Source organism: Salmo salar, chromosome 21, assembly GCF_965601325.2.
Source record: "Salmo salar chromosome 21, fSalSal1, whole genome shotgun sequence".
In the NCBI taxonomy this organism is placed as follows: Eukaryota; Metazoa; Chordata; class Actinopteri; order Salmoniformes; family Salmonidae; genus Salmo; species Salmo salar.
The window spans coordinates 19,718,576-19,779,523 of record NC_138311.1 but is presented as its reverse complement, the minus strand read 5'-3'; the positions used below and the strand labels follow the sequence as shown (position 1 = coordinate 19,779,523).

General features: G+C 41.6%; 3 protein-coding genes across 5 annotated transcripts in view; 1 reads left to right on the top strand and 2 right to left on the bottom strand.

Moving 5' to 3' along the window:
* Positions 1-519: 519 nt before the first annotated feature.
* LOC106581740 (uncharacterized) lies at positions 520-6,898 on the bottom strand. Of its 3 annotated transcripts, XM_014163986.3 has the most exons (8): positions 6,614-6,898; positions 6,127-6,236; positions 3,983-4,103; positions 2,793-2,950; positions 2,416-2,564; positions 2,117-2,276; positions 1,892-2,034; positions 520-1,627 (listed from the first exon to the last, which is right to left on the bottom strand). In XM_014163986.3, the coding sequence occupies exons 2-8, from the start codon at positions 6,173-6,175 to the stop codon at positions 734-736; spliced, it is 1,674 nt and encodes a 557-aa protein (XP_014019461.1). In that variant the 5' UTR covers positions 6,176-6,236; positions 6,614-6,898; the 3' UTR covers positions 520-733. The 3 variants fall into 3 exon arrangements, with proteins under 3 accessions (XP_014019461.1, XP_014019462.1, XP_082823144.1); XM_014163987.3 differs by lacking the exon at positions 6,127-6,236 and having other exon boundaries at positions 6,614-6,884; XM_082967018.1 differs by lacking the exons at positions 6,127-6,236; positions 6,614-6,898 and adding an exon at positions 4,360-5,584.
* Positions 6,899-15,176: 8,278 nt separating this feature from the next.
* Positions 15,177-41,701, bottom strand: LOC106581739 (exosomal polycystin-1-interacting protein). The gene is made up of 3 exons (XM_014163983.3): positions 41,467-41,701; positions 21,288-21,428; positions 15,177-19,588 (listed from the first exon to the last, which is right to left on the bottom strand). The coding sequence occupies exon 3, from the start codon at positions 19,523-19,525 to the stop codon at positions 18,788-18,790; it is 738 nt and encodes a 245-aa protein (XP_014019458.1). The 5' UTR covers positions 19,526-19,588; positions 21,288-21,428; positions 41,467-41,701; the 3' UTR covers positions 15,177-18,787.
* A 13,480-nt stretch (positions 41,702-55,181) lies between these two features.
* The window catches only part of LOC106581720 (CD276 antigen homolog), a 13,086-nt gene continuing 7,319 nt past the window's right edge, over positions 55,182-60,948 (top strand). Inside the window, exon 1 of the mRNA XM_014163971.3 lies at positions 55,182-55,966. Within this exon, the coding sequence (XP_014019446.1) occupies positions 55,927-55,966 (40 nt within the window). The 5' untranslated portion in view covers positions 55,182-55,926. The remainder of the gene's footprint in view (positions 55,967-60,948) is intronic.

Sequence of the window (60,948 nt, the reverse complement as noted above, 5' to 3'; positions counted from 1 at the left end):
AGTTTGGTGAAGGCCCTTTCCTTTTCAGCATGACAATGCCCCCGTGCACAAAACGAGGTCCATTCAGAAATCATTTGTCGAGATCGGTGTGGATGAATTTGACTGGCCTGCACAGAGCCCCTGACCTCAACCCCATCGAACACCTTTGTTAGGAATTGGAACGCCGACTGCGAGCCAGACCTAATCGCCCAACATCAGTGTCTGACCTCACTAAGTCCTCGCAGAAATGTTTGAATATCTAGTGGAAAGCCTTCCCAGAAGAGTGGAGGCTGTTATAGCAGCAAAGGGGGGACCAACTCCATATTAATGCACATGATTTTGGAATGAGATGTTCGACGAGCAGGTGTCCACATACTTTTGGTCTTATACAATCATTGGGGAAGAGTCAATAGCACATTGATGCCAAATTAAGTCGGCCAAATTAAGTCGGTTAAGATGGCGTCATGATTTGATCTGAGCTCTTATTCTTCTCTCATGAAATTGCACTTACATTACAATGAATAAAACCGACATACAAAAACAAGTGCATGGCATTTTATGGAAATTATTATTTTACATACACATTCACATTCTCAACAGAAGGCAATAATGGTGAAGGAATGTAGGCCTATGTGAGACGGCATATCCAACCAAGTGGAATATCTGTGCAGTTATAGGCTAAGGAACACTATTACACACACACACACACACACACACACACACACACACACACACACACACACACACACACTAATCAATGTCCCATGTACCCTGAGAAGTCTTCCTCTTCTTCCTCTTCTTCTGCTGTCTCATTGTCAGCCTGCACAGTGCCTGAGTGCGTTACAAGGTAGCCAGAGTGTGTCTCTGTGCTGTTGTCAGCATGTCTATTTGAATATTCAGAGTATATCCATGTGCAGACTGTCTGTGGCAGTGTCAGTACTAGCCCTGCATCCTCCTGTATCTCACTCGGAGATCTCATGCTGCCCGGTCGTAAGTTCCTCTGTAAAGAGTCTATGGGAAGTTGAGGCTTCTGCTCCTGTTTTGAAAATTCTAATAGAAAGTCTGTCTCCTCTTCATACTCGCCCTCCTCATCCCTCTTTACTGCCCCCAGAGTCACAGAGAACAGATTGACATTACCAGAGGTCTCCTTCTCCTCCACCTCTCTTTCTTTCTCCTCCTCTCCACCCAACCCTCCAAGTCCCAGAGGTCTGGGTCGGTCTCCGTCAAAGCTGGAAATGACCCTCGCCTGTTCACCTTTGACCTCTCCCTGAGTCTGACATCCTAGCACCATCACACCCACAGGAGCTTCCCTTTCCTCCTCAGCAGCAGCTACCTCAGAACTCAATCCCCCAGAATGCCCTGCTGTGTTAAGGAGGGCTACGTTGGCCCCTGATGCATCCTGGGACTGTGTGGTGCTGGAGCTGCTGTCAGATGAGAGCCCCGCAGCGCGGTCCATGTAGTCGTTGTTTTCCCCCTCTTCCTCTTCATCCTCCTCCTCCTCCTCCTCCCCCGCTTGGTTAGAGTTCTCTCTGTTATGGTGTGTTTTTGATCTGAGGGCCTTCCCTTGTTCCTCTGTCTCAGAAGATATAGAGACCAAGTCAGGGATCGTCCTCTCTGGGATGAGGAAGTAGCCCCCCACCAGGGCAGTCTGCATGGGGGGGAGGAGAGAGAGGCTGTGTTAAACACAGAGAAAGGTACAGTGACGTACCATAAGATTCCTGAATCTGTGTGTGTACACCCCTTTATGTAGACTACATGGGTGACAGAGTTCCTCTTACAGTATTTTCCTACAGAAATTGGCTTTGCATTGGCTTTGCATTTCTTAAGCTCCACAAATTCACATCCTTGATCCACAGATCAACATTGAAACAATGACAAAGAGTGAGATTGTGAGGTGTAGTTAGTTACAGACGTAGCCATTTCTCGCCAGTCCTCTGGGTTGGTGGGACTTCAGCTTGCACAAGAACCCCGTGTAGAACAGGCCAAACGTGAGAACCATCAGACCTACCCCACTCACAATGAGGACAACAGACACCCCAGCTACAACAGCAGGGACTGAGAGAGAGAGAATCATGATCAAATATGAGCTCTGTGCAATTGGGATGAAACATTGACTGAAACTATAGACAATATTCACCTCTGTTGGGCTCCAGACTGCTGGTGTAAGCACACTTCCACCCAGAGGACCGTGTGTTGAGGTTGGTGATGATCTTGGTGTACACCCTCACACAGTACTCCATACCCACCTCCAAGTTCTCCAGCATGTAAGCTAAATGAGTCGTTTGGGTCATTTGGGGCTGGAAATGAACATGAACGAAGAGTAATAATTCACATGAAACAGTCCTCTATATTTCAAATCATTAAAAAAAGAAAAAAAAAGAGTACAATTTGATACGGCAATGAAGACAAGGAAAGAATAGGCCTAGTTGTTTTTACCTTTGTCTCTCCTGCCCTCTTCCAGTAAATGTCAAAAGATAAGGATTTCCCATAGACCTTTTTAATAGTTTCTATCTCAAGCAGTGTGATGTTGATTTCCAGGCAGTTGCCACATCCATCCAAAGACAATATTGGAGCGCCAATAACAGCTATGTAAGATATAATGGTACGGTAGCATCATTTCACACACAGAGTAAACAATTTACAAAAATATTACATCAGACACGTTCACACACAAATACATACCTAGATTGTGTAATTTAATGTCAACTTGGATAACGTAAATAATTGCCCTCATACAAACACCTGTTCAAAATCTCTAGCAAAGAAATATCTTAACATTCTTATTAGCAAGTCAAAATGGAAAGCAGACATACTCTGTGTGAAGGGGGTGAAGGTGGTCTCGACCACGGGCGACTCTGAGAGGTTGCGGGAGGCCCAAACACATATTTTATACTCTTCTTTGGGGAACTTTAGATCCAGCCTATGACTTGTCATGTTGGTTTGATGTGGATATTGCGGCCTGTGGTTTCTTCTGTTGAGACAGAAACAAGGAGGGTAATTTTTGTGTGGTGCCGAATATTAGCAAATAATACAAGGAGTAGGCCAAGTTGAATAACTTTATTAACAAAAGTACGTTTGGTTCAATTCCAAATTATTCAAATGTTTAGTGTGGTCTTCAAATCTCAACAATATCTCATTCACAGTGTTGTGAGACAGGATTTTATACCCATATCACTCAGTTGGTTTTCCTGTTCCATAATGAGTATTTATCTGTAGTTCAAACAAAACAAAGCTGTGCTTTCAGTAAGCTCATCTGTCTGACTTGTTGCATCCTCACCAGACCCCCAGCAGAAGAGAAAGTGGTTGATTATATTGAATTTACTTGAAATTCACAGCCTTTTTAAAGTGGTAACACCTGCATAACAGAGTACTGTCTCTAGAGTCTAGAGCAGATACTATGAGGGTGGAAACAACGACCACGATGACACAAAGCTGTATCTACGGTCAAGTGAAAGCAATACTTGAGAAAAACACTTCACACTGCAGTCAAATCTTCCAGCCGCAACACACTTGGTAAGACAGGCAAATTATGCTGAATAGGCTAATGTTGGTTAGGTAAAGGTTATAGCTTATGTCCAAAACCAACACATTTCTCCACAAGTGAAACCCAAAATGCTCTGACTGAAGTTTGAACTTTCCAATGACTGTCACTCTGAAAAGCAATGATTTACTACTGTAATTATAGTGTTATTACATCTAACCTCTGAGACAATCCACAACCCAGTCATATCAAGTGTGTCATGGGAATCCGATCAACATCATTTGTCTAAAGTCCAAAAACCTAACCACAATGCAGTAGTAGAATTATCCAACAAGATTAACACAAACAAAATCATGATGAGAGGTGACACTATACTCAGTTTTAATTCAAAGTAACTGTCCAGTGTTTCCAGATTTCCACCACTGCTAAATGCATATAGGCAAAGCACTGGAAAGCATATAGGAGTACCTCAACAACAGAATGGTGTGGGAATAAACCGGTCATTAAAAATATTGTGACAACCTGCGGGTGATCTTGTACACGGTCCCAGGAGGTGTGCCTGGACCGGCGCTCCAGCGTAGAACATGGTGGAAGTTGAGGGACTCTATGGAAACATTGACTGGAGCAGGGAGGGAGCACAGGGCTAAAAGGAAGAAGATAATACAGTGAGGGCCATTACCATCAAACTCATAAAGATAACATACAGTATATGGTACCACTATACTGCCCACAGACACAGACTGTTTGTGGGTGGGTATATATGTGAGAGAAAATGTTGATCACAGTATCTTATCCGAGGCCAGGTAGGCAGCTCCAGTAAATACATAACTTGCTGCTAGTATCCGGCAGTAAAACTGGAATGCTATATTGAACCAGTTTTTTAAATGATTATTTTTTACCTCTTTTTCTCCCCAATTTCGTGATATCTAATTGGTAGTTACAATCTTGTCCCAACGCCGCAACTCCCGTACGGACTTGGGAGATCGAAGGTCGAGAGCCATGCGTCCTCAGAAACACGACCCTGCCAAGCCGCACTGCTTCTTGACACACTGCTCGCGTAACCCGGAAGCCAGCTGCACCAATGTGTCAGAGGAAACACCGTACAACTGGCGACCGTGTCAGTGTGCATGCGCCCGGCGCACCACAGGAATCGCTGGGACAAGGACATGCCGGCCAAACCCTCCTCTAACCCGGGCGACGCTGGGCCAATTGTGCGCCACCTCATGGGTCTCCCGGTCGCGGCCAGCTGCGACACAGCCCGGGATCGAAACCGGATCTGTAGTGACGCCTCAAACACTGCAGTGCCTTACATGGAACCCAAACCGGCTGCACGCGTGTGCCATCGTGCATAAATGTATTTTGTCCCCCTACACCAAACGCGATCAAGACACGCAGGTTAAAATATCAAAACAAACTCTGAACCAATTACATTAATTTGGGGACAGGTCGAAAAGCATTAGCTTGCTGTTGCTAGCTAATTTGTCCTGGGATATAAACATTAGGTTGTTATTTTACCTGAAATGCACAAGGTCCTCTACTCCGACAATTAATCCACACATAAAAATGGTCAACCGAATCATTTCTAGTCATCACTCCTCCTTCCAGGCTTTTTCATGTTTAACTTATATGGTGATTGGCATCTAAACTTTCTTAGTATTACCACGACACCTGGCAACAGTTCGCCTCACAATCAGCCATGTGGGTATAACCAATGAGGAGATGGCACGTGGGTACCTGCTTCTATAAACCAATGAGGAGATGGGAGAGGCAGGACTTGCAGCGCGATCTGCGCCAGAAATAGGAATGACTTCTATTTTATCCCTTGGCAACGCAGACGCTCGTTGACACGCACAAGCAGTGTGGGTGCACTAATTGAATAACATAGATTCCTACATTTATTTTGCAACGCTCGTGGTGTAGTCAGGGTATTAGACCACTGTGGCACTAAAATATTTTATTTTCCAGTTCAGTACAAAAACACAAAAACAGCTGCCAGAAATATAAGGTCGAATATTTAAGCTATAAGGCCCGAGGGGGTGTGGTATATGGCCAATATTCCCTGGCTAAGGGCTGCTCTTAGGCACGACGCAACGCCTGGATACAGCCCTTAGCCGTGGTATATTGTCCATATATCACAAACCCCTGAGGTGCCTTATTGCTATTATAAACTATTACACCAACGAGCAGTAAAAATTAAAATGTTAAAATGTTTTGTCATACCCGTGGTATATGGTCTGATATGCCATGGCTGTCAGCCAATCAGCATTCAGGGCTTGAACCACCCAGATCATAATGCTTATTATAAACTGGGTGGTTTGAGTCCTGAATGTTGATTGGCTGAAAGCCGTGGTATATCAGACCATATACCATGGGTATGACAAAACATTTATTTTTACTGCTCTAATTATGTTGGTAACCAGTTCATAATAGCAATAAGGCACCTCAGGGGTTTGTGATATATGAATACTATACCACGCCTAAGGGCTGTATCTAGGCACTCTGCGTTGCGTCGCGGGTAAGAACAGCCCTTAGCCGTGGTATTTTGGCCTCCCTCATGCCTTATTGCGTAAATAACGCATACTACAACAACATATATGATAGTGACAAAAACAGTACAGTGAGATGTTGAACCTGTTATTTAACAATGATTGGTGTTGGTAACTTACCATAGCAACACTGCAACATCAAATAAATAGTCCGAAGAAAATGTTTCATATCTTCTTATTTATTAAACATCACATAGCCTAAGTCTTCTAACTCATGGTCGGTTATTGACCTGAAGAAAAAAAAAGATTGAATACAGAAAATAAACTTGTCCTGCTCACACAATAGGAAAGGTTGACACTACGATTCGATCCTGTACATAACTATTGTGAGGTTTGTATCCCATCAAACATGAAGATCAAGTTGCATGTTGCAATATTGAGGCAGGAGGACAACACTTTACATCTAGGCTACTATTATTTATGTGTTTATAGAAAGCTGGTGTCTATAACCCTTCTACAAGTCTTGAAATTATTAAACACAAACTATTTTTAGGATATAAAAAAACATCTGTATTAATGAAGAGCCACGGTGTTTCTATAATAAAATGATACATGCTACACTGTTTCTTGATCTGAACTAAATGCTGACATTAATAAATAATTGTACCTGAAGACCGTGCGTTCCTAGAATTCCATTCGGATGAAAGTGATGTTCACCTGTTCGTAAAAGCAGAAGCGAAAATATACATGTGAAAACATAGATATAGATAGACGGTCTGAAGGAGCCAACACTCGCAAAAAAAGAGTCAAGCAATCCGCGCTTCAGGAGCCTCCTGGTTTAAGGTCCAAAGACTTAAAAGACACACCCTGTCCCCTCAAATTAAGCGGACACTTGACAACTGACGAGTATACACCTGCAGGGCAAGGGGCGAGGGAGGAAGGAATGATTTTTAAATGGACCATCCTTAACCGGAAATGTGTCACTCGCTCATCCCGCGATGATTGTGTTTTCAGCCACCGGTAACTTGCGGGTACTTTTTATACGCTATGTCAATTATGAGTGCATGTTTGGACCGTACACCCCGGATTTATGCGCTAATACGCAACACGTTACAGTATCACGTGTTTTCTGGTAGGGAAACTTAACTCTTATCCACAGAAAGAGGCGAAAGCACAGCATTTCTAAACCTAGATGCGCCCCCAGATATACTTTTGAGCTGATGAGAAACTCCATTGGCATCGTATTAACGACCATTGTGTACTTCGCCCATGTTTCGATAATGGGCAGCGCAATGCGTCCTGGCCGATTCTGGGACAAGGAGAGATGAGCTCTCCTTCAAGGAGTCAATTGAGTACCACAATATGAGTCATAATACACAAGAAACTAGCGGTAAAACCCGGACATGGTTCCAATCGTTTTTCCACCATTCATTTTTCAATGGGGGATTTTAAAACCACTTCATATAAGGTCTGTATTTTGTGTAGGTTTACCCCGGAAAGTCTCTCGGACAAGGTAACTTTTATCAATATATTTGTCTGTAATTACCCCTCCCTAAATTAAATTCTAACTAGCTGCTAATGTGGCTATCAAACAGAACTGCAGTGTTGGAAAAAGTACTCAATTGTCATACTAGAGTAAAAGTAAAGATAGTTTAATGGAAAAATGACAAAAGTAAAAGTCAACCAGTAAAATACTAACGTTACTTGAGTAAAAGTCTAAAAGTATTTGGTTTTAAATATACTTAAGTATCAAAAGTATATGTAATTGCAAAAATATACTTAAGTATTAAAAGTAAAAGTATAATCATTTCAAATTCCTTATATTAAACAAAGCAAATGGCCACATTTTCAAGTTTTTTATTTATTTACGGATAGTCAGTGGCACACTCCAATACTCAGACATCATTACAAATTAAGCATGTGTTTAGTGAGTCTGCCAGATCAGAGGCAGTAGGGATGACATCTGATGTTTTCTTGACAAGTGTGTGAATTACACCATTTTCCTGTCCTGCTAAGCATTCAAAATGTAACAAGTACTTTTGGGTTTCAGGGAAAATGTAAGGAGTAAAAAGTACATTATTTTCTTTAGGAATGTAGAATGAAGTAAAAGTTGCCAAAAATATAAATAGTAAAGTACAGATACCCCCAAAAAACTACTTTAGTACTTTTTTTGTATTTTTACTTACAGTTGAAGTCAGAATTTTACATACACCTTAGCCAAATACATTCAAACTCAGTTTCACAATTCCTGACTTTTAATCCAAGTAAAAATTCCCTGTTTTAGGTCAGTTAGGATCACCACTTTATTTTAAGAATGTGAAATGTCAGAATAATAGTAGAGAGAATTATTTATTTCAGCTTTTATGTATTTCATCACATTCCCAGTGGGTCAGAAGTTTACATACACTCAATTAGTATTTGGTAGCATTGCCTTTAAATTGTTTAACTTGGGTCAAACGTTTCAGGGAGCCTTCCACAAGCTTCCCACAATAAGTTGGGTGAATTTTGTCCCATTCCTCCCAACAGAGCTGGTGTAACTGAGTCAGGTTTGTAGGCCTCCTTGCTCGCACACGCTTTTTCAGTTCTGTCCACACATTTTCTATAGGCTTGAGGTCAGGGCTTTGTGATGGCCAATCCAATACCTTGACTTTGTTGTCCTTAAGCCATTTTGCCACAACTTTGGAAGTATGCTTGGGATCATTGTCCATTTGGAAGACCCATTTGCAACCAAGCTTTAACTTCCTGACTGATGTCTTGAGATGTTGCTTCAATATAGCCACATAATTTTCCTCCCTCATGACGCCATCTATTTTGTGAAGTGCACCAGTCCCTCCTGCAGCAAAGCACCCCCACAACATGATGCTGCCACACCCGTGCTTCATGGTTGGGATGGTGTTCTTCGGCTTGCAAGCGTCCCCCTTTTCCCTCCGAACATAACAATGGTCATTATGGCCAAACAGTTCTATTTTTGTTTCATCAGACCAGAGGACTTTTCTCCAAAAAGTACAATCTTTGTCCTCATGTGCAGTTGCAAACCGTAGTTTGGCTTTTTTATGGCGGTTTTGGAGCAGTGGCTTCTTCCTTGCTGAGTGGCCTTTCGGGTTATGTCGATATAGGACTCGTTTTACTGTGGATATAGATATTTTTCTTCCTCCAGCATCTTCACAAGGTCCTTTGCTGTTTTTCTGGGATTGATTTGCACTTTTCACACCAAAGTACATTCATCTCTAGGACACAGAACACGTCTCCTTCCTGAGCGGTATGACGTCTGCGTGGTCCCATGGTGTTTATACTTGCGTACTATTGTTTGTACAGACGAATGTTTGTACCTTCAGGCGTTTGAAAATTGCTCCCAAGGTTGACCCAGACATGTAGAGGTCTACAAAAAAAAATTCTGAGGTCTTGGCTGATTTCTTTTGATTTTCCCATGATGTCAAGCGAAGAGGCACTGAGTTTGAAGGTAGGCCTTGAAATACATCCACAGGTACACCTCCAATTGACTCAAATGATGTCAATTAGCCTATCAGAAGCTTCTAAAGCCATGACATCATTTTCTGGAATTTTCCAAGCTGTTTAGAGGCACAGTCAACTTAGTGTATGTAATCTTCTGACCCACTGGAATTGTGATACAGTGGATTCTAAATGAAATAATCTGTCTGTAAACAATTGTTGGAATAATTACTTGTGTCATGCACAAAGTAGATGTCCTAACTGACTTGCCAAAATTATAGTTTGTTAACAAGAAATTTGTAGAGTGGTTGAAAAACGAGTTTTAATGACTCCAACCTAAGTGTATGTGAACTTCCAACTTCAACTGTAAGTACTTTACACCACTGCAGAATTGCACATCTTGTCACATGCTTTGACGTGATCACTGAAGGCAGTGTTGCAGGGTGGGAAAAAACTCAGTTTCTCCACACAAACGCTCAGTAACAAGGAACCTAGCAGGTGAAGTCAAATAGAATAAATAGTAGATATTATTTTATATAATATATAAATAAACATAGTTTTTGTAGTTTCTCATTTAAATAACTGATATTGTGTATTTATCGTGTGTATTGTGGTATAGCATCTTTCCAATTACCTACCGTAGCTTTTTTTTCTAGAATTATTTGAATATCCCTGGCTTTTGTAGCTAACTAGCTAGCTAAGCTTAGGCCTCTCTGTTGATCAGAAGCAAGGATGGTTCAGTGCTATGTACTGGATTGTAACCACTACTCCAATAAGCATACGTGAATTTTATCGTTTTCCGACCTCCGTAATCGAGAGGCTAGCTGCTGACAAGCTATTTTGGTTAGGTCGAAGATCTATGCTTAGCTAGGTGCTTATGGAAATTAGCTAGATAACCACCGACTGTAGTTATGTGTACAATGCACATTACCTTCCTTACAAAAGAAAACCAGCATAGGCTAGCAAAATGGCTGTTGTGACCTTTTTATTGACGAGTCTTTAGTGAGCTAGCCAGCTAGTTAATGTTAACTCACAGGTTGTGTAGTCATACACTATACACACAATAGTATGTGGTCACCTGTTAAAATTACCGACTTCTTTGCGCTATTGAGTCTTTGCATAGGAAAGAATGGGGTAATGTGATCGATGGAAACAGCGGCAGCCTATAAGAAGCGACACTAAAGTACCATACAATATTTAATTTATAGCTAGTAATTTTAATACTTTAAACCAGACCATCAGGTCAGTGGGTGTGAAGAATTAGCTGTATTAAGTTACAGTACATTTTCAATAACCCACTTGTAACTAGTTGACAGTAAGATTTGAAAATTAAACATTAACTTCCTGTGAACCAGCTGCCATCAAGGTCCTGGAAACTGCACAATAACCTTTTAACAGTGCAGGTCTTGATTGACACAAGTTCTTACAAAGATTGCAAAACTGACAATAGCAAAAGAGATGCTCCCGAATACATTTGCCCCACCTACACTTTAAAGTCCAGCAATGAGTGTTCTTAATGCTGCATTCATAACCACATGGGAAGTAGGATTTCACCACATTCAACTGGGAAAAATCCACATGAATGGCCTTCCAACTGGTAATTACTAGTGGGAAACGCGTCTATCATCCATGAGCTCCAACTTCTCCCACATGCTGACCTATGATGTCACCTTGCCAGCAGCATACCACCCTGCATCCCATTGATGGCTTGCTTCTGAAGCTAAGCAGGGTTGGTGCTGCTCAGTCCCTGGATGGGAGACCAGATTCTGCTGGAAATGGTGTTGGAGGGCCAGTAGGAGGCACTCTTTCCTTTGGTCTAAAAACTATCTTAATGCCCTGTGTAGGGTGCCGTCTTTCGGATGGGACGTTAAACGGGTGTCCTGACTCTCTGAGGTCATTAAAGATCCCATGGCACTTATCGTAAAAGTAGAGGTGTTAATCCCGGTGTCCTGGCTAAATTCCCAAGCTGTCTCTCATACCACCACGGTCACCTAATCATCCCCAGTTTACAATTGGCTCATTCATCCCCTGTAACTATTCCCCAGGTCATTGCTGTAAATGAGAACGTGTTCTCAGTCAACTTACCTGGTAAAATAAAAATAAAAACCTACTATTATTTATGCACTTTGAGATTATTTTTGAAAAGCGCTTTACACGTAAAAAATTATTATCATCACTACTACTAAGGAAATGACCTTGATAACAGCATTTTCGGCAGTCAAATGTAACAAAACATTATTTAGAAAAACCAACCTGTTAATATGGTTTTTGAACTCTATAATTTGTTTACCAATCTGATAGCTGTATTTGTCATTTATGGGTGACGCAGCTTGTTGGCCACAAGCCAATTAGTGTTTCCCAACAATTTGGATGCACAAGAATGCATCCAACTGGTATTACGACTTCACAACTAGTAAATTCCCACCTCTCACATGGTTACGAACGCAGCTTTAAATGTAATATTTTGGGTAGAAAAATGTACCATTATAATAGATTGCCCGCACATGAACCCTAAATAGATTGTCCGCACATGAACCCTCACCCTACCATGTGAGTTCCTCTGTGTACCTTTGAAGGTATCTTATGTTTTCCTTTGGCCTTTTTGTACACCAGGGAACAACACTACCATAAACATACTCTTATTTTTGAGAGTGTGTGCATATACTGTATGTTCTTGGTAACAAATAACCAGCTGGTGGCACTGCTGAGACATTAATACACACAGACCAAAAGGTTGCAAGTTCAAATCCTCAGAGTATTTATGCACCCTTAGTGCTAGATTATATCAGACCCGCGCTATTGGACACCTGTGTAACTGGTGTGAAATGGCTAGCTAGTTAGCGGCGCGCGCTAGTAGTGGTTCAATTGGTGTCGTCACTTGCTCTGAGAACTTGAAGTTATTCTTTCCCATTGCTCTAAAGGGCCATGGCTTTTGTGGAGTGATAGGTAACAATGCTTCGGGGGTGAATGTTGTCAATGTGTTCACAGGGTCCTTGGTTTGAGCCCAGGTTGGGGCGAGGAGAGGGACAGAAGCAACACTGTTATACCCACGTAGCAGTTGTTTTTGCGGTGTCGGAAGTGGAACTGTGTTAGAGCTGTCAAATCCACAAATTATCCCAAAAATATTTATTGTCACATACACCGGATAGGTGCAGTGAAATGTGTTGTTTTACAGGGTCAACCCTAGTAGTACGGCACCCTTGGAGCAAATTAGGGTGAAGTGCCTTGTTCAAGGGCACAGAGAACCTTTTGGTTACTGGCCGAATGCTCTAATTGCTATGCTACCTGTCGTCCTATACCTAGGGAACTAAACTCCACTCCATGGTAAAGGAAGTTTCTGATGAACTTCACCAACAGAGTGAAGCAGAGACCAGGCTTTGTGGAATCTAGCTCTCACTACATTGATTCGCCCAAGGTCAATACTTTAAAAAAACGTAATCATTAAACGCCTACCTTGTACTTATGTTTGTCCTCGGTAGTTGCGTGCCTTTCTTTGTTTGCTGATATCCATACCTTTTCCATAAAATGTTAATCAAATACAACCACCAACGTTTTATTTGTTTCTGTTTCTTGAAGTAGCCAATAACATATATATGTATTTTTTTTTTTACAGTTCTTGCCATAAGTGCTTCAAAAGAAGGCTATCCTATGAGTTTAAATGAAATTGCAAGTGAGGCATGCCAAGTTGATTTGCAGGATGGGCCAAAAAGCCCCCCCCCCTTTTGGTCTGTGTGTATTAATGTCTCAGCAGTAATAATATAGTGAAACTAATTTCTCAACATTAAGTGCATTATGTGGTTTGAATGAAGTAACAGCACTGCATAAAACAATTAATACATGTCCCATGATGGTAGTGACTACCCATTACTGCTTATCACTTATTAACCATCGTTTATTCATATTACTTCACTTTAATAAAATATTTGTTGTTGTGTATATTACATTTGCTTTATTTGGTGACTTTATTTCATTCCTAGTCATCATCTCATCTCTATAGAGTAGCTGTCTATGCTGTCTGACAAAACCACAATTTTAATAGTTCTTCAATGTAAGTACAGCATACTTTTATGACTCCAAAAAAACATTCCTTACCCCAGGATACTTCAACTGGTGACGATCTGGGAGAATGAAGAAAAAAGAGCACTTTGTTGCGACATAAATCAGATTTATTGACAGGACAAGTATGACTCGCCTTCATCAGATACTTTTATGACTGCTGAATACCAACTATCAATTTCTTAGATCGTGTATTTTCAGGTAGAGATAACGCTCTCTCGATTGTGCATTCTTCTGTCTCTTATACATAGCAGGCATAAAAGAAACACAGACCAGACAAGTAGGTGCGCAATGGATTATGGTCATTTTAGTAAATTACCACATTTTCTGTGGTAAACTATGTAGAGTATTAGCCTGTTGGAAACTACAACTCCCTACTCCATCGCACAGTTCGGGCTTTGTCCGATTTATGAGAAACTGAGCAATATGCGCATTTAGCTCACAGAATAATAAACTAAATGGAATTCAAATAATTGAACCGACATTATCAATTAGTGGTTTAAAAAAACAAAAAATAACCAAAATGTCAGCACTAGACATTTCACATGTGAAAACATGTTTTTGAAACACTTCCCATGTGATCACATTTTCAAATGTGCAATTCCATGTGTTATCGCTGTTCAGCTTAATTATGATACCATCTGGGATTTGAACTCACAACCTCTGGAATTGGAATACGCTGATACTGTATTTCTGCTGCACCACAAAGTCAATAGCGTTCCCCTAAACATTCATTACCTATAATACATCTCAGTGCTTAGCAAAAGAGTGCCAAGTGCAGTGCTATTTTAGTTATTCTGACTATTCTCTCATCATGGATTTCAATTACTTATTTCAGCAATTTGAGGGTTTTCTGTATAGTTGTCTAATGTTGTTGGGGCATATTATTCTGATTTAATGTTACTCCTGAATCATTAATATAAATATATTCGTTTTTCTTGAGTGTCTGAGATTGACTTTGAAGTCCAAAGTGTAGGAATACAGGTGAAATCAGTTACTGACACAGACATGGTGGCGTAGCAGGAAGATTGTAATGCCGTGAACCAAAAGGTTGTGAGTTCAAATCCCAGGTGAGAACATGTTGAATAATAAAGACTGTGTAAATAAATGTACCCTCTTAATCAGGTTTACATCCAACCTTTTTATGTGTGTAAAGTTCATGTCGGATAAAAAATGTCATGACAGACCTGCTGGTAAACTTTCCAAATATCGACAAAACAAAATACACTAGACAAGGTGGGATCTTTTTGTGTCTGTAAAATTAATTATACAAGGAATGTTGGCTTGTCGGATGCAGAACTTCACAGGGTGGTGAATGTGCAAGGTGATGAGCTTGATGCTCCTTTCCAATAAATATTGAGGGTATTATTCTGGTGACATGAATTTCGATGGTTGATGGACGTTATTGTCCATAATATTCTCATCATGTAGGTCAGTGGTTCCCAACCAGGGGTACTAGGATCCCTGCGGGCTCTTGGCCTATCCACAGCGGGTACATGAGAAGACTCATGAGGCCTACTGGTAAAATGCACAAGGAGGTACTTCAGGGGTACTCTGGGCAGAGCAAAATACAGCAACCGAAAAAGGTTGGGAACCACTTATGTAGGCTATAACTGCACTGTATCTGTGAGCTGTTGGCTCGAGCCCATGTGCCAATACCAGAGTGGGCACACGCTATATAATGCAAACATTTTCAACAGTTGAAAAAATGTCCTGGAAACACATTTAACTTGTATTTTTTATTCGGTATTTGGGAATTTAACTGCAAAATGTATTTTTATGTGCCCTGCATCATCACTTTTATGGAAACACATCTTGTTTTCATGCGGATTTTAGAATATTCACCTTAAAATGTGTTGCCAATTGGATGGAAACCTAGCTAGTGTAGTCATGTTTGTCAAATATGTACGTTGAAAACACAATGTGTATCATAACAACTTATTTTTGTTTGTAGGGCATCATCTGTGAAATCTCATTTGAAAATGTTAATCCACATTGTGGATCACGTGAAAATCCACATGTGAAATATCATCACATGTAAAACACATGGTTTCACATGTGAAAATCCACATAACGTGAAGTGTTCCAAAAACACATGGCTTCACATGATTTCACATGTGCCGAACATATGGAAATGTCACATGTGAAATCATGTGATTTTCCACATGTGAAATCATGTGGTTTTTCCGTAAGAGGCAGATGGTTAGAGCAAGGAGCAACACATTTTTGATGACCTAGCCTGAATGTTTAATCCACAGTTAATGGTTTTCAGAGGTGTCTACTCATACATTCCCCAGATGGGAAGGACTAATGCCAGATTTCTGGCTGTACAGAGTGAGTCTGTGCTTGAGAGATTATATCGGCGATACAGATTCCAACATCAACAGTCATTAGTGAGTGCCCACGTCCCAAATGGCACCCTATTCCCTATATAGTGCACTACTTTTGACCAGGGCCCATAGGGTTACAAGATGTAGATGAGAAAAGAATATGCACGCAGCTATGCATGTACAGAGCATTCGGAAAGTATTCAGACCCCTTGACTTTTTCCACATTTTGTTATGTTACAGCCTTGTTCTAAAATGGATTAAATAGTTTTTTCCCTCATCAATCTGCACACTATACCCCATAATGACATAGCAAAAAAAATATTATATGTATTCAGACCCTTTACTCAGTACTTTGTTGAAGCACCTTTGGCAGTGATTACAGCCTCAAGTCTTCTTGGGTATGATGCTACATGCTTGGCACACCTGTATTTGGGGAGTTTCTTCCATTCTTCTCTGCAGTTCCTCTCAAGCTCTGTAAGGGTGGATGGGGAGCATTGCTGCACAGCTATTTTCAGGTCTCTCCAGAGATGTTAGATCGGGTTCAAGTCAGGGCTCTGGCTGGGCCACTCAAATACATTCAGAGACGTCCCGAAGCCACTCCTGCGTTGTCTTGGCTGTGTGCTTAGGGCCGGTATCCTGTTAGAAGGTGAACCTTCACCCCAGTCTGAGGTCTTAAACACTCTGGAGCAGGTTTTCATCAAGGATCTCTCTGTACTTTGCTCTGTTCGTCTTTCTCTCGATCCTGACTAGTCTCCCAGTCCCTGCCGTTGAAAAACATCCCCACAGCATGATGCTGCCACGACCATGCTTCACCGTAGGGATGGTGCCAGGTTTCCTACAGACATAACACTTGGCGTTCAGGCCAAAGAGTTCAATCTTGGTTTCATCAGACCAGAAAATATTGTTTCTCATGGTCTGAGAGTCTTTGAGTACCTTTAGGCAAACTCCCAAGTGGGCTGTCATGTACCTTTTACTGAGGAGTGGCTTCCGTCTGGCCACTCTACCATAAAGGCCTGATTGGTGGAGTGCTGCAGATATGATTGTCCTTCTGGAAGGTTCTCCCATCTCCACAGAGGAACTCTGGAGCTCTGTCAGAGTGACCATCGGGTTCTTGGTCACCTCCCTGACTGTTCAGTTTGGCCGGCGGCCAGCTCTAGGAAGAGTCTTGGTGGTTCCAAACGTCTTCCATTTAAGAATGATGGAGGCCACTGTGTTCTTGGGGACCTTCAATGCGGCAGACATTTTTTGGTACCCTTCCCCAGATCTGTGCCTCGACACAATCCTGTCTCGGAGCTCTACGGACAATTCCTTCGACCTCATGGCTTGGTTTTTGCTCTGACATGCACTGTCAACTGTGGGACCTTATATAGACAGATGTGTGCCTTTCCAAATCATGTCTAATCAATTGAATTTACCACAGGTGGACTCCAATCAAGTTGTAGAAACTTCTCAAGAATGATCAATGGAAACAGTATGCACCTGTGCTTGATTTCGAGTCTCATAGCATAGGGTCTGAATACTTATATAAATAAGGTATTTCTGTTTTTTATTTTAAAATAAATTTGCAAAAAAAAATGTTTTTGCTTTGTCATTATGGGTGTGTAGATTGATGAGTGAAAAAATTATTTAATACATTTTCGAATAAGGCTGTAACAATACAAAATGTTGAAAAAGTGAAAGGGTCTGAATTCTTTCCGAATGCACTGTACACATGCACACAACGCCTAGACACACACATTCATATGCACACACACACACGCACACGTTCAGATACTCTGGATGATCTACAGAACAGAAGTGTTGGCTGCAGTCTTTGTTTGTGAGAGTGGTTTTAGATTAATTGAATGTTTACGTCTCTCAGAATGTGAGATGGAAATAAAGATCAGATTGGTGCCATTTGTTTTCTGAGTGGAGAACTTCTTTTTGAGTTCCTAACACCTCTTTGCATGCTCCTTTTTTTTACACCATGAGTAAAATTTATTAACCCTTACTAGGCTGGTCTATAGTAGGTCCCAGGTCAAGTTACTACTGTAAATATACATGGTCGTTCTAGAACAGAAGTGGGCAAACTACGGCATGCAGGAGTGGGCAAACTACATTCAATCCGGCCCGCGGGAGGTTTGAGTATTTTTTTTTACAAACTTTTGGTGGGGGAATTATTATTTCGTCAGAAACAAAAAATGTGCGGCCCTCCGTTGAATTTCGAAATCCCAATGTGGCCTTCGAGCCAAAAAGTTTGCCCATCCCTGTTCTAGAACATGAGCAGAAGAACACATTGTGGAACATAGAGATGAGAACACTCCACTCCAAGGTTGTTCCAGGACAACCCTGAATTCTAGAACACCAGAAACAGAGAGACGTAACCAATCCAGCTTGGGCCGGACCAATCTCCAGATCAAACCAGTCCAGAACGCTTTTAGCTTCATCTTGAATAAAACCCCAACCAAGTCCAGCTTAAGTAGGTGGATTTAGAACTTTACAGTCACGAAGCGTGAAGTCCATCGCCTGATGATCCAACAGGGTTCTAACCAGGCTGGCCCATTTATAAGGCAGCCATCGTAACCGGTTTCAAAACAACATGTTTTAATAGGCCATCTGCACGCAATAACCGAGAGAAAAGAGCATCTGGAAAATTTTACTGTTAGATAGCAGCAGGTCTACAAGCTCTGTCAGTTTATAGAGCAGCAGACGGATGCCGTCCTTGTCTTACTCTCACCTCACCGGACCTTTCCCTTTCTCTTGCAATGATATTGAAATATGACTCCATCTTCTTCTCAGAGATGGTTGTGTTTTCTTGTCCAGAGTCCTCTTGAGGACAGATAAGTGTTTTTTTTTTTCCTGCACTGTACAAATGCACCATATAGACACACATTGAAAAGCAGCACAGCTCTCTGCACCCCAAGCCCATTCAGTAACATCTGGGTGGATGGAGCTCTTGTAGGCACCTCAGTGTCATCCACCCAGCCCAGTCTAGTTTCCACAGATCTAGCTCTGAGCCTACAGTTCTAGTATATGAAGGTGAGGAGGCAGTCCTGTTGGGGCTCCGGAGGCTGATCCAGGGAGGTGGAGGGGTGTAGGGGTAGGGGCAGGTGGGGGAAGTGTTGGAAGAGGGTGGACATGGGAGGGGCGCTCACACTGTAGGCCTTCAGGGACGACAACCCATTTAGCACTGACACATCCAGGAAGGATACATGGAGAACGGAGGAGGGGGAGGCGGGGTCAGTGGAGGAGAGGCACCCCATCCCCTCAATATCCCTACTCCTAGAGGAGATGGTAAGGACCTGCTCCAGGTGTGGAGCGCCCTGGGCAGCACTGTGGACCCTCAGCCTACGGAGGCCAAACAGGGCCAGGTACTGGGTGGGGATGGCCAGGGTGCCAGTGCCACAGAACGACAGGCGGAGGTCGAGCACCACGCTGCCGTTCAGCAGCTCTGTGAGGACCCAGGGCTCTCTGAGCCAAACAGTTAGTCCGCCCTGCTCCCTCAGGCCACCTGGGGTCAGCTTGGAGCGCTGCACAGTGTGGCAGCTGCACAGCAGGTTGGCCAGCGCCTCGTCACAGTCCTGGATGTGGGCGGAGCAGCTGCAGTTCCGCAGGCTGTTGCTGTTGTCGGTGCTGTCAAAGAGCAGGGTGCTGTTGCCGGGGCCCGTGGTCAGGGTGACAGTTGAGGGGAGGAGTAGAACCCACAGAGTCCACAGCAACAGGGCAGGGGGACGGCGCCAAGAGGAGGCCCTGTTTAGAGACATCTCCAAGGCAACCAATTGGACTACATCTTCACCGAGGGGATATCCTGAAGGCTGTATGCAAATCTGTATGACAGGAGGGAAAGTTATGTAAGTACATGTTTTTAAGAAGCTTTGGGTGTATACAAGGTTGAAATCACAACGTAGACACCAAGACCAATTCATAAACAAAGCTAAATCGAAAGCAAGACAAATCATACCAGTGGGGAAAAATGAGTCAGATTGCTCTCTGCCTCTTTGTCACAAAGAACACATAATTATACAGACACTCACTTGCTCATAATAGCATATGATCCATAGCTGTTCTGTCCTACAGTAACCTAGCTGCTACTGATTAACATCTCCAGTTTATTGGTTTAAGGGCTGTGCGAGACAGCCAGCTGAATTCAGCTTTTTATTTCCAGGACAGCCCAGGCTACCGCAGACGCAATTGAGCCACTTATTTTTTGCTCCACTACTTTATTAGGGCGAGGTCCTTCCAGGCCCTGGGCTACTGCGGATGGCATTTGGCTGTCTATAAAAGTGCCTGCGCCGTGCTGCGCTGCGGTAAAGGCCGTGGCCAGCCACATTAAAACTGTCAGGAAAAATAAAACACTGCCTCTTTCTTTCCCCATTGAGGAGCGAAGGAAAAGTGGGATGAATAAGTCATCTTGACTTCAAGAAGCAAGGACTTTCCGATGCTGTGATTGGCATCACGGTTGGACATAATGTACATAGATGGAAAAAAAGAAGGATTGATCTGGTCACAAAGAACCCTTTTTATTTTTCTCTTATATAAACTGTATAGCGCTTATCAGGGTTTCAGTTGCTAAAACAGTGCCATATTCAGACTATTTTCTCTCTAACTTAGGAGGATATATTTGGTTGAAAACCCAGCCTGGCAGAGGATTGGCTATGACGATCCCAATCCTCATCTTAGCATCAACAGGTTATATCCATCACACAGCACAAAATAATTCTCAGTCTTTAAACAGAATATGCCACTGGCCTTAAATCTAAACTAAAACCTCAGCAGCTGTGGCTTCATTCAACACTGTGTTAACTTACTCCCATTCTGTGCTAAGTGTCTGGCTGCTTCTAACTCCCTCTGCCTGCAGCCACTGTATCCTTCAGTCACCTGACCCCTGCTAAGTACACAGAACCATAGCCCAGTCTGCATTACCGGAGCCCAAGCTCTAATCAACTACTGTTCCCTTCCTCCTCCAGACCACAGCCCTGACTCACAGGTCTGCAATACTAGAAGCCTATGCAGCGCTCCTGTTTAGTTATCTCCCTCCTTATTTCCACTCCGTTACTGTCCAAGTCCCACTCATCTCTCTCTCCCGAGTTATGTCACACCAAACTTCTTCTTCTCCCTCTGCCCTACTGTCTTCCTCTCTCTCTCCCTCTTTTCCTCCTTTCCCTCCCTTGCTGCAGGCTCCAGCTGCAGGGCCAGATGCTGAGGGAGGGAGGGAGGGGGGCTGCTGTTCCAGACAGTTATGAGGAGAGGCACAGAGCATTCCTCTGACATCATGTTCCACATGCGGCCGCAAGCAGGCACCCAATATCCCCCTCTCCCCCTCTCTCCCCCCCCCCTCTCCCCCCCTCTCTGCCTCTCCAAATCCTCTCTCCTTTTCCCTCGAAATCCAATCTCCTTCTCTCTCCTTTTCTATGTCTGTTACGTATACACACATGCACACACAGACATAAGGCAGGCACTTTAACAGATTCCCGTATGATAAATGACTCAAGATGTGGCTTGACTATTAAATGTATGGCTACTTACAGGGATGGCGCTGGAGGTGGTCAGGGAGGCATGTTGTCGTCTTCTCTGCTTCTCAGATGTTAGCCTTTTAGCTCTGCTCCTGACGCAGCAACTTAGCCTTCCACATCTGTTGGGAGACACGCTGGAACTCCGCACCCCTGTCTAGCAGACGCAAGGGTGAGAAACGGTCAGCCCAGAGAGAGAAGCAGAGGGGGGGAGTCAGAGAGCAGGGGGAGAAAGAGGAGAGGAGAAAGAAAGATAGAGAGGACTTAGGCTTACTCTCTGAACACGGGATACCACGGACAGTCTTCAGTGATGACATGACAGACAAATTCTCTGCCCATTTTCTCCTCATGTCACTCCCTCCCTCTGTTATTTCCTCCCTCTCTCTCTCCTCTTCTACTAACTGCACCTTCCTCTCCATGTCAGTGATGTATCTCAAGCTTCCACCTGCTGTTAGAATATGGTACTACTAAAAACATTTTTATCACGCCATTCAGACTAATCGAGACCACTTAAATTATTAAAATAGCATATCTATCCAATCATGTTATCTGACTCCCATACATTTAATCTGAAATGTTTTCAACTAATACAAGCAGCAAAAAAGGAGACAATATAGCCAGTGTGCATTATGTTCTTGTCCTTTGAAAAGCTATGTAGACTTGGATTTTAAATAGGAGTCTGTTGGCCTGTGACAGGGTAATGGAAGTACACAGTGGTCTCTTCACGTCATACACTAGAGGGAGAAGACCCATGGACACATGGCCTGATGGTCCTCATTAATATTACTGCCTTTATTGACTGTGTTTGTGTGTATGTGTTCCAACTAGTACATAAAACACATTCTTTCCCAGAGAAACACACATGCATATGTAAAAGAAAAACACCACCAACAAAAAACAGGCCCACAATAAATATAATTATACTCATGTATACTGTCTCTATGAATCAACAGCTGATACACAGCAAAAATACCCAGTGTTAAATTAACACTGAAAGTGTGGACCTCAATAGACAGTGAATAGTGTAGATTTGTTTTTACTAGGCAAGTTATTTAAGAGCAAATTCTTATTTACAGGGGCAGAATGACAGATTTTTACCATGTCAGCTAGGAGTATTGATACAGCTACCTTTCGGTTACTAGCCCAACACTCTAACCACTAGGCTACCTGCCGCCCCGAATTAACACACTGCTAAGTGTAAAGCTTGATTTCCATATTTCCCAGAGTGCTTTTCCATTCAAATGAGTTGTAGAATTACCACCCATGATTTAATTTGTTAGTGACAGAGACATGGTTGTTTCATTCATCTATTTTCAGGCCTATGGGCATCACCGAGTGAGATCCTAAGTGGATATGTCATCGTTAATATTTTATTATTTAAAGGTCCTGGACTGTCGTTCTGAAAATTAGTTTTTCTCTCATGGCTAACTACCAGCAGTGTTGTAGTAAAATCAGCTCAAGCAAATTTGATGATCCACAAAACAACTCAAACAACATTGAAATTGCATGTCTCTTGTGATGTGGTTCACAGCAGCACTGAAAGATATGTTGACTTGACAACTGCTTCTATGATGTTGGTTCCAAGGCAGTACTTATTTAAATTAGGTAAAATAATATAATGTTACCATTGGTGTATTAAAATGAGAGTTAAGGTGTCCCCTTAATAATGAATCCAAGTTTGACATGGGGGAGGGGACCAGTAACTTTATGATCAAACTTTATCAATGGAGAAGCAACAATCAATTTTCATACTTTTGTCATCATACTTTGCTCTGGTGTCATCCAAATATGATTTGGACTGTTAATCATGACCTTTTAACAATATTTCAGTGTCAATACAGGTCACACTTTGTGTTAATTTAACACTGGCGAATTTGCTGAGATGGAAGCATGAAACTACTAACATTGTGAAACTGAGGTGTGAAAAGAATGCAGACATGAAAAAAATATTTATGTCGATAACAGCAAAGGTCAAACAAACTACAATATAACTACCCACCCCTCCCGTTTGTCTTCCTAGGAATGTTGTGACAGAGGGGCTCATGGGTAAATCTCAACGTCTCACAGGCTTGTTCCACTGAACAGATACATCATTATGCAGCACCATGCATGATTTGTACTATTCAAACCCTCTCAGTCATGACTCACTCACCAAAGCACACTAATACACTGTTTACTGACTAATATATTAGCATGTTTACCTCATTGAGAGTAGGGGCACATTCATTCATGTTTGTGTCGCGGCGTTGTTGCTAGCAACCAAGAAAACTGTCCACTGCAGGGATGACAAACAGATGGAAAGTTTGGCTTTTCCACCGAGGGCCAGGGCTTGAGTGAGATCACTTCCTGCCTGCGTGGTTCCAGTAAGTGTCTGGACGAGAGAGGAGACGAGATGCCAACGTGGTTGCCAGGACAGTGGAACACACTGCGACCCTGCCTGTCATGTAAAAAAGCCCATGGGCGGGTTGCTGGGCCTCCAAAACATACACACACAATCCCAAGGCCTAGTGGGTGATGTGGCTGGATGCTCCAAAAAAATTATATTATTTTATATCCTATTTATATCCTAATCCTTGATATCCTTTGTCTGCGCTTATGGACTGTCCTCTTCAATTCAAACGATTGGTTTTAAATGGGGTTCAAGTCCGGAGACTGATATGGGCATGGCAAAATGTTGATTTTGTGGTCAATTAGGACCCAAAAGGAACCCTAGACCCCTAGATGACCCCTAGGACCCCTAGGTGTCTTCTCCAGTGTTAAATTAACACAAAGTGTGGACCTGTATAGACACTGGAACATTGTTAAAGGTCATGACGAACAGTCAAAATCATGCAACATAAAATCCTTGAAGATAACACAATTCTGGTAATTTACTGGAAAACTTCAGTTTCCAGTAATATATCCCCCTTTTGAAACCCTAGTTATGCTGAGTCATGTCAAGTCATGTATGTAGTGAGTAGAAATACTTTAAAGTACTACTTAAGTCGTTTTTTGGCGTATCTATACTTTACTTTACTAATTATATTTTTGGCAACTTTTACTTCACTACATTCCTAAAGAAAATAATGCACTTTTTACTCCCCACATTTTCCTTGACACCCTAAAGTACTCGTTACATTTTGAATGCTTAGCAGGACAGGAAAATGGTCCAATTCACGCACTTATCAAGAGAATATGTGATCATCTCTACTGCCTCTGATCTGGCGGACTCACTAAACACAAATGCATCGTTTGTAAATTATGTCTGAGTGTTGGAGTGTGCCCCTGGCTATCCATACATTTTAAAAACAAAGCACACACATCCCTCTTTTCAGTTCGCTGCAGCTAACGACTGGAATGAGCTGCAAAAAACAATCAAACTGGACAATTTTATCTCCATCGGTTCATTAAAAAACTCAATCATGGACACTTACTAACAGTTGTGGCTACTTCGTGTGATGTATTGTTGTCTCTACCTTCTTGCCCTTTGTGCTGTTGTCTGTGCCCAGTAATGTTTGTACCATGTTTTGTGCTGCTACCATGTTGTGTAGCTACCATGTAGTTGTCATGTTGTGATGCTACCATGCTGTGTTGTCATGTGTTGCTGCCATGCTATGTTGTTGTCTTAGGTCTCTCTGTATGTAGTGTTGTGGTGTCTCTCTTCTTGTGATGTTTGTTTATTTTATTTGGAATCCTAGCCCCAGAGCAGGAGGCCTTTTGCCTTTTGGTAGGCCGTCTTTGTAAATAAGAATTAGTTCTTAACTGACTTGCCTAGTTAAATAAAGGTTAAAAAAAAAATACAATAAAAATTGTGCCATCTGCTTTGCTTAATATAAGGAATTTGAAATGATTTATACTTTAACTTTGTAGCTCCCTCCAGTAACCACGAGCACAACCGTTCCTTGATTTTAACTGCCGGCTTTATTCTGTAGTTTAGTCAGAATTATCACCTTCCGTGAGAACTATAAAGTAAATTAAAATACAGTTAAGCACACTCTTACAACCTTCTTATCTTACGAGTGACTTATTAGCTTGGTATAACTCTGAAGTACTTACATACATAAACAGTTTAGCCGGAGCTATAACAGTATCAGATTAAACACATGAATAAAGGAAAAATACCTCATTGGCTGCTTATTACAGAAGGGAGAAAATCAAACTTCACACTTATTATTCCTGGCATGAATTCACACTTCATCCTTAATTATTATAACGTTACCATCCTAACATACACACTTCAACCTTTACAAACTACACCCGATGACATAAAAACTTAGCTAACACAGCGCGGGATTGCCTTCCCTCAAGGTGTGTTGCTACAATAATGATCCCCGCTATAACCGTTATTAGCTACGTAGTTCCGCTTGTCTTATCATTTCCCCTGCATAGCGAACACGTAAACAATTCAAACAAAAAACAACGACATAGACTTATAGGTTAATTGTCAGTTACACTCCCACCAATCACCGGTGATTTCTGTGAAAGGTGTCGGCAGGTTTCTTTATCGGCTTCCAGGAGGGTGACTGTCTTATGGATGGGCCTCTCCAGATAGGTGGGTTTGGTGATGCGTTTACCTCTCTCATCCAGGGTTGAGTCGCTGATCAGTAACTTGAATCCTGTCCCGGGTACACTTCTGTAACCTTTGCCAATTTCCACTGGTTGCGTGGTGCAGTATCATCTTGCAAGATGACAATGTCATTAATCCTTGCGTTTCTTCTGTCTATTCCATTTCTGTCTGTGTTGGAGGTTTAGGAGGTACTCTTTCTTCCGCCTTGTCCAGAATTCATTGGCTAAGAATTGTACTCTGCGCCATCTCTTGCAGAGATGAAGATCTTCCTTGATGAACTGTCCAGGTGGTGGTAAGATAATTGTGGACTTCATTGTCAAGATGTGATTTGGTGTGAGAGGTTCTGGACCTAATGGATCATTCAGATATTCCGTAGTTAGGGGCCTACTATTTAAAATTGCCATGACTTCATAGAGAAAGGTACGCAGAGAAGCGCTGTCGAGTCTTCCGTCTGACTGATCAGGAATGGATGTTAAGACACTTCGTATCGTGCGGATTTGCCTTTCCCAAACACCACCCATGTGACTTGAAGATGGGGTGTTCATGATAAACTCACATCCAAGTTCCTTCAGTCATGTTTGATCCATTTCTTTTAGGACGTCCACAAACTCGCGTCTTGCGCCAAGGAAGTTGCTGCCTTGATCACATCTGAGTTGACGAACATTACCACGTATGGCAATGAATGAACGCAGGGCATTGATAAAGGCATCTGTGGTTAAGTCATCAAGCATTTCAATGTGAACTGCTCGAGAGCACATGCAAGTGAGTAGGAGCCCATAACGCTTTAAGTCTCTTCTTCCGTCCTTGGCATAGAAAGGTCCAAAGCAGTCCATCCCACAGTATGTGAAGGGAGGTGTGGTCTCCATGCGTTCCTTCAGAAGATCTGCCATCTTTTGCTCTTCTGTACATCTTCTGAATTTCCTGCATTTCACACATTTGTAGATTTGAGAGGAAACTGCATTGCTGCATCCTAGGATCCATATACCGTTGGATCGCAGCTCATTGATCGTCATTCCACGTCCTTGGTGTCGTACTCTTTCATGATAGTGTTTGACGAGCAGCACTGACAAGTGGCTATCTCTTGGCAGGATTGCAGGATGCTTCACATGGGAATGAAGAGTTGCATGAGCCAAGCGACCTCCCACCCTGAGGATACCTTGCTCATCCAGAAATGGACTCAATTTATGCAACTTGCTTGCTTTATCTTTGGTCTTGATGTCTTTCTGGTGCCTAAGGTTGTGTATCTCATGGGAGAAGGCTGCTTCTTGAACCATCTTTATAATGGTGAGCTCTGCCTCTCTCCTTTCTTCTATGCTTGTAGCTTCACTGGACCTCAGTTTTAAGTCCATGGCTTCCTTGACACGTCGTTTGAGCCTGGCAATAGCTTTTACCACTCTTGCCCAGTCTGAGAACTTGTGAAGGTGATCTAGTAACAATCTTTCTTCCTTTGCCTGGGTATCATGGACTAGGGATTTCTGCAGCTCTGGGTCATTGTCTGAGAACTCTCCACCCTTGACTTGTCCTTTGGGAAGTTCTTCTTGCCAAAGAAAGTCTGGACCTGTGAACCAGTTGGAAGTCATGAGCTGTTCTGATGTGAGACCTCTGGAAGCATGATCCGCAGGATTCTCTTCAGAGGTCACATATCTCCATTGTTCGGGATCTGTTCTTTGCTTAATGCGTTGAATACGGTTAGCTACAAAGATGTGGAATATTCTGGCTTCATTGTTGATGTAGCCAAGAACTACCTTCGAGTCTGTCCAGAAGTATTCCTGTAGACCTTGTATCTTTAGCTCCCTTTTGAGCATGTCACTTGTTCGAACAGCTACCACCGCTGCTGAAAGTTCCAGTCGTGGTATGGTCGTAACCTTGGAAGGGGCGACTCTCAACTTCCCCATAACTAGGGAGCAATGAACTTCTCCTGCTGTGCTGATTGTTCTGAGGTATGAGCACTCTCCATAACCTGAGGTACTAGCGTCGGAGAAGTGATGGAGCTCATAACTCTGCACTTCCTTGAAACTTGATGGCAAGTAGCCTCATTGGATCCTTACTTCAGACAAGTTTTGTAGACCATGGAGCCAGAATTCCCACTGGGAACGTAGGTCATCTGGAAGGGGGTCATCCCAGTCGATCTTGTCACGACACATCTGCTGCAAGATCTGCTTACCTGCCAGGACAAAGGGTGCCACAAACCCAAGCAGATTATATACAGAGGCTACTGTAGACAACACTCCTCTTCTTGGGAGTGGGCGTTCCTTGACAACTACTCTAAACTGGAACTCGTCTGATGCGACACACCACAGTACACCAAGTGCTCTCTCCATGTGTGGTTCACCCAGAGCCATATCCAGGTCTTTGGCACCCTCGGCACGTTCTTCCTTGGGAATTGTGGCTATAACTTCCTTGCTGTTAGAGATAAACTTGTGCCACCGAAGTTTGCCGATGCTGCAAAGCTCTCTTGCTTCTTTCACCAGCTGGGCCGCTTCAGCTTCAGACGATACACTCGTCAACCCATCATCAACATAAAAGTTCCTTTCTATGAACTGGATAGACTTCTCGCTGAAGCTTCCTCGTCCTTTGGCAGCAAGATGTTTGAGACCATAGTTGGCGCAACCAGGAGATGAAGCTGTGCCGAAAAAGTGGACCTTCATACGATACACTGAGGGTTGAGACTCTAGATCTCGGTGCTCCCACCAAAGGAACCGCAGATAATCTTAGTCATCTGCTGTCACATGAAACTGGTGGAACATGCGCTCTACGTCACACATGATTGCAACTGGACACTTACAAAAACGACAAAATACACCCAGCAATGTGTTTGTCAACTCTGGACCGGTAAGGAGATGGTCATTCAAGGACGCCTCTCGAAACTTAGCTGAGCAGTCAAAGACGACTCGTATCTTCCCAGGCTTTTGTGGGTGATAAACCCCATGGTGCGGAATGTACCATGCTGGATGCTTGTTAATTTCCTCATTGGAGACCTTCTCAGCATCTCCACAAGCTATGGTCTCTTCCATGAATGCTGTGTAGTCCTTGTAGTACTGCTTGTCTCTCCTTAGCCTCCTTTCCAGGCACTTGAGACGGTGAACTGCACATGTTTTATTGTTCGGGAGGTTGGGGCTTTCTTCCTTAAATGGCAGCGGCATCTCGTAATGTCCATTGCCCTTGCCTCTGATGCCCACTTTCATTTTTGTCAGGAACCGGATATCCTCTTGAGATATGAGGTCCTCTTCTCCTCTCTCGTTGAAGTCGGATTCAAGCGTCTTGATAATGTCCAGTGCTGTGATTACCTCTCTTACGCGTGTTCTACAAACATAGTGTACTTGATTTTTGAGGTTGGAAGAAGATCGAAGGCTTGGCATCACCTGTCTAACGATAACCCGATGACTCACTCCAATAGCGTCGCCATAGTCGATACATGGGTTTCCATAGCTGACTATGCTGCAGCCAAGGTCTGTTCTCTGAGCAAAAGGTTGATTTCCCTTACCAGACACAATTTCTCTTGGAAGGAGAGCCTGGGAGCAGTTGTAGCCAATTAAGAGACCGACATGACAGCTCTGTTGAGGAGCAATCTCCTCTGCAATGTGTTCAAGATGAGACCATGCTCTTGCAGTCTCTGGAGTAGGAATATGATCTCTGTTTGCAGGAATAAACTCTCTCGAGTAGGTCGTTGGCAGAGGGATTTTCTTCTCCAAGTAAAACCCTCTAACCTGCAAACCAGACAGCTTCTGGCAGGGCACGATGGTATTCCTTGAAGCCATTGTAGAGATTTTGTTGTACTGGCTCCTTCCTTGTATTGAGAGCTTTTGTTGTCTCTTCAAGAATGGTGTCACTCTGGGTGTCAAGAAATGCATACACGAGAACTTCACGATCTGGCTCACTTGTGGTTGACACCCATACTGGAATGATTGTGGAGTTGTGAGTGTTGTTAATGTCCCTTACGACTCTGTTAGATATGGCCTCACTTGACGCTCTTGTCCCTTTATCTTGTGGGGGCTCTGTCTTCCTATCCCTTGACCTTTCTTTAGTACGATCTTCGTGCAGGCAGGATGGATGCCTCCTCTGACACGTGTCACAGGTGTTCCTGTTATCACAATCTTTCGAACGATGCCCAGGCCTTAAACAGCCAAAGCACAATTTATTCTCTTGAACAAACTTCTGTCGCTCTGCAGTGGGCTTATACATGAACTTCCAACATTTGTGGAGACCGTGACCTGACTTCTCACAAAAGACACAACTAGTAACAGTATCTTTCTCATCAGAGTTAGTTGCTAATACCCTTACTCCGGGGCTTTGAATCCTTGGCGTCTTCGGTTTTCCATCTTCACTTGGTTTCAAAGCATGAAGGGATGTTACAGGATTGCAAGCGATCTTGGCTTCTCTCGTGAGAAACTTCACAAACTGACTGAAGCTAGGAAAGGTCTCAGTTTCTTCTTAGATGTCTATGACCTTTCTATTCCATCTTGAAGTTAGCCAATCTGGAAGTTTAGCAAGGATCTTTTGGTTTTCATTACAGTCATTAAGCACCTCCAGGCCCTTATTCTGAGACATGGCAGCCTCACAGCTGCGAAGAAAGTCTACAAGATCTCTAAGTTCAAGACCGTCCTTGGATCCTATCTTAGGCCATGCATTGAGCTTATCTCTGAAGGACTTAGCGATGAGGAATTTGTTTCCGTACCTTTCTTCAAGAATGGTCCACGCAGCATGGTAGGCTGACTCTGTTCCTAACATAAAGTAACTTTCGATGGCTTTCTTGGCAGGCTCACCGACATATTTTCTTAAGTGATATATCTTCTCAGTTGCTGGTATGTTCTTCCTGTCTATCAGAGTCTGAAAAGAGACCTTCCAGTTGGTGAATGAGAGTGGTTCTCCATTGAATGTTACTGGTTCTGGTATGGGGAGGCGGCTTTCACTGATTGATTCCGCTAGTAACCTGAACATGGTCTTGGTGCTATCTTCTTGTTGTGTGCTTGTCACAACATGTTGTGGTGAGAGACTGTGAAATGAGCCACTTCTGTGCATGACTTCTTTCACAGATTTGCAGTTAGAGAGTAGTTCTCTCTTCTCGTCCTGAGTTTTCATCTTGCTCATACACTTGCATCCGCGCCTTGGCAGCATTTAGTTTCTTGAACACTTCTAGGCGCTCTAACTCTCTACGCTTGTCTTCTAACGTCCTTCGTCTGGCAGCATTTTCTACCTCTAACTTGACTCGCAGCCTAGCTTCTTCTAAGCTGCGTTTCACAGCCTCAGCTTCTTGCTCCGCTGTCCTCTTCTTATCTTCGAGTCTCTGAAGCTCTTCTAGTTGGCGTTATTGCTTAACCATTACTTCTAAAGCTGCTTGGTTAGCAGCAACTTCCGCCGCAGCCTCTTGTCTCTTGACAGATGACACACTTGAGCGTCTGGAGTTGACCTTTGAGACTGGGAGGAAGCACTTGAGGGCTGATAGTTGAGACTTGACTTATGTGAGAGTTCGGACATGCACAAGGAATTGCTGTCCTTCCAGTGCAGCTCTATCTGGTTACTTTGACCTTCTTCCCTGCCTTTTAAATGACACCTTACAGTCTTGATAATAGACATTGTAACTGCTTCACAAGTATCAACTCTGTGGCGTATATCGTTGTCGGGAATGTCGATTTGACACAAATTTACATAGACAAGGTTTAGCTCTGTAGAGGTATGGCTGATCTTGTTTAAGAGGTCTTCTAGTAGGTCTTCAGAGCAACAGCCTGTCAGTGACAGTTTTGCTTCCTTTACCAAAGCCTTCCACTTCTCATAGCTGACCCTGAAACGATGTTCGAGCTGTCTCCACTTTTCATCGCGCAGTTCTCTGCCCTTTTCAGTTAACCTGCGGACCCTCTCACCTTTTCGTGGCTCTTGTAGTGATGTCTCATCAGCAGCCTCTGTATTATCATTCGCTGGCAGCCGTGACTCCAGACCAGTCTGGGTCTCTTCCTGCTGCTCTGTTTGTTCTGATGACGGCTTGAAGTTTGCGAGGTGTTGCTGCGGCTGCTCAACTTGACCCACCCCATCTCTATCACCTTTAGTGAAACTACCTCTTTCTGACATTCTAAATCAAATCAAATCAATTCTAGGTAAGGTTTGGATAAGTGAGTAGATAATGTATACTCCAATTCACTGTAATTTAAACCTTAGTACGCGGTATAAACATGTATAATTCTTGTAACAAAGGCTTGAACAAACACCTTACCAAACAATTACACTATTAACTTACAGGTGAAATAGAATTAATAGGTGTACGCTGACCCTTAATGTTTTGTAACTATATATATTTTTTAGTAAGTATCAAATACTATTTTTCCAGTAATACACATACCAGCGATGCATTAAGATAGAAAGAGCAAATGCATAATACCAGCATCTTGATGAAATACACAACTATCTCCAGTCCTTACGAATGGTAATCTTAAAGTCTCTTATTAGCTGTTCACAAGGCTAGGACCACCTTCAAACACCTTAACTTGTACTTGTGTGTCTGACTTTCCTGTTAGTCTTGACCTTATGTTGCGTCACGACGCTTCCTTATGTGGAGATTTTCTTCTTAGGTTGCAGGTAGGTGCAAAACTCTTATCTGGCAGATGACAGGGCCTACCAGGATTTGAGAATCTTGTGAACGTTTTACAGCTGGATAAGATTCTTCTTTCTCTTGCTCGTGAAGAGCATTGAGTTCTCACTGTAGCTCCCTCCAGTAACCACGAGCACAACAGTTCCTTGATTTTAACTGCCGGCTTTATTCTGTAGTTTTAGTCAGAATTATCACCTTCCGTGAGAACTATAAAGTAAATGAAAATACAGTTAAGCACACTCTTACAACCTTCTTATCTTACGAGTGACTTATTAGCTGGATATAACTCTGAAGTGCTTACATACATAAACAGTTTAGCCGGAGCTATAACAGTATCAGATTAAACACATGAATAAAGGAAAAATACCTCATTGGCTGCTTATTACAGAAGGGAGGAAGTCAAACTTCACACTTATTATACCTGGCATGAATTCACACTTCATCCTTAATTATTATAACGTTACCATCCTAACATACACACTTCAACCTTTACGAACTACACCCGATGACATGAAAACTTAGCTAACACAGCGCGGGATTGCCTTCCCTCCAAAGGTGTGTTGCTACAATAATGATCCCCGCTATAACAGTTATTAGCTACGTAGTTCCGCTTGTCTTATCATTTCCCCTGCATAGCGAACACGTAAACAATTCAAACAAAAAACAACGACATAGACTTACAGGTTAATTGTCAGTTACAAACTTTTACCTTTGATACTTAAATATATTTGATCAATTACATTTACTTTGATACTGAAGTATATTTAGAACCAACTTTTATGCTTTTACTCAAGTAGTATTTTACTGGGTAACTTTTACTTGATTTGATTTTCCTTGAGTAACTTTCTATTAACGTATCTATACTTTTACTCAGGTATGAAAATTGGGTACTTTTACTACCACTGCATGTAGGTCACCATCTTATCCAGCACTTACTGTAAAGGTCATATTCTGACTTTATGGTCACATTCATAGTGGGCACTATTCCATCTTCATACATATAAGGGTACTGCTGGGGTGGCAGGTAACCTAGTGGTTAGAGTTTTGGGACAGTACCCGAAAGATTGCTGGATCGAATCCCCAAGCTGACAAGTTAATGTTTTTCTGCCCCTGAACAAGGTAGTTAACCCACAGTTCCCTGGTAGGCTGTCATTGTAAATAAGAATTTGTTCTTAACTGACTTGCCTAGTTAAATAAAATAAAAAATCTATATAATTTAAAAAATGGTAAACAAAAGGTCAAAATGTGTCACGCCCTGACCTGAGAGAGACGTTTTTCTCTGTTTGGTTAGGTCAGGGTGTGACATGGGGTGGGCATTCTATGTGTTGTATATCTATGTTGTCTTTTTCTTTGATTGGCCGAGTATGGTTTCCAATCAGAGGCAGCTGTCATTCGTTGTCTCTGATTGGGAATCATACTTAGGCAGCCCTTTTTCCCACAGTCAGTTGTGGGATCTTGTCTTTGTGTTGCATGTGTTTGCACGCCTAGCTTTTCGTTCGTTGTATTGTTTTTTCTGGTTCACATTGAAAATAAAATATGATGAACCCAACCCACGCTGCGCCTTGGTCTACCATTAATGACGAACGTCACAAAATGAGTCATCATCAGAAAATGTTTTGTCAAGGGCGTGTATGTAGGGAGCTGGAACTGTAAGACCTGTTACGGATAATCAGGGGCGTAGGAGCGACTCTGACATTGTGGTACTCTGGTACAGTCCAATCAGTCTTAGGACCATGGCCATTTATACTGTACTGAATAGCAGTTTTACTGTGGATATATTCAAGTAAACAACCATTGTGTACTCTCTGCTACTCTATGATTCATTTCCTTGTATTTTTCTCACTTCCACTATGTCAGGTTGTTACTTCCCCTATGTCAAGTTGTTACTACATACTGTATGGTTTGAAATGTGACAGAATATTTTCTACTTATTATACAGTTATTATATTGTAATAATAACCAGCAACATACACAGTTAAAAAATGTCAACCTGAAATTAATCAATCTCCACAATTATCCTAAATAAAATATCATGGCTGCCTCTCTCCTGCATGAAGTTAAGGCATGCAATACACCTTCTAGATCAAGGGTGTGAGACAACCCTCCCACTACGGCTCTGCCCGAATTCTTTCTCTTTGCTCTTGTTTTCCTTAATAGGATGTTGGTGGGCAGAGCCGGGAGGGTCGTCAGCGAAATGGGACACACCTGGGCCCGGGTGTAAATAGACCGTCCATTCATTAAGGAGACTCTCTCCATGCAGACACACTGTTGAATTTTAGTTGTGGCGGTTTTGGTTGTTTGCTTTGGCACCTTTCAACACCCCATGCTTCAAGAGGGCCACCATTGTTCCTGTTCCCAAGAAAGCTAAGGTAACTGAGCTAAACAACTATTGCCCCGTAGCACTCACTTCTGTCATCATGAAGTGCTTTGAGAGACTAGTCAAGGACCATATCACCTCCACCCTACCTGACACCCTAGACCCACTCCAATTTGCTTACCGACCCAATAGGTCCACAGACGACACAATCACCATCACACTGCCCTAACCCATCTGGACAAGAGGAATACCTATGTAAGAATGCTGTTCATCGACTACAGCTCAGCATTTAACACCATAGTACCCTCCAAACTCGTCATTAAGCTCGAGACCCTGGGTCTCGACCCCGCCCTGTGCAACTGGGTCCTGGACTTCCTGACGGGCCGCCCCCAGGTGGTGAAGGTAGGTAACAACATCTCCACCCCGCTGATCCTCAACACTGGGTCCCCACAAGGTTGCGTTCTCAGCCCTCTCCTGTACTCCCTGTTCACCCATGACTGCGTGGCCATGCACGCCTCCAACTCAATCATCAAGTTTGCAGACCACACTACAGTGGTAGGCTTGATTACCAACAACGATGAGACGGCCTACAGGGAGGAGGTGAGGGCCCTCGGAGTGTGGTGTCAGGAAAATAACCTCACACTCAACGTCAACAAAACAAAAGAGATGATCATGGACTTCAGGAAACAGCAGAGGGAGCAGCCCCCTATCTACATTGATGGGAGAGTAGTGGAGAAGGTGGAAAGTTTTAAGTTCCTCGGCGTACACATCACGGACAAACTGAAATGGTTCACCCACACAGACAGCGTGGTGAAGAATGCGCAGCAGCGCCTCTTCAACCTCAGGAGGCTGAAGAAATTCGGCTTGTCACCAAAAACACTCACAAACTTTTACAGATGCACAATCGAGAGCATCCTGTCGGGCTGTATCACCGCCTGGTACGGCAGCTGCTCCGCCCAGAACCGTAAGGCTCTCCAGAGGGTAGTGAGGTCTGCACAACGCATCACCGGGTGCAAACTACCTGCCCTCCATGACAACTACACTACCCGATGTCACAGGAAGGCCAAAAAGATCATCAAGGACAGCAACCACCCGAGCCACTGCCTGTTCACCCCGCTATCATCCAGAAGGCGAGGTCAGTACAGGTGCATCAAAGCTGGAACCGAGAGACTGAAAAACAGCTTCTATCTCAAGGCCGTCAGACTGTTAAACAGCCATCACTAACATTGAGTGGCTGCTGCCAACATATTGACTCAACTCGAGCCACTTTAATAATGGGAAAATTGATGTAATCAATTTATTACTAGCCACTTTATATTATATAATGTTAACATAAGCTATGTCCATCTCATATGCATATACTGTACTCCATACCATCTACTGCATCTTGCCATCCTGATGTAATGTATCACAAGCCACCTTAAACAGTGCCGCTTTATATGTTTTCATACCCTACATTACTCATCTCATATGTATATACTGTACTCTATACCATCTACTGCATCTTGCCTATGCCGTTCGGCCATCACTCATTTATATATTTTTATGTACATATTCATATTCATTCCTTTACACTTGTGTGTACAAGGTAGTTGTTGTGGAATTGTTAGGTTATATTACTGCATGGTCGGAACTAGAAGCACAAGCATTTCGCTACACTTGCATTAACACCTACTAACCATGTGACAAATAAATTTGATTTGATTATTACATCTATGCAAGCAACCAATCACTAACACTGCTGACTACTGACTATATACACCATTGTTAATTGTATATTGTTTACTTTAGTTAATAAATATATTTTAGTTATTCCTTATCTCTACGTTGTCTCCCTTTTTGTTACGGGCATCTCGCTGGTTCGTGACAGATGTCAAACTCATTCCATGGAGGGCCTAGTGTCTGCTGGTTTTTGTTTTTCCTTTCAATTAAGACCTAGACAACCAGGTGAGAGTTCCTTACTAATTAGTGACCTTAATTTATCAAGTACAAGGGAGGAACGGAAATCCGCAGACACGGCCCTACGTGGAATGAGTTTGACATGTGCTCTAGACCAGTTTTTTGGGGGATATCTGTACTTTACTAATTATATTTTTGACAACTTTTACTCCACTACATTCTTAAAGAAAATGATGGAATTTTTACTCCATACATTTTCCCTGTCACCCAGAAGCACTTGTTACATTTTCAATGCTTAGCAGGACAGAAAAATGGTCCAATTCACGCACTTATGAAGAGAACATCTCTGGTCATCCTTACTGCCTTATTTGGCAGACTCACTAAACACAAATGCTTCGTTTGTAAATTATGTCTCAGTGTTAGTGTCCCGCTGGCTATACGTAAATTAATATAGGGAATTTGAAATGATTTATACTTTTGATACCTCTTGGGGCTATGTGGGACGCTAGCGTGCCACCCGTGGTGCACCCTATCAACAGCAGGTGCATTTCAAGAGCGGCAAATTTGAAACCAAATAAATGTCAAAATTCAAATTTTTCAAACATACAACTATCTTACACCCTTTGAAAGATAAACATCTCCTTAATCTAACCACGTTGTCCGATTTCAAAAAGGTTTTACGGCGAAAGCATAAAGTTAGATTATGTTAGGAGAGTACATTGACAATAGCTGTGTGTAATGTTTTGTCAATTCAAAGACAGGCGTCACCAAAACCATAAAACCAGCTAAAATGATGCACTAACCTTTAACAATCTCCATCAGATGACACTCCTAGGACATTATGTTAGACAATAAATGCATTTTTAGTTCTATCAAGTTCATATTTATATCCAAAAACAGCGGTTTACTATGGCGTTGATGTTCAGGAAATCGTTTCCCTCCAATAACCGGCAGTCAAGTCAGCACCACAAATTAAATAATTAAAATTAGAAAACATTGGTAAAATATTATATTGTCATTTAAAGAATTATAGATTTACATCTCTTGAACGCAATCAACTTGCCAGATTTAAAAATAACCTTACTGGGAAATCACACTTTGCAATAATCTGAGCACTGCGCCCAGAAAAATACGCTTTGCTATACAGACAAACGGCCATGTTGGAGAGATCTAAAATCGAAAATACTATGTAAATAATCCATTACCTTTGATTCTCTTCATCAGATGTCACTTCCAGGAATCCCAGGTCCATAACGAATGTAGTTTTGTTCAAAAAAGCTCATCATTTATGTCCAAAAAGCTCCGTGTTCTTAGCACATGATCTAAGCCAGCCGGACTTCTCGTCATGAACGAGGGGAAAAAATATATTTACGTTCGTTCAAACATGTCAAACGTTGTATAGCATAAATCATTAGTGCCTTTTTTAACCAGAACATGAATAATATTCAAGGTGGACGAATGCATTCTCTTTTATAACGTATTGGAACGAGGGTACCCAACATGAACTCGCGCGCCAGAGTCTAATCGGCCATCACCGTTCCAAAGCTCTTGTTCGGTCAGATCTCACAGTAAAAGACTCAAAACACTTTGTAAAGGCTGGTGACATCTAGTGGAAGCAATAGGAAGTGCCAAAACATTAATCAACCCCTGTGTGTTTCAATGGCATAGGCTTAAAGGTAATTCAACACATCAGGTATCCACTTCCTGTCAGAAAATGTCTCAGGGTTTTGCCTGCCAAATGAGTTCTGTTATACTCACAGACACCATTCAAACAGTTTTAGAAACTTTAGGGTGTTTTCTATCCATATATAATAAGTATATGCATATTCTAGTTACTGGGTAGGATTAGTAACCAGATTAAATCGGGTACGTTTTTTTATCCAGCCGTGAAAATACTGCCCCCTAGCCCCAACATGTGTATTTGAGGATTTACATTTACTTTTGATACTTAAGTATATTTAAAACCAAATACTTTGACTTTTATTCAAGTATTATTTTACTGGGTTACTTTCACTTTTACTTGAGTCATTTTCTATTATCTTTACTTTTACTCAAGTATGAAAATCGGGTACTTTTTCTACCACTGCTCTAGATTTAAGACGCTGTCGTTTAATCGAGGGGGGGCAGGACCGAGTTGAGGAAACCTTGATATACAGTGCCTTTAGAAAGTGTTCATAGCCCTTGACTTTTTCCACATTTTGTTGTGTTACAGCCTGAACTTTAAATTGATTAAATTGCGATTGTCATTGTCCTACTAATTAATAAAAAAATACATCTGAAATGTCTTGAGACAAAGTATTCAAACGCTTTATGGCAAGCCTAAGTTCAGGAGTAACAATTAACTTAAGAAGTCACATAACTTGCATGGACTCCGTCTGTGTGCAATAGTGATTTTGAATGTACCCCACACATACAATTATCTGTAAGATCCCTCAGTCTAGCAAACACAGATTCAACCACGAAGACCAGGGAGGTTTTATCAGACGAGTTCCCTGGCACTTGTGGGGGTTGTAGAGCAAAACGGAGACCATGTCCGTGAGAGGCTCCCCTATCCACCGAGTGGTAATAGTTTATAGATCAACCCATTCGATGCTACAGACGTTTTCGTGAGAAGACCAATTTTTGGGATGTCATGGTCAAACAACGCTCTAGCTCTGCGGAAGTGCGACATAGGCGAATGCGGTGGATATCTCTAGTTTAAACTGACGGATATTAATGGGGATGTTTTGATTATGTTACTGAGATTTACACACTGGTGCATCAATCCACTCTCTGGGGATAAAAACAATGTGCATTTGTGCATTTTCCCACCAGAGATGTTTAAAGATGTTTACAGATGTTTAAATTGACTTGTTGCAGCTAAGGCTGTGTGTGATGACATAGTGCAAATAACAATACCTTTCCCATGTACTGAATAAAAATACAAGTTACATGTTTTTCCATCGCATTTTCAAAATTACTGATAGTTTTCTCACAAAAAAATGTTGTTATATTGCGAGTTTGTCCACTCTGGTATTGGCACGTGCGTTCTAGCCAACAGATGTATCTGCACGCTGTTGGAGCGCACGTATAGCCTACACGATGAGATTATTATTATGGACAAAAGAGCAAGATGAGCATGTCACCAGAATAAAACCCTCCGAAAGGAGTGTCAAGCTCATCACCGTGCACTTTCACCACCCTGTGAAGTTAATCATCATTTATTTAATCTGTAGCCTAATAAACGGCATGCTTTCACGACGAGTCGTAGTGGGAGGACCACACAACATGCCATCGAGTGACTCCAAGTTTACTTCGATATGAAGGTTATTATATTAATATTTGCTCATAAAAGCGTTTCCTCCATCATTTCTTGCAAAATACATTTTACAGACTCGAAAAGATCCCACCTTTTCTAGCATATTTTGTTTTGTCAACGTTTGGAAAGTTTACCAAAAAAGGTTCTGTTTCCATCAGACCTGTCATGTCATTTTTTTATCCGACATGTACTTTACTCACATAAAAAGGTTGGATGGAAACCTGGTTAGTGACTGCTGATGCACAACCACATTTCACAATTGCGCCTTGTGTATTCTACTTTTCTAACTCTCAACAGTAAATTGAGACCTGACTGAGTTCCTAAAAAAGGAGAAGCATTTGTTTCCACTCTGGTGGTACCTTAAAACACAGGCTTCCTTATTCTATATAGTTTCTATTTTACTTTAACATTTAGCATTTTTTCTCTCTTTTCTTGCACGTCAATGTTGGTAAATGATTGTTTTCAAGACTGCCATCTACCACACCGTTGCTCTCACATACTGCCCATGACCAGAGCATTACAGAGAGCCATCAGCCCACACCCATACTCAATCTGTTGTAGAGACACTCATAAACCTCTGCTTAATTATTTCCTAAAGTCTACCACATTCCAGACAGTGTGTGAGGGGCTGGCAGCTCTAGCAGACACTCATCCACTTACCTAGCTGCTAATTCTAAAATGGAACATTTTCCTGTTTTAATCGGGAATGTTTGGTGTATTCTATATGTTATTATTAGGGCCCTTTGTTTTGGATAATCTTGTCACATGACCTAGATTTTAACCTTTATTTAAAGCTTTTTCATCAAACTGTCCCATTTTCATTTTATGTTAGATGGTCCAGCACCATCCTCAGACAATTGCTTTCATTTAATTTTTCATGGGCGGTAACTCTACAATTCACTCGAAAGGCAAGGCACTCTGGGAAATATTTGAATACAGTTTTACACTAAGCAGTGTATTAATTTAACACTGGTTCCAGTGTGCATATGGCCCTACTGTTTCGATGTTGATTTAACAATGGAGAATATGCTGTGCTTTCTTCTCTCTTCTTTATCTCTAGAAATCAATCTGTACTCTGCCTCTCTCTTTCTCCACCTCCCCTCTATCACCGACTCTCTCCCTCCTCTCTGGGTCATTTTTAGGCAGGTGGTGCATCCCATTAGTTGTAGAAAATGAAGAGGTAGTTGTCAGGAACAAAATGTGACAGTGTGTCCTACTATGGTGGTAGGGTTTTTTGTTCCCACCCCCCCATGGAAAGGTGAACAGTAAGACACAGTTACTGGAACTAAAACAAAATGTTTTAACAGTTCTAGAAATGAATCATGCCTATCTGACACACACACACCCACCAAACAAAAACACAAATAACACACACATCCCCACCCACTGGGCACAGACGTAAATTCAATGTCTATTCCACGTTGGTTCAACAAAATTGAATTGAAATTCTCTCTCTGCATTGTTGGGAAGGGCCCGTAATGAAGCATTTATTTCAATGTTAGTCTTAGCCTGTGGTTTACGAAGCATGTGACGAATAACATTTTATTTGACTTACCTATTTGTTAATGAGAAGTCTTTCAGCTTTCCATTATTTTTCTCTTTCCCTGCTCCCTTATTCTTTCTCTTTCTTTTCAACCTTTCTCTCTCTTCTTCTCTTTGTCTTTAAGTTGTCTGTATGATCTCCCTTTCACTGAGTCCACTTCTTCTATCCCTTGGGAATTCTGCTTCAAATGTGCAACGATCAGGGTTGGAATGTTCGAGTCTCTCTCACTGAGTTCAGTCCTCTCACCCACCCCTCTCCCCTCTCCCCTCTCCCCGTTCCCAGTGTACCCATAGCAACCCCTACCAAAGCCACTGGCCAGCCTGTTTCATTATTAAACCAGCGGGACAAGGGCTCCCTTTCTGCAGACTCCCACTGAACTATTAATTAGTGTGTATGTGTGTTAAAAGTAGAAAAAGTATGGAAATGTGAAACTGGACGATCAAAACTAAGTGTATGTGTGTCTCATTCAGTACTCTTTCTAAGTACACAGGAGTGTGTGTGTGTGCTGTTGGGTTCTAAAGCAAACAGAAGACCGAGTGGGTCCGGGCCAGCCACTGGGCCTGAGTGTGGCAGAGCGGGCTATAGGCTTCAAACAGTGGAGAGAAACACAAAGACCTCCCTCTATCTGTCCCCTTCTCTCTCTCTGTTAGTCTTCCTCTCCTTCCCTTGGAATCTATGTGCTCTGGGTTCACGCTATCTGCATATCTATGGCCTCTCCCTCACAAACCTATTGGTCCCTGTCAGAAATCCAATGGCTGAAACAGGGACCGCTGAGAATTTCTTCTACCCTTGATCGACCCCAGTTAATATCTGACTCTCCTTTGGAGCGCCTGACTTCAGGAATTTCAACCCATCGGTGGTTTTCTTCCAATGCACATGCTTTGATAAATGTTATTTGTTTAACTTTATCTGAGAAATATGTGAACATAAAATATTAAGCAGATAGATCTGTGGACCTGGTACATTTCAAGCCCAGGCTTTTAACTTTAGTCACTTTAAACACTTTGATATGGCTGCATGCTAAGCAGTTGGGCCAAACCAAGCTCTTGCAGTAAATTAGCAGCACTGGAAAGATAAGGGGTGATTAGAAGGGTTGAATACTGTACACACAACGTCTTGAACAAAAAGCCTTTCCTCATGATCAACTCTCGCTGAACAATTAGAATGTGCACTGAAGTCTGTTTCTTTAATAAGGTCTGCAAACAAACTACAATGACGGCACAATGGTGGATGGAGCTTTGGGCTAGAGATGAGTAGGCTGTAGAATAGTGACAGGCTGTACAGTAGGCTATTACAGTAGTATAGTGACAAAGGCCGTTGAAGGTGCCAAAAACTAGAATGACAACTGAATCCAGCCTTTAACAGAGACAAAATGGCAAATAGGGACCAGTAGCATTAGTACAAATACACAACATTACTGAATAAAGACACCTAGAAAGGAGAGGGCATCCTGTGAGGAGGCTCCTAGCGGTTCCCTGGTGTCTGCCTGGAGGGGTGTGGCCATCAGCGTTCTGACTGGCTCTGTACTACAGGACCCAGGGGTCAAAGGTCAACAGGCTATGTCACTCAGCACAGTCTGAGGCCCACTTTACCCAAAACCTGGAGCCAGAGGAGGAGGAAGAAGAGGGTAGTGTGTGTGTGGCAGCTCACACTAGGCACCTCAATACATTTACTCCTTGTAGCCAGGTTTCTTCTGACAGTTTTCTCTTGGGTTTTGGCCATGCATGACTTAAAATTATAGCCCATGCTATGTTAGATATCAACCCTCATAAATATAAAATTGAATGTGATACATGTATTTCAGTGGATATCAGTACAAATAATTCTTCATACGTTGAAGTGACAGTATCTCATAAGTGTATCAGAATGCCTGTTTACCTGCCTATGGCAGGTTTTGAGACAAACACTTACGAACAAAATACAAATAAAACAGGCCGAAACAACAGGTCGAGGCACAGGAGGTATCCGAGTGTGTGACATGAGTTTGTGACAGGATCTGACGTATGCTCTGGCTTATCAGATCTCACATGCCTATTTTCCGGTATAGTGGGAACAGTTTCTCAATTTCTGTATACAGCTTCAATCAGTGAAGCAGTGAATGCAATAGGCAGGTAAACAGGCATTCTGATACATTATAGTGACAGTATCTCATAAGTGTTTGAAGAATTATTTTTATCGATAACCACTGAAATACATGTATCAACTTTATATTTTTGTTGTCGTCAAGGTTGCAATGGAGCCCGCTTCGCCTGGAATAGTTAACAAACGTTTCCAGCGCTGTAGAAGCTGTGTTAATTACAATCTCGTCCGGGACAGTATTGACAATCCAGAGTTCTAATGTGGCAATTGCTTTCTGGCAGAGGATTACAGGAATGAGGTGGCTATCCTAAGCAAGCAAATTTCAATTCTGAGCGAACTTATGGGGAAAACGCACATTGGAACTTTCTTGTTCTTAACACCTGTGGCTGGATGCCGCTTGGGCCTGATGGATGTATCCCCGCCTTGTCATCTGTCCCTATCCGATTGGCCTGTGCTACCTGGAACTTGCCTGCCAAGGAAGTTGTCTCCATCTGCTTTTCCTACTCCATCTTGTAGAGGAGTAGACGGCGAACAGCAAGAGGATTGTTCCAATCAGTGCTGGTCCCATGTCACAAGTCGTGGAAACCGAAGGCAGCGGCATGCTGCTAAGTGGACTGGGGTGTCTGCTAGGGGTCCGGGACAGATTGACATGAGGAATAGCTTTGCTGCCTTGGTGCCTGATCTACCGCCGCCTTCATCGCTGGGACTGCCTGTGCCTGCAACGGCTGTGCTGACACCAACCATGCTGACTCCAGCAGTGGCTTCATAGTCGAATTCAGCTTCTTTCCCTCTCTCTGGATCTGACGGGGCACTGCCTGCTGTGGGAGGTCTGGACCTAACGCCGGGAGCTATCCTGCTTCTCGTGGGCCTGTGAAAGGTTCAACTAATTGTGTGATAGGAATTGTGTCACTGAGTTGTCACAATCCTTCAGAAAATGTACATTATCTCAGGGGCGTTGGAAGACACAATGTAAGAGTTTTCCTGTTAGCAATGAGGCAGTGTGCCCTAGTAGGATGTCCACTGTGTGCAACTCATCCTAAACTAACATAAATAACATTACCATGTCTACTTCTGCTAAGCTTCCCAGTAAAGCAATGAAAACAATCAAGCATCTCAGAAAAGTCCTAAAAATAGCCCATGTTAACATACAGTGCATTCCGAAAGTATTTAGACCCCTTGACTTTTTCCACACTTTTTTAGATTACAGCCTTGTTCTAAAATGGAGTTTGAGATGATTATAACATATACAGATAAGACAGAAATGCCAATGGTGATGGTGTCACCGTTTACATTCAGAACCACATTCCTGTGAAGCTTGGAGAGGATCTCATGTTAAATACTGTTGAAGTAATATGGCTATAGGTTCATCTGCCTCACCTAAAGCCCATTGTTGTGGGAAGCTGCTATAGACAACCAAGTGCTAACAATCAGTATTTGGATAACATGTGTGAAATGCTTGAAAGTGTATGTGATATCAACAGAGAGGTATATTTTCTGGGTGATTAAAATCTTGACTGGCTTTCATCAAGCTGCCCCCCCAAAAAAGCTTCAAACTGTAACTAGTGCCTTCAACCTGGTACAGGTTAGCAGTCAACCTACCAGCGTAGTTACAAACAGCACAGGAATTAAACAATATATTGTATTGATCACATTTTTATTAATGCTGCAGAAAAATGTACTTTAAAGCAGTATCCAAATCCATCAGATGTAGTGATCACAATGTAGTAGCCATATCTAGGAAAACCAAAGCTCCAAAGGCTGGGCCTAAAATAAGTTTTGTAGTGATTCTTATGTTGTTAATGTAAATAATATTTGCTGGTCTGTGGTGTGAGGAGCAACCAGATGCTGCACTTGACACATTTATGAAATTGCGTATTCCAGTTACTAATAAGCACCCATTAAGAAAATGACTGCAAAAATTGTTAAATCCCTGTGGTTTGATGAGGAATTGAGTAAATGTATGGTTGCGAGGGATGAGGCAAAAGGAATGGCAAATAAGTCTGGCTGCACAACCGATTGGCAAACGTACAGCAAATTGAGAAATCATGTGACTAAACTGAATAAAAAGAAGAAGAAACTATACTATCAAACAAAGATAAATAATATAAAGAATGAAAGTAAAAAGCTTTGGAGCACCTTAAATGACATTTTGGGCAAAAAGGCAAACTCAGCTCCGTCTTTCATTGAATCAGATGGCTCATTCATCCCAAAACCCACTGATATTGCCAATTACTTTAATGATTTGTTCATTGGCAACTTTAGCAAATGTAGGCATGACATGCAAGCAGCAAACGCTGACACTACACATCCAAGTATAACTGATACAATTATGAAAGACAAACACTGTAATTCTGAATTCCGTAACGTGAGTGTGGAAGATTATTGTTGTCAACAATGACAAGCCAACATGGTCTGATAACTTGGATGGAAAATTACTGAGGATAATAGCGGACAATATTGCCACTCCTATTTGCTATATCTTCAATTTAAACGTACTAGAAAGTGTGTGCCCTCAGGCCTGGAGGGAAGCAAAAGTCATTCCTCTACCCAAGATTAGTAAAGCCCCCTTTACTGGCTAAAATAGCCAACCAATCAGCCTGTAACCAACGCTCGTGTTTGACCAGATACAATGCTATTTTACTGTAATTTTTTTTTACAACAGACTAATACATTTACATTAGGACATTCAACATGAGCAGCACTTACACAAATGACTGATGATTGGCTGAGAGAAATTAATGATAAAAAGATTGTGTCTAGGCCTCTTACTTTTTTTCAATCTTTACTGACATGCCACTGGTCTTGTGTAAAGCCAGTGTGACTATGTATATGGATGACTCAACACTTTACACGTCAGTTACTACAGCGAGTGAAATCACTGCAACACTTAATAAAGAGCTGCAGTTAGTTTCAGAATGGGTGGCAAGGAATAAGTTAGTCCTAAATATTTCAAAAACAAAAAGCATTGTATTTGGGACAAATCATTCACTAAACCCTAAACCTCAACTAAATCTAGTAATGAATGATGTGGAAATTGAGCAAGTGGAGTAACCCTGGATTGTAAACTGTCATGTTCGTACATCGGTAACTAAAATGGGGAAAAGTCTGTCCATTAAAAAGCGCTGCTCTGCCTTTTTAACAACAACACTATTAACAAGGCAGGCCCTAGTTTGGTCGTAACTGGACTACTGTTCGGTCAGGTGCCACAAAGAGGGACCTCTAAAAAATTACAATTTGGCTCAGAACAAGGCAGCATGGCTGGCCCTTAAATGACTTGTACAAGTCAAAAACAGACTATGGGAGGCGCACAGTACTACATAGAGCCATGGCTACATGGAACTCTATTCCACGTCAGGTAACTGATGCAAACAGTAGAAGCAGATAAAAAAACAGATAAAAATACACGTTATGGAACCGCGGGGACTGTAAAGAGACATACACACAGGCACCGACACACATACACATGATATGACATGCATTCTACGAACACGTGCATATGGATTTTGTAATGTAGATATGTGACAGTTGAGTGGTGGCCTGAGGGAACACACAATGTGTTGTGAAAGTGTTATGAAACGTAATATTGTATAACTGCCTTACTGTTACTGGATCTCTGGCAGAGAGAGACAGACAGACAGATACAGAGAGGGAGAGAGAGAGAGAGAACACACACACACACACACACACACACACACACACACACACACACACACACACACACACACACACACACACACACACACACAATGACACACGATGACCTTCACATGGCACAAATGTTAAATACATTCAAGGCAGTTACATAACCTGTCTGGAAATGACTGTAAACTGGTCCAACTAATCCAGATGATTGGTAACAATAGCTATTCTGCACAAGTCAGACCTCATTTAGTTTAGTTCTGAGTCACATGATGTCATGTAGGTAGCTGTCTTATTAAGCTCTTACAGTAAAGTTCATATTCTGCCTTCGTGGTTACATTCATCATGGGAACAATTGACTATTTGTGATCGTCAGGGTATTAATGGTTATTGTATGGTCAAAAGGGGTCATCAGACAAATGTTTGTCAATGTTTGTGCAGGAAGATGGAGATGTAAGATCATTATGGATAATCGACTTAGACAAATACTGGAGTATTTCTGGGTTATTTCCGAATTTCTAGGAAACAAACATCTGTTATTTTTTCACACTGTTGGTACTGTACAGAAGACTTCCTTAACTCTACTTTCTAACCTACTTCTGCAATTTGTTTTGATGTTTTCCTGCACGTCAATGTTGGTAAGTTATTGTCTTAGAAAACGGCCATCTTCCCATCTACCACACTGTAGCTCTAACCCACTCAAAACAACAACATTCAAAACAATTATTGGCTAAAAACGGCCTAATTTGGTCAGTTAGGATCACCACTTTATTTTAAGAATGTGAAATGTCAGAATAATAGTAGAGAGAAGGATTTATTTCAGCTTTTATTTCTTTCATCACATTCCCAGTGGGTCAGAAGTTTACATACACTCAATTAGTATTTGGTAGCATTGTCTTTAAATTGTTTAACTTGGGTCAAACGTTTCGGGTAGCCTTCCACAAGCTTCCCACAATAAGTTGGGTGAATTTTGTCCCATTCCTCCTGACAGAGCTGGTGTAACTGAATCAGGTTTGTAGGCCTTGTTGCTCGCACACACCTTTTCAGTTCTGCCCACAAATTTTCTATGGGATTGAGGTCAGGGCTTTGTGCTGGCCTCTCCAATACCTTGACTTTGTTGTCCTTAAGCCACTTTGGAAGTATGCTTGGGGTCATTGTCCATTTGGAAGACCCATTTGCAACCAAGCTTTAACTTCCTGACTGATGTCTTGAGATGTTGCTTCAATATAGCCACATAATTTTCCTTCCTCATGAGGCCATCTATTTTGTGAAGTGCACCAGTCCTTCCTGCAGCAAAGCACCCCCACAACACCCCTGCTGCCACCCCCGTGCTTCACAGTTGGGATGGGGTTCTTCGGCTTGCAAGCCTCCCCCTTTTTCCTCCAAACGTAATGATGGTCGTTATGGCAAAATAATTATATTTTTGTTTCATCAGACCAGAGGACATTTCTCCAAAAGGTATGATCTTTGTCCCCATGTGCAGTTGCAAACCGCAGTCTGGCTTTTTTATGGTGGTTTTGGAGCAGTGGCTTTTTCCTTGCTGAGCGGCCTTTCAGGTTATGTTGATATATGACTCATTTTACTGTGGATATAGATACTTTTGTTTCCTCCAAAATCTTCACAAGGTCATTTGCTGTTGTTATGGGATTGATTTGCACTTTTCGCACCAAAGAACGCGTCTCCTTCCTGAGCGGTATGACGGCTGCATGGTCCCATGGTGTTTATACTTGCGTAGTATTGTTTGTACAGACGAACGTGGTTCCTTCAGGCATTTGGAAATTGCTCCCAAGGATGAACCAGACTTGTGGATGTCTACAATCTTTTTTCTGAGGTCTTGGCTGATTTCTTTAGATTTTCCCATGATGTCAAGTAAAGAAGCACTGAGTTTGAAGGCAGGCCTTGAAATACATCCACAGGTACACCTCCAATTGACTCAAATTATGTCAATTAACCTATTAGAAGCTTCTAAAGCCATGACATCATTTTCTGGAATTTTCCAAGCTGTTTAAAGGCACAGTCAACTTAGTGTATGTGAACTTCTGACTCACTGGAATTGTGATACAATGAAATATAAGTGAAATAATCCGTCTGTAAACAATTGTTGGAAAAATTACTTGTGTCATGCACAAAGTCATGTCCTAACTGACTTGCCAAAACTATAGTTTGTTAACAAGAAATTTGTGGAGTGGTTGAAAACAAGTTTTAATGACTCCAACCTAAGTGTATGTAAACTTCCGACTTCAACTCTATATAATTTATATGTCTAAATGGACGTAACAACTACATACTGCCCCTTTTAAGTCTATCAAAAGTGTGCAAGTTTGAACATGTGTCCTTTAGGCCAATGGATTTAAAAAAATATCAGCATGAATTAGATTGAGCAATAAAAGCCCCACTTCTATTTCATAGGCTTAGATCCTCACTATGCAGCTGTTGCATGAGTGCATTTTCCACTGGCTGTCCACTGGTTTCAAAATAAATGATAGGCAGCTTAAACTTCTTGAATTCAGCCATTATTGGGCTCAAATACACATTTAGATTTGTGAACAGCCATCCACAACAACCACAATCCGTAAGGCGCAAATAGCTAAATGAGAGAGCAGCAATGTGATTCACATCAATCCGCTATGTAGATATCAATAATAAGTGATATCCGTATCGCCGTAGACTACACCACTGCTGTCATCCTTACCTCCAAGCATTTATTCAAGTTGGATAATCTTTGGATGCCGACAGCAGTTGCACTATTGGAAGACATAGCTTTGACTGTAGCCTACAAAAGCCTATTCCTGCTCTTTTCTCACGATCCATCAAACACATTTGGTGTGTCATCATAGAGCTTTCTGACTTGTAATGGTTTCTGACATCATAGTGGTTTCAAACTTAAACTTGCAACTTTTTTCAATGCTGATTTAAATGTCATTGAGAAAACAGAGAAGTGTCAAAGATTTTTTTCAAAAACATCATTACTGAATTTAAAAGTAATCCTTGAAGTAATCATCTAGTTTTTCAAAAGTTTCTGTAATCTGATTACAGTATTTTTTCTGGTAACGTAACGGATTACAGTTACCTTTGTTGTAATCCCTTACATGTAGATTACACGTAATCTGTTACTCCCCAACCCTGTCTGTAAGGTCCCTAAATCAAGCAGTGAATTTCATACACAGATTCAACCACAAAGATCAGGGAGGTTTTCCATCGCCTCACAAAGAAGGGCACCTATTGGTAGATGGGTAAAACAAAAAGCAGCCATTAAATAACACTTTGAGCATAGTGAAGTAATTAATTACACTTTGGATGGTGTATCAATACACCCAGTCACTACAAAGATACAGGCACCATTCCTAGCAGTTACTGGACAGGGAGGGAACTGCTCAGGGATTTCACCATGAGGCCAATGGTGACTTTAAAACAGTTACAGAGTTGAATGGCTGTGATGGGAGAACATTGAGGATGGATCAACAACACTGTAGTTACTCCACAATACTAACCAAATTGACAGAGCGAAAAGAAGGAAGCTTTTACAAAATAAAAATATTCCAAAACATGCATCCTGATTGCAACATGGCACTAAAGTAATACTGCAAAAACTGTGGCAAAGCAATTCACTTTTTGTCCTGAATAGTTCCACTCTCTATGTTTTCAAGCATCATTTAGGACTAGGGAGTTTTTCAGGACACAAAATGTATGGAATGGAGCTACAGTACACACTAAAGCCTTATGAAAAATATAGTTTACTTCTTAAAGTTACTTTAAGAAAAGTAGATCACTACATCCAAAATACTTTGTGATAAATGATCATATCTAAATCTGAAATGCCAGACTACACATTTCAAGAACAGATCACACTGGAGTCAGATGTTAAGAGAGGTCAAGGAACACATCACACTTGTCTTTAGATCTAATGAACAGTGAGCTATTGAAAATTAGACCTATCACAAGAGATATTCATGTAAAATCAGTTACATGAACAATTGCATTTCTAATGGGTGTACTATGGAGGAGGGAGGTCAGTGACCAAACATGAAGTGGTTTTAGATTTACAGATTTGAAGAATATCAAAAATAAAGTAATTTAATGTAAAACTACATGACTTTTTTGTTTACAGTGTAGTGAGCAGGGAACCCAGTAAAAACCTTCATCTATTGGCAACCAGATGTAACAAACAAAGTGTTGCATGTTCTTACTTATGGAAAAGTGTATGACCACCCAGACCCTTCTTATAAAAACAGCCCACCCCCCTGTTCAAAACTGTTCAACTATTGTCTTTCTCTCTCTTTGAGTCAACTACTCACCAGATTTTATACACTGCAGTGCTAGCTAGCGGTAGCCTATGCTTTCAGTACTAGATTCATTCTCGGATCCTTTGATTGGGTGGACAACACGTCAGTTCATGCTGCAAGAGCTCTGAAAGGCTGGAGGACGTCCTCGAGAAGTTGTCATAATTACTGTGTAATTCTATGGAAGGGGGTGAGAACCATGAGCCTCCTAGGTTTTGTATTGAAGTCAATGTACCAAGAGGAGGACAGAAGATAGCTGTCCTCTGGCTACACCACAGTGCTACCCTACAGAGTGCTGCTGAGTAGTGTGTTTTAATGTGTGTTTTAGTGTGTTTTAATCCGTGGCGGAAAAAGTAACCAATTGTCATACTTGAGTAAAAGTTAAAAGATAGCTTAATAGAAAATGACTCATGGAAAAGTGAGTCACGCAGTAAAACCTTACTTGAGTAAAAGTCTAAAGGTATTTGGTTTTAAATATACTTAAGTATCAAAAGTAAATGCCATTGCTAAAATATACTTAAGTATCAAAAGTAAAAGTTGAAATAATTTCAAATGTCTTACAGTTGAAGTCAGAAGTTTACATACACTTAGGTTAAAGTGGGGTAATTTCCAGATAAGGGGGGTTTCTTAAGAGAAGCCAGCAGCCATTTAAGGGCTCGGTCTTAAAATGTGTTGTGTGGTTACTTCAATGAATGAGGTTTCTACAATCAACCAAAATCACATTCTTAAATACATCTACATCCAAGTGTATTGACATTAGGGTACAATGTATTGGAAACCACAGGTAAATTAAACATAATCATATATATTTTATTCTCAATACAGCAAAATACAAATTATATTCAGGACAGACTCAGAAATCCCATTAGTAACAAGTAATACTTCACAAGACATTATAAATGACATATTATTCCAAGTTTGAATAAACTCATAAGAATACCTTTACTTAATATTGCATCCATAATACATCTGTTATCAATAGTTTAAAAACGAACATACAGAAATATCTCAAAACAATATCAAACAATATCTCAAACATACAGAAATATTTCAAAAGACATCTCGGATCAATTTCAAAAGGGCTTTCTCACGTGGAATAGAAACTGAGAAGGTTTTCTTATGATCAACTGTACATCTCACACCAACATCCATCCGTTCAATCTGATCAACAATATACATTGCATGGATTTAAATGTCTCCATATCAAATACAGAAAAGACAATATTAGCACTTGATCTAAAGACATCAATGATGGTAATGCTTATGACAATGATAATGACAGACAGTGGTGAAGCAGGAGACAAGGCATACAATACAGTAACAAAAATGATTAATAAACATAGTGATATACAGTGTTCAGAGACTCAAGTGTCATCTCAACATTTTTTTGAAGAAAAAAGCTCAGAAAATGTGTATATAATCTCAAATTGTATTTAAAACTTAATTTCAATACAAATGTTAAACTGTAGTAGAAATTTACCCTAAAATAAATATTTTATTTACAATTTGTACATTTTTGTATTTAAATAGAAACATGCAAGTGTTAAGTCTTTCTATTGAAGGTCAGAACATTTCATTTTACCCTGGATTTATTCAAGTTATAACTAACTATACTTACATTGAAATATGGTATCGAACAACCCATACAATATCTTCCAAACACTTCAAATAATATTCAGTAAAAGCCAAACAAAGAGAGAAAAAAATGGTTGACAAGCTAAAGTGGCAGAAAAACAAATACATATGAGTGAAAGCTTTGTGAGAACTGTTAAAATTATTCATGTCATCTTTTGTACATCTAAGTAGGATGGAACACAAGCCTTGCAGCTGTACTTAAAAGTTTACCAGTGTATGAAGAAATGGCTACATGAGCACACACACCCAGAGAACAATCTGAGAAAAGTGGCCTCCAGCTTAAGGTATAAAATGGCTTAGGCCATCCATGTTTGGTTACAAAAACAGATGTAAATCAGTGGACAATCATGAAGCATAAGCTAAAAGCATTGGACATTTGTGTCAAACAAAATAGGATTTGGATAACAATTAAAAAGTGGAAATGCCTGACTTCAAACTAAAAGCCAAAAAATTCTTTACAAAAATTTTACTTAAAAAATCCTGCATAGATAAAACATCTTCCTTTACTCTGAGTGCAAGAAGAAATAACAGTTTTCATTAAAACTGTTTTTTCAACCACTCCACACATTTCTTGTTAACAAACTATAGTTTTGGCAAGTCGGTTAGGACATCTACTTTGTGCATGACACAAGTCATTTTTCCAACAATTGCTTACAGACAGATTATTTCACTTATAATTCACTGTATCACAATTTCAGTGGGTCAGAAGTTTACATACACTAAATTGACTGTGCCTTTAAACAGCTTGGAAAATTCCAGAAAATGATGTCATGGCTTTAGAAGCTTCTAATAGGCTAATTGACATCATTTGAGTCAATTGGAGGCCTACCTTCAAACTCAGTTCCTTCCTCTTTGCTTGACATCATGGGAAAATCAAAAGAAATCAGCCAAGACCTCAGAAAAATTATTGTTGACCTCCACAAGTCTGGTTAATCCTTGGGAGCAATTTCTCAAGACATCAGTCAGGAAGTTAAAGCTTGGTCGCAAATGGGTCTTCCAAATGGACAATGACCCCAAGCATAGTTTCAAAGTTGTGACAAAATGGCATAAGGACAACAAAGTCAAGGTATTGGAGAGGCCATCCCAAAGCCCTGACCTCAATCATATAGAAAATTTGTGGGCAGAACTGAAAAAGTGTGTGCGAGCAAGGAGGCCTACAAACCTGACTGTTACACCAGCTCTGTCAGGAGGAATGGGCCAAAATTCTTATTGTGGGAAGCTTGTGGAAGGCTACCCAAAATGTTTGACCAAAGTTCAACAATTTAAAGGCAATGCTACCAAATACTAATTGAGTGTATGTAAACTTCTGACCCACTGGGAATGTGACGTAGAAATAAAAGCTTAAATAAATCATTCTCTCTACTATTATTCTGACATTTCACATTCTTAAAATAACGTGGTGATCCTAACTGACCTAAGACAGGGACTTTTTACTAGGATTAAATGTCAGGAATTGTGAAAAACTGAGTATAAATGTATTTGGCTAAGGTGTATGTAAACTTCCGACTTCATCTGTATATTAAGCAAAGCAGACTTCGCCATTTTCTTGGTTTTTTAATTCATGGATAGCCAGGGGCATGCTCCAACACTCACACTGTTGAGTGAATCCGCCAGGTCAGAGGCAGTAGCGATGACATCTTGATATGTGTGTGAATTAGACCATTTTCCTCTCCTGCTAAGCATTCATAATGTAAAAAATACTTTTGGGTGTCAGGGAAAATGTATGGAGTAAAAAGTACACTATTTAATTTAGGAATGTAGTGAAGTAAAAGTAAAAGTTGTCAAAAATATAAATAGTAAAGTAAAGTACAGATACCCCAAAAAACGACTAGTTTTGCTCCAAGTGATAAACAACAATACAGATAAAAACAAATAAAAAAGGTTTGTTAAAGAAGATAAATGGCATATACTATGTTTCATATGTATCATACAGCATCAGGTGGATTTGGGAGCTATGCAATGAGTCATTGTATAAAGAGAAGTTAATCCGTCAAGTATTAAGTGAGAGAGAGATTTCGAGAAACACAGAGCGAGAGATGGGAGGAGATGGTGGGGGGGGGGGGGGGGGGGGGGGAGAGAGATGTTATTATTTGTCATTTCTCAGTTGTCTATTGTAATTAACTGTGTCATTTATTTTGTGCGTGGATAGTTTCCACAAGGGAGGTACAAGCTTCAGGTGAGTAAGATAAAGAAATGTGTTTGAAATAAGGAGGGGAGAGAGGAGCACGATTTGCTTTAGAGAAGCAACGATATGACTAACAAGCATTCTGACAAAAGATCACAGAGAAGGCAGGGCGCGAAAACATGTCTATCATCAAGAGGAGGGAGAGATAGCTCAGTGAAAGACATTTTGGCAAGGTGAACCTTGACGGTCCCAGTGATCTGCGTACTGTTGATTGTGATAGTGATCTTCCTGATAGGAATGTGTGCCCTGCATGCAAGCAGAAGGAAAATATTTACTGAGCAAAAATGCTTCCTCATAACAACCACCTCGCGGAAATAGCTTGTGATAGAAACAGAATGTTTTGACTCAGCACACAGCGTGGTGCATGAAAGAGTGACAGGACAACGATAATGAGATATTGTGGTGAAATGCTGCTACTAGTGTGTGTTGAAGTTGTTTGTACAGGAGGATTTTGTAAACATGGATTTGATGAAACGATTGATACCGGAAATGGATAATTATATCACAGTTAAGGAGGAGCCACACTGGACGGACATCAGTATCTCATTCAACTTTCCTTTCTGCTTAGGAGCAGGTGGGGCACAGTAGGCAGTAAGCTCCAAACTTAAAGGACTGTTTATTTGATTGTTTATTCATCCATATATCCTGAGTGCAATGGCCAGACTAATATCTATTTGTATTTGGCTGTTATCAGGTAAGTTAATTTTCTGTTGTGGCGTTGTAGATTTGCACATGATTGTGTCCCTCGTGGCTGTCCCGTTGCATTTTATCCACACGCCTTTACATTCAAATCCAACATATAACCAAATGCTCAATTTATGATTTATTTATTTACAACACAATGTCCAAAAATGTATTGCTGTTTGGATAGGGCGTGGTTGTCTAAATGCAAGGTGCTTTTACGTTAGTGTACCAAGTATTTGTAAGTAGGCTCAGCTGGCAGGCTACTGACAATACTGTAATTATAATTGATTGGATTATTAGAGTGCATTTCCAGACACACTTTTCTAATTTGAGGGAGGAAACCCACCTTGGTCACCCACCTTGGTGATGCCATGGCACACATTTTGAACCAGATAGCTCACCACATGCTATACCCTAGTATAGGGGGTGTGGGTTAATAGGAATAGCTTGAATCTTTAGAGCCAGACTGGTCATGATGTGATAAAACGATCTACTCTCGATGCATAACATTTGAGGTGCACTGTTAGGAAAATAGAAAGCAGATATTTCTAACCACAAGCTTGGCAAGGCTTGTTACTCAGTGTTTGTGATTATCTCTGTGTTAGCCCTCAAGAATTTCTGATCATATGACAGGAAGAGTTTTGGAGGGGAGCAGTTATGCTCAGATTGGTCGTGGCCTGCCTTTCCAAATTGATTTTCTTTTGTAGTCCTGCTACAAATGGGCTATGGAAACAACTAGCTCCTATGAGCCTAGTTCACGAAACAACTTCCAAGCTCAACTGTTATTTCATGATGTTCATCCTATTTCTATAAGATTTCCCAAAATAACATACATTTGTAAAGGTCAGGATCTTTTGCTAGGGTTTCTCTTTATTGTTTTGAATGAGCGTGCAGAGCAAAGACTTGGTTACGGTCTGCTAATGAAACAAAACGTCAGACAGTACATGAAGTAGTGGGGGGGGGGGATTTTCAAACTTCAAACAGAGATAGTATGAGCTGCACAGAAGTGACTTGAATATACTCTTCTTTCCCAATGCATTGTGTAAATTGAAGGTTACTGTTGCAGTATAAAAGCCACAGCCTGTAAAATGTTCAACTAATGATACACTACATCAAATCAAATTTAAATCAAATTTATTTTTATATAGCCCTTCGTACATCAGCTGATATTCTCAAAGTGCTGTACAGAAACCCAGCCTAAAACCCCAAACAGCAAGCAAAGCTGTGAAAGAAGCACGGTGGCTAGGAAAAACTCCCTAGGAAAAAATCCCTAGAAAGGCCAAAAACCTAGGAAGAAACCTAGAGAGGAACCAGGCTATGAGGGGTGGCCAGTCCTCTTCTGGCTGTGCAGGGTGGATATTATAACAGAACATGGTCAAAATGTTAAAATGTTCATAAATGACCAGCATGGTCAAATAATAATAATCATAGTAGTTGTCGAGGGTGCAACAAGCACGTCCGGTGAACAGGTCAGGGTTCCATAGCCGCAGGCAGAACAGTTGAAACTGGAGCAGCAGCACGGCCAGGTGGACTGGGGACAGCAAGGAGTCATCATACCAGGTAGTCCTGAGGCATGGTCCTAGGGCTCAGGTCCTCCGAGAGAAAGACAGAAAGAGAGAAAGAGAGAATTAGAGAGAGCATATTTAAATACACACAGGACACCGGATAAGACAAGAGAAATACTCCAGATGTAACAGACTGACCCTAGCCCCCCGACACATAAACTACTGCAGCATAAATACTGGAGGCTGAGACAGGAGGGATCAGAAGACACTGTGGCCCCATCCGATGATACCCCCGGACAGGGCCAAACAGGCAGGATATAACCCCACCCACTTTGCCAAAGCACAGCCCCCACACCACTAGAGGGATGTCTCCAACCACCAACTTACCGTCCTAAGACAAGGCCGAGTATAGCCCACAACGATCTCCGCCATGGCACAACCCAAGGGGGGGGGGCGCCAACCCAGACAGGAAGACCACGTCAGTGACTCAACCCACTCAAGTGACGCACCCCTCCCATGGACGGCATGGAAGAACACCAGTTGGCCAGTGACTCAGCCCCTGTAAAAGGGTTAGAGGCAGAGAATCCCAGTGGAAAGAGGGGAACCGGCAAGGCAGAGACAGCAAGGGCGGTCCGTTGCTCCAGCCTTTCCGTTCACCTTCACACTCCTGGGCCAGACTATACTTAATCATAGGACCTACTGAAGAGATAAGTCTTCAGTAAAGACTTAAAGGTTGAGACTGAGTCTGCGTCTCTCACATTGGTAGGCAGACCATTCCATAAAAATGGAGCTCTATAGGAGAAAGCCCTACCTCCAGCCGTTTGCTTAGAAATTCTAGGGACAATTAGGAGGCCTGCGTCTTGTGACCGTAGCGTACGTGTAGGTATGTACGGCAGGACCAAATCGGAAAGATAGGTAGGAGCAAGCCCATGTAATGCTTTGTAGGTTAGCAGTAAAACCTTGAAATCAGCCCTTGCCTTAACAGGAAGCCAGTGTAGGGAGGCTAGCACTGGAGTAATATGATCAAATTTTTGGGTTCTAGTCAGGATTCTAGCAGCCGTATTTAGCGCTAACTGAAGTTTATTTAGTGCTTTATCCGGGTAGCCGGAAAGTAGAGCATTGCAGTAGTCCAGCCTAGAAGTAACAAAAGCATGGATTAATTTTTCTGCGTCATTTTTGGACAGAAAATGTCTGATTTTTGCAATGTTACGTAGATGGAAAAAAGCTGTCCTTGAAACAGTCTTGATATGTTCTTCAAAAGAGAGATCAGGGTCCAGAGTAACGCCGAGGTCCTTCACAGTTTTATTTGAGACGACTGTACAACCATCCAGATTAATTGTCAGATTCAACAGAAGATCTCTTTGTTTCTTGGGACCTAGAACAAGCATCTCTGTTTTGTCCGAGTTTAAAAGTAGAAAGTTTGCAGCCATCCACTTCTTTATGTCTGAAACACAGGCTTCTAGCGAGGGCAATTTTGGGGCTTCACCATGTTTCATTGAAATGTACAGCTGTGTGTCGTCCGCATAGCAGTGAAATTTAACATTATGTTTTCGAATGACATCCCCAAGAGGTAAAATATATAGTGAAAACAATAGTGGTCCTAAAACGGAACCTTGAGGAACACCGAAATTTACAATTGATTTGTCAGAGGACAAACCATTCACAGAGACAACTGATATCTTTCCGACAGATAAGATCTAAACCAGGCCAGAACTTGTCCATGTAGACCAATTTGGGTTTCCAATCTCTCCAAAAGAATGTGGTGATCGATGGTATCAAAAGCGGCACTAAGATCTAGGAGCACGAGGACAGATGCAGAGCCTCGGTCTGACGTCATTAAAAGGTCATTTACCACCTTCACAAGTGCAGTCTCAGTGCTATGATGGGGTCTAAAACCAGACTGAAGTGTTTCGTATACATTGTTTGTCTTCAGGAAGGCAGTGAGTTGCTGTGCAACAGCTTTTTCTAAAATTGAGAGGAATGGAAGATTCGATATAGGCCGATAGTTTTTTATAATTTCTGGATCAAGATTCGGCTTTTTCAAGAGAGGCTTTATTACTGCCACTTTTAGTGAGCTTGGTACACATCCGGTGGATAGAGAGCCGTTTATTATGTTCAACATAGGAGGGCCAAGCACAGGAAGCAGCTCTTTCAGTAGTTTAGTTGGAATAGGGTCCAGTATGCAGCTTGAGGGTTTGGAGGCCATGATTATTTTCATCATTGCGTCAAGAGATATAGTACTAAAACACTTTAGTATCTCCCTTGATCCTAGGTCCTGGCAGAGTTGTGCAGACTCAGGACAATGGAGCTTTGGAGGAATACCCAGATTTAAAGAGGAGTCTGTAATTTGCTTTCTAATGATCATGATCTTTTCCTCAAAGAAGTTCATAAATTTATTACTGCTGAAGTGAAAGCCATCCTCCATTTGCGAAGGCTGCTTTTTAGTTAGCTTTGCGACAGTATCAAAAATAAATTTCGGATTGTTCTTATTTTCCTCAATTAAGTTGGAAAAATAGGATGATCGAGCAGCAGTAAGGGCTCGTCGATACTGCACGGTACTGTCTTTCCTAGCTAGTCGGAAGACTTCCAGTTTGGTGTGGCGCCATTTCCGTTCCAATTTTCTGGAAGCTTGCTTCAGAGCTCGTGTATTTTCTGTATACCAGGGAGCTAGTTTCTTATGACAGATGTTTTTAGTTTTTAGGGGTGCAACTGCATCTAGGGTATTGCGCAAGGTTAAATTGAGTTCCTCGGTTAGGTGGTTAACTGATTTTTGTCCTCTGACGTCCTTGGGTAGGCAGAGGCAGTCTGGAAGGGCATCAAGGAATCTTTGGGTTGTCTGAGAATTTATAGCACGACTTTTAATGCTCCTTGGTTGGGGTCTGAGCAGATTATTTGTTGCAATTGCAAACGTAATAAAATGGTGGTCCGATAGTCCAGGATTATGAGGAAAAACATTTAGATCCACAACATTTATTCCATGGGACAAAACTAGGTCCAGAGTATGACTGTGGCAGTGAGTAGGTCCAGAGACATGTTGGACAAAACCCACTGAGTCGATGATGGCTCCGAAAGCCTTTTGGAGTGGGTCTGTGGACTTTTCCATGTGAATGTTAAAGTCACCAAAAATTAGAATATTATCTGCTATGACTACAAGATCCGATAGGAATTCAGGGAACTCAGTGAGGAACACTGCATATGGCCCAGGAGGCCTATAAACAGTAGCTATAAAAAGTGAGTGAGTAGGCTGCATAGATTTCATGACTAGAAGCTCAAAAGACGAAAACGTCATTGTTGTTATTTTTTTTGTAAATTGAAATTTGCTATCGTAAATGTTAGCAACACCTCCGCCTTTGCCGGATGCACGGGGGGTATGGTCACTAATGTAACCAGGGGGTGAGGCCTCATTTAACACAGTAAATTCATCAGGCTTAAGCCATGTTTCAGTCAGGCCAATCACATCAAGATTATTATCAGTGATTAGTTCATT

Excerpts from the sequence above, each read along its gene's own strand:
- LOC106581739 (XM_014163983.3), bottom strand. The coding sequence starts at position 19,525 with ATGTCTCTAAACAGGGCCTCCTCTTGGCGCCGTCCCCCTGCCCTGTTG.
- LOC106581740 (XM_014163986.3), bottom strand. The coding sequence starts at position 6,175 with ATGAAACATTTTCTTCGGACTATTTATTTGATGTTGCAGTGTTGCTAT. Across the intron at positions 4,104-6,126 it reads GATGTTGCAGTGTTGCTATG|CCCTGTGCTCCCTCCCTGCT; the intron begins GTAAGTTACCAA and ends TCTTCCTTTTAG. Across the intron at positions 2,951-3,982 it reads GTGTACAAGATCACCCGCAG|AAGAAACCACAGGCCGCAAT; the intron begins GTTGTCACAATA and ends CTGTCTCAACAG.